The 72,089-nt window shown below is 31.9% G+C and overlaps 1 pseudogene; it reads right to left on the reverse strand.

Moving 5' to 3' along the window:
- Window positions 1-40,501: 40,501 nt before the first annotated feature.
- On the reverse strand, window positions 40,502-41,540 carry LOC149555098 (uncharacterized; annotated as a pseudogene).
- Between the last annotated feature and the right edge of the window lie 30,549 nt (window positions 41,541-72,089).

The raw sequence follows: 72,089 nt of genomic DNA on the forward strand, positions 1-72,089 counted from the left end.
ATATAATTCACTAAATGATTAGTACAATCATATATAGAGTAAGAGTTATAGTTAGGATCCAAGGTTTACAATTTCATTTATATGACACTCAGTGTTATGGTTATGGTTAATAAGTGGTTAAATGTTACACTAAAATAAGGGATAGGGTTAAGGAAAGTATGAGATTTAGGTGTAGTGTTGGAGTGTTTGGAGTACAACTATGGTCAAATTTGGGATTTATGTTATACAAATGACTCAAATAGTGGAAAAATTAATTCATGAAAGGGAAGTTATAAGTCCCAACACAACAATTTAGATGATGTTAAAAGTGCGAAAGAATATATAAGAGTCAATTTTATGAAAATTATTTCTCCATGATGATCCCTAACTCTAACTCTAATTCTAACCCTAACCCTAACCCTAACCCTAGCCTCAATTCTAGCCCCAATTATAACCCTAACACTAACACTAACACTAACACTAACTCTAAAACTAACACTGATTATAACCCTAACCCTAATGCTAACCCTAACTCTAACCATAACCCTTATGCTAACCATAATCTTAGCCCTAATTCTAATCCTACCTCTAACTCCAACTCTTGTTCTAATTCTAATTCTATCTCTAAATCTAGCTCAAATCCTACCTCTAAATATAACCCTAACCCTAACCCTAACTTTATTCGTAACCCTAATTATTACCCTTACCTTAACTCTAGCTCTAACTCAATCTGTAACCCTAATTATATTTGTAACCCTAATTCTAACCCTAACCCTAATTCTAACTCTAACTCTAATTCTAACTTTAATTCTACACCTAATCCTAACCCGAACCTATATAACCCTAACCCTAACCCTAATTCTAACCCTAACCCCAATTCTAGCTCTAACCCTAACCTAATTCTAACCCTAACTATAACTTTGCTCCTAACTCTAACCCTAACTCTAATTCTTACCATAACCCTAACCCTAACCCTAATTCTAACCCTAGCTCTAACTCTAATACTAATTCTAATCCTAACCCTGATTCTTACCCTAACTCTAACTCTAACTCTATCTCTAACCCTAACTCCAACTCTAACTTTATCCTTGATTCTAAGCCTCCCCCTAATTCTAACCCTAACTCTAACGTTGACTCTTTTTGTAACCCTAACCCCAATATTAACCCTCACCCTAACTTTGACTACAAACCTACCCCTAATCCTAACCCTAACACTATATATAACTCTAACTCTAACACTAACCCTAACTCTAATCCTAATCCTAGCCCTAACTCTTATCCTAACCCTAAATCTAATAAGGTAACTTTAATCCTAACCCTAATCTAACCCTGATCACAATTCTATCTCTAACTTTAACTCTAACTCTAACTTGAACCCGAACTCTAACTCTAATTCTAACTCTAACTCTTATACTAAGACTAACACTAACACTACCTCTAATTTTAACTCTTACTCTAATTGTAACCCTAACCCTAATGCTAATCCTAACCATAACCCTAACACTAACCCTAACCCTAACCCTAATGCTAACCCTAACCATAACCCTAACAGTAACGATAACCTTAACTCTAACACTAATTCTAATATTAACCTTAATTCTAACCCTAAATATAACCCTAATTCTAACCCTAACCCTAATCCCAACTCTAACTCTAATTTTAAACCTAACCCTAACCCTAACTCTCATTGTGCCTACTCTCTAGATACACCTCATAATCTCTTTTTCTCTCTCTCTACATAAAATATGCCTCTATAAGAAACATAATATGAGCTCCTTCTTGTCTACATATATGCTCTCTCTCTCTCTCTCTCTCTCTCTCTCTCTCTCTCTCTCTCTAGGTGTGTGTATATACATATTATCACTTATAAAAAAGAAATATTATTTCTAGATACTTGTACATATAGGGTTACGCTAAGGTATATAATTTACTAAATGATTAGTACAATCATATATAGAGTAAGAGTTATAGTTAGGATCCAAGGTTTACAATTTCATTTATATGACACTCAGTGTTATGGTTAGGGTTAGTAAGTGGTTAAATGTTACACTAAAATAAGGGATAGGTTTAAGGGAAGTATGAGATTTATTTATAGTGTTGGAGTATTTGGAGTACCACTATGGTCAAATTTGGGATATATGTTATACAAATGACTCAAATAGTGGAAAAATTGATTCATGAAAGGGAAGTTATAAGTCCCAACACAACAATTCAGATGATATTAAAAGTGTGAAAGAATATATAAGAGTCAATTTTATAAAAATTATTTCTCCATGATGATGTGAGAACATTATATATTATTGAATTTTTAATAATGCTAATGCAATTTTTATTGCAATGATTAAGAATTGTAATCAATAAATCTCCCTATCATTAAGGAATCTATTTAGACTTATGATTTTCTTTCTTAATTAATATATTTAATAGCCACATATATAATCTAATTAAATAATGACAATATAAACTAAATATATGATTTGTTTATTTTAAATTAATCACTAACTTTAATAAAATACAAATTTTATTGATAAGGTGACCTTCTTGTCTGCATCAACGATTAAATTTAATTATGAAACATTAAAAATATAAATATTTTGAAATATGCAAATATAAAACTATTATGAAACATACAAATCTAAACATGGAAACCAAAAGTATTTTGAAATATGAAAATCTAAAACTAATGTAAAACATGCAAATGTAAAACTAAATTGAAACATGCACATTAAAAATCTGCAAAAAAAATGTGTTATCAAATATCTAAATCAAAACTTTTTTGAATCCTAAAGCTAAATCAAACATACAAGGCTAAACTATATGAAACTTTAATCTACTCTTGTTAAAGAACTCTATTAGCTCCAATAATCTCCATCTCTTCCTTCCTACAAAAACACAAAATGAAAATGAAATGAGGAGCATTTGTTTTATAATTTATGAGAGAACCCTCATATCCCCCAATAGATGTCTTTTGACATTCCATGAATTTGTTTCAAATTCCCCCACTCCTCACAACAAATAAGCATGAATGTGCATGCAAAGATATATTTAACAAAAAATAAATGTTTTATATTTAAAATTTTAATTAAGTTATTTCAGCCCTTTTTTCTTGCGTTCTATTTTTTTGGCCTTATTTTTTCAGGTTCTATTATTTCGACATCCATTTGGCTTAATATTATTTTGAAAATTTTATTTTATTTTATAATTCAATAATGTTAAAATATATACTAATTATATGATTTATCTACTTTAAATAAATCATTAACTTTAATAAACTATAAATTGTATTGATACAGAAATATCACCTGCAAAAATGTTACTCCAAAACTTCAATCTACTCATATTCAAAAACTCCAATCGAATCCTCCAATAACCTTCACTTCTTCCTTTCTACAAAAACATAAAATGAAAATGAAATGATGAGCCTTGGTTTTATAACTTCTGAGAGGCTCCTCATATCTCCCAATAGACGTCTCTTCACATTCCACAAATTTCTTTCAAATTCCCCCACTCCCCACAAAAAATAAGTATGAATGTGCATGGAAAATTATATTGAACAAAAAAAAAATCATATTGAAATTATTTTGCCCCTATTTTTTCGAGCCCTACTTTTTCGGGGCCTACTATTTCGGGCCTATTATTTCAGCCTCCATTTGGCTGCCTATTATTTCGGCCAGCTATTATTTCGTTTGTAACTCTCACCAAATCTTTTTTCCTTACATGGATTATTCCTTGGAATATTCTTTGTTCTAGGAATTGTTTCTCCCATTGTATATGCCTCTCGGCATAATTAGTAATGGGTCACAATCAATTATTAAAAGTGAATTGAATGTATTTTATTTTAAGTAATATTCATATTTACATTAGTCATATATCATTGTGTGTTGTGACATCTTCTTTTAGATATTTTCTCACCTTCTAGAGCTTTATATTACATTTGACATTATTTTTCTTATATGCATGTTTACCTTATTGTACTTTACGTAGGCTAGTACTATTGCATTCAATTTATGCGAAATTCAATTAGTTTAAACCAATCACATAAAATTTTTTTAAATACTTAAAGTCTTTCTAAAGTTTAATTATTTAATTATAAATTTTATATACTACAAAAATCATTTGATTGGCTCAATAGGTTTTGTGTTATAGGAGCCCTTTTCTTGGAGGTTCTCCATATTACAAAATTTTTGGCTAAATTCATGTAAAAGGTTAGTTACATGACACTCTTAAATTATATCTTAATTTATACTTTGTCTTTTACATAAATTGTCAATAGATTATATTTGAATTTGTTGTAAAATTTTATTAGATTTAATAAATTAAAATAATTTTATATAAAAATAGATATATTAATATAATGTAAGTATTAGTAATTAATACTACAAGACATTAGTGCATTACAATTGATATAATTTCTAAATATAAATTATATTTAATAATATTATTATTGAATCACGAACAATTTTTAATTTGAAGATTTAGATATATGTATTCTATTCAATTTTTTATAATTTTAAATTTCATTCAAAGAAAAATTAATCATCACAATTATAACTATCACAAATATATAAATATATTGATGGAATATGTTCCATTCAATATTTTTTGTGTGGACATGGTTTAACTCAACATTTAAGTTGGGAGAATATACATAGAAAATGCAAATTTTTTACAACTATTCTATCTAGCTACTTTTAAAATTTGTTCATTATAATTTTTCTTCACTTTTAACAATATTTTATGATATTGAATAAACTTTAATAAGAATATACTACATATTAATAATTATATTAATTAGAGATGAGTTCTGTGAACCACTATTCATAAAATTTGGGTCAATAAATTTGATTCAAAAATCACTCAGTAAATGTTGATAGCAATATTATAATAATAATAATAATTTTCTTAAATATTATTATTATTATAAACATTTCTTTATTATTAAGTGTTCATAATAAATCAATATGACATAATCTATAAATGACTGATATTATAATTACTAATGGGTCTCAATAATTTATTTATAGTGAATTTAATGTATTTTTATTTAAAATAATATTCCTATTTACATTAGTCATATATGGTTGTGGGTTACGACTTCTTGTTTTACATATTTTCTCACCTTTGATAGCATTAAATTTTAATAAATAAATAAAATCGTAATTAAAATATATTCTATTTAAATTTAGACTATTTTATATAAATAATCTATATTTTATTTAATTATTTATAAATATAATAAATTAATATTTTAGTAGGCAAGAGCCTAGAGCCTCTTGTTGAAGAGGTATTGGGTTTGAATCTACCCATGCTGAATAAAATAATAATTAATCTTGGCTTCGGTCATATATCATTGTGGATTAATGACATCTCGTTTTACATATTTAGTCACCATTGAGAGACTTAAATTACATTTTGACATTAATTTTATTATATGCATGTTATTATTTTCTTAATATATATTTTTTCTCTAAATGTAATGGTCAGATATTTCAATAAATAAATAGAATAGCAAGTGGTAAAAAAAAAAAAAAAACTCTATTTAAATCTAGACAATTTTATATAGAAGAAAGTATATTTTATTTAATTATTTATAGAGATAATAAATTAATATTATATTAGTAATTAAGTGGCTATGAATAGTAAACAATGAGTTTTTCATCTTTGATATAGACTTCCACTTATTACCTATGAAAAAAATTAATAATTCATTACTTAATAATTATTTATTATTCAATATTATATAACAATTAATTTTTAAGTATTGTATGTTTAATTTTTAATATTCTACATTAAAATTTTGTATATCTACAATATTTGAAATTTGATAAGTATTAAATTTAAAAGTTATTTTCTAAATTTTCTATAATATTTCTCTGAGAAAAAAACCTCTAATATTATTTCAAGCCGAGGAAGAATTTTAATTTAATCACCTACAATATAGTTTAGAAAGAAAAAGGAAGTAATGGACCAATTTGACTCAAGGTTTAGGGTCAACATGTTTTACTCAAATCCATACAGTTAAATCCTGATAGCAATATCGTAATAATGATTATTATTTTCTAAAATATTATTATTATTATAAGTATTTCTTTTTATTATTAAGAGTTGACAATAAATCAGTATGACATATTGTGTAAATGATTGATATTATAATTATTAATGGGTCACAATCATTTATTAAGATAGAATTGAATGTGTTTTTATTTCAAATAATATTCATATCTACATTAGTCATATATCATTGTGTGTTCATGACATATTTTTTTTTATATTTTCTCACCTTTGATAGACTTCAATTACATTTTGACATCATTTTTCTTATATCCATGTTTCTTTTATTATTTTCTTAATATTTATTTTAAAATTAATTTTATTTCTCTAAAAGTAATGGTTAGAAAATTTAATAAATAAATAAAATAGTAAGCATTTAAAAAATATTCTATTTAAATCTAGACTATTTAATATACAAGAATCTATATTTTATTTAATTATTTATAGAGATAATAAATTAATATTATATTAATAGGTAAGTGGCTATGAATAGTAAACTATGAGTTTTTCATCTTTAATGTAGACTTCCACCCATTATCTATCAAATAAATAATTAATAATTTACTAAATAATTTTAATTTTTTTTTATTGGTAAATGGCCAAGGCCTTGATTTTATTAATTGATAAAAAATATTATATTACAATAGAGTACCTCCATTCAAATAGTCACTAGTAGGAAAGAATGGTGAAGAAAACCTCTAGTCTAGCCTAGGACCTTGGTCCTTTATTATTACGCCATAAAAGGGGCCTACCCCAGTCAATTTATTACAATTGTCATTATTACAATAGGGAAGATTGTAATACAATTGAGTACAAATAATCAAATCAATTATATATGCAACTAAGAGCTATTGTAGATGAACCATTCTAGCCACTACATTTTACTTCCTTCCATTATTAAAAGATACATTCATCTGGGCCTTGTTGTCTTGACAATCTGTATGGTTAGTAATAGTACAACATTTATCTTCCTAGACATAAAAGATACCTTGGAAAGAATATACTATATCCCTTAACTTTGAATTATTACTATATCCCACTATACTTAAAATGAGGCTTACCAACTCATCAAAATTAGTAATTACTCCTACTAAATAGACTAAATCCATAAAATTGTCAGCAAAATTGTTAATATTAAATCCCTGTCAGAATTATTTTTTTAATACTTGTAATTGAAAATAATACTATCTTAAAATTCTCTGATATGCTTATCTATTATAAAGTTAATCAATCTCATTACAATTCCTATACTATCCAATGACAAAAAATAAACCTCAACTACCTTTAAGGGGCCAAATGAATTAGTCTCAAACTGCCATAGCAACATGGTTAACATCTAAAACAAATACATGAAGAGGACTAGAGATCAAATAGAACTGGTAGGGTTAGCTACTATTTAAGACCAACCGATACCTCAAATACTCATCTCCTCAGCCCAGCTTACCATTCTCTATTATGAAACAATTGAGATAGATTGAAGTTGAATCATCATCAAACCCTCAAATTAGGAGTTAAAGCACAAAGTGCCCTACTAAATACACATAATGACTTGCCATAAAGTTAATTCGTTTTGTGAAATTCATTCATCTACTCATCTCAGAAATAGAAAGGCAATTTTGAATTTTGAAACTAGGTTTCCATGCTTAAACCAAGATGCAATATTCATATACCTCATAAAGAATTTAGAATACTTATAAACAATCACAAAGATTGAAGCCATCGAAGTGAAATAAAACATAATATTGATAATTAACTATATTCATATTGAGTAAAGAGAGTTACAAGTATGTATGAGCATCTAATTATCCAAAAGACACCTAAACTATATGTTCCCTAAACACAATCCGATATCAACCTTTAGTAGCTTTACATGCAAACCCGAACCCTAATGAAGACTAATAGAAATATGTCTAGAATAATATGGACAATGACAAAATCTTATAAACTAATAGCATTTTGAAAGCCAAAAAACCCTAACAAGATACCCAAATTCTAAAGGAAATGATACATCATAGCCTGACCAACAAACTAGAGCAGAATAGACCAAGATTCAAACCATCAAGAACTAGACCCTCCCCACTTCTTCCAAAACACCATAATTACTTCTGCAAAGTCATTTGGATTTTTTGATTGAAAATAGGGGAGAAATTTGAACAAAGATCTTTGTCTGCTGGATTTCTCAATATTGGGAGTACAAAAATCTAGTATGTCCAAATTGCCAAAATCTACTGTCAGGTGGATATAAGCCTTAAAAAAGCCTAGATAATTACTAGGCCATTCAAGACCATGATCCATCATGATCCTTCTCTAGAAAATGAGAAAATGAAAACATGTTTCCATCTTAGGCAAAACCACATTGAACGTTTCCATATCCCTAATAATTGATGTAGCCCTCTTGGATATGTTTTCAATGATCAAGCTTCCTAGCTACCGATTCATATACATCTCAGGGAGAGGCACACATAAGTTTTCAACTAGGCTCATGATGAATTCCAAAACACCTTGAGACCAAATGGAATTGAAGATATTGAAGCAGAGTCTTACCATGGTCCATTTGGAGATCCCAAATTTGACCATACAACCAATGAATAGGCCAATGACATTTTTATTCATCCTCCAAGTGAATTCATAGTTGAAGAAACCTTCACCAATTGCCCTACTGACCACAATGTGAGTCAACCCATCAACTAGCCAAAGAATGCAATTCCATCTCTCAGGTTTAATGTTTCCTTGAAAGACCATAGTGTAGGCCTCAGTGGTATGAAAAACATAGATGTTAGTGTCCATTTTCGAAAGGTAACAAACTAATTGACAAAGATAGGGCTCTTAAGCTAGAGGAATAAAACTAGACAATGAATTCTCTAGAAGCTCCTCGACTATTCAGTAATAACTAAAAGGTTGATGTCACCTAACAATTATGAGGCGGACGAGCTTCCATTAAAGGCACTATATTCATCATTGCAAGGAGTGATAAAAGATAAATATCTTTTTCAACCTAATAATAATCTATTCCTCCATATCTGATAAAATATTTCTAAAAGAACCCCATGAGATCATTAATGCCATGATATCTCTAAAGCAAAGCCAACCCTAATCAACCTAACTACTATGTGGCATGTGGTAATATTAAGAGGCAAGAAATATAATTAACTAGAAGCCCTATACAACCTGTCCTTATGTATGCTATACATAATCATGCTAACCTAGGTGATATCTTTATCGAGAAACTGGGTACACCTAACATATAGACTACACTTATAGCTAACAAAAATTGGAACTTAAAATTCATAGCCTATCTCTAAATACCAAAAGGTTAACACCATCAGCCCCTTTGTTAGCCAAGATTTTTTCCTTCTAATTCCCTTCTAAAGAAATTTGGCAAATCCTAATATCTTCAAACCTATCCAATAGATTAATGACTTCTTCTAACTTGGAGTTGAGAACCCAATTAGGAGTAGCTCTTTTCCTAATTTCATTTAAAACAATTTGAGATTCACCTTTGATGAAGATTTTAGATAATCCTAAATCTTGACAGAGCTTCAGCCCTTCCTCCATTGTGTCAAGCTCAGCCAAGTTATTCGACATACAGCTAATAGACTTGGCTTTTTTAGCAATCCACTGGCATGTTTCATCATTGATGATGTAACCAATTCCTGTTGTCCCTAGGTTACCTCTAGTGGCCACATCAAAGTTCAATTTAGTCCATCCCTTTCGAGGGGGAGACCAATTGCATCTATCCCTTGCCTCCTTTATTTTCTTAAAATAGATGAGAGGAGGGTTAATCAAATTAGGCTATACTTTTTTAAATTGGCCATCCCTGAAAGAGAAGGAACCTTCTTCTATTCTAGATTTTCTACGATGGGTATTAGTAGTTTCAACTATGCTAGCTTCTATTTTTTGAACTAGCTCTTCTAGATTCAACTCTATACCATGAAATGTTCTTCTATTCCTTTCTTTCTAGACTTCCCACACTAGGATGGAAGGAAAAATGTTCCATATTTTACTATAGATGCCCTTACATAGGTTGGTGGGCTAACCTATGAGTAAATCAATTAATGATTTAGGAAACAAAGAGAACCATCCTAATCTCTATCTTAGCCAGTCCCATTAAACTCAATAATATGGGCAGCTATATAGTATATGATCAGCATTTTCATTGTCATGCTTATAGAGAACACATCTTGAGGGGCCTTCAAAACCTAGTTTGTGGAGTCTATCCATAATCATAATCCTATTTTGAATTTCCAACCATAAGAAGAATCCTACCTTTGATGAGCAAGCAAGATCCCAACAAAGTTTAAGTGGCATTTCCATTTCATCCCATCTCTTTGAGTTTATTAGTGCTTTGTATCTATCTTTCACACTATACTTTTCATCATTTGATGCTGCCCATATGAACTTGTCATTCCTGTCAAGTTGCTTAACTTTCTAGTCTTGTATGATCTTTTCATATGCCTTTATAGTGGCCAGATCCATCTCTATGTTTTTTAAAGTTTTCCAAATCCAACTAGAGTATTCTTCCATAGTAATCTTTGTTTTATAGTCACCCACTTTACTACCCCATAGATTAGTTAATTTTTCTTTAAGGTCTCTTGGGATTAGACTGTTGTCTATCAGAGGGTGTCCATCCCAAGCGTCTTCCCAAATAAGGGCTTCATCACCCTTTCCAACATCTTAGGTACAATATTTGCTAACGAGGTGGTGACACTTAACCATAAAGTTCTAACTTTTTGTACCTTTAGGAAGGGTCTTCATTCTAAAAATCAAAATAGGGTCTTATGCCTTCAGGTACTTATTATACATAATCTTGGCCCATTTATGCTCTTTCTTGGTGTAGAGGCACCATATTTATTTTTTCCCAAGAGTTTTTCTTTTCCATTGTAAATTCTTAATTCCTAATCCTCCATAATTCTTAGGTTTACAAATATTGTCCCACTTAATGAGGGCCAATTTTTTGGATTCCTCACAATCATTCCAAAGGAAATTTCTAAAATTTGACTCTAAGTTATGATGAAGATGCTTGAGAAGAGGGAGGTAGGATAGTGGGTATGTAGGGTTGGCCGATAACACCAAACTTATCTAGATACGCTTCCCTGCTTTCATGAGCCACTTATCTTTTCAGCTACCAATCCTAGTTTCCAATTTCTCCAATGTATTATACCAAATGTTACTAGACTTCACACCCTTTTCTAACTCAATGCAGAGGTACTTGCATGGGAATAAACCTTTTTTGTATCCCATAATATTATAGATTTGTCTTTCCACCTTAGAATCTGTATTAATAAAATTGTAAGAATATGTCTTAGGGTAGAATTCACCCAAGACCAAGGAACTCAAAACACAAGCACAAATTAGACTAAAGTATGATCAGAATAATTTTATAGTATTCAATACAATGTAGAAGTACACTAGGAGTGCCTCAATATAAAGGCCTCTAAGATGCATCTAGAATGCCTTAGAATCAACATCACGATAAGTCCTACAACTAGGCACATGTCCACTAGATATGGTTTATCCTCCATTAAGTACGATGATGAGAGGATAAGCCTACAAAGGTGTAACATGTACATTAGTATTGTAGACAAAATGTGCTAAATTAGGAGTATGAATAACTGTGTTTTCTACATGAAAACTCATTGAATGATGCAAACTCCTATGTTGAAGACACCATGTGCACAATTAGAGTTGTGTACAACTACGTTGTCTACATGACAACTCAAGAATGTGTCCAAACTCCCAAGTGTCTCATAAAGAGAAACAATAAAATAATGCAAAATAATAAAATAATGCACTAACCTAAGTAAACTTAAGTAAAGTGTAAATAGTAAATACCTATTTACACCAACACCCCCCGTTAAGTGCAACTTAGTGGAATGCACTTAAGCTCACCAATGCATAATGGGTCCCAACTATGAGGCAATGTTAGGCACCCATGTACAAAAGAAATGCTATAGAATAATGCAATGTAATCTCTCATAAAGTGAAGAAAGAGGGAAAACCTCATGGGAAAAACCCTCCTCCAAAAAGAGAGATGAGTATAATAAAGAAGAAGAGAGAGAAGAAGACCTCAGAAGAGGAAAAAAATCCCTCCTAGAAGAAGAAGAGAGAATTCAAGGGACTCCCCTTTCTGCAACATCCCACACCCCCAAGAGAGCTTGAAAATGAGTATACTTGACCTCGATGAAGGGTTTGGCGAAGATATCAACAACCTAATTTGTTGTAGGATAGTATTGTAGTGCAATGATTTTCTCATGGATAAGCTCTCTGATGTAGTGCATGTGAACCTCAATGTGCTTTGTCCACTGATGTTGAACTAGATATTTAGAGATTTCAATGGCACTTTGATTGTCACAATGAATAACTATAGGCTTAGGTAGATCAAATCCAAACTCCTCTAGGATGTTCTATAACCAAAGAGCCTCTGTAGCTACATTGAAAGCTCCTTGATACTTAGACTCTATGGAAGAAAGAACAACATTGTTTTGCTTCTTACTTTTCCAACAAATAGGGCTAGAACCAAGGTGAAATATGTACCCTAAAGTAGAATTTTGAGAATCTAAGTCCCCTGCATAGTCTGAGTCTATGTATCTAATCAACTGAAGCCCTGTACCTACTACATAATGTATCCCATGTGTATGTGTACCCTTGATATAGTTCAAAATGTGCTTGGCAGCCTTTCAATGAAGCTCATGAGGTTCTTGGATAAAGCATGAAACCATACCAACTACAAAAGCAATATTAGGGAGTGTGTGTGACAAGTAGATAAAGCTCCCAACTAACTATCTATATAAGGTAGCATCAACAAGTGGAGTGATATGCTTAGCCTCTAGCTTGGCACCTGATAGGAAGGGAGTAGGAGTAGGCTTGTAGTCACTCATGTGAAATCGAGAAATCAAGTCAAGACCATTATTGGGTTGTGAAAATGTTATCCCTACTAAAGACTGTGTGATCTCAATGCCAAAGAAGTAATGTAGCAAACCCAAGTATATCATGGCAAATCTATCCTATAGAGAGGTCTTGGCACTAGCTATGATGGATGAAATGCTCCTTGTAATGATCAAGTCATTGACATAAAGCACTAATATCAAGTGAGAGTCATCCTTCTAAGGAATGTAAATATTTGAATTAGGGTGACATCTGGTGAAACCTGCTGAGAGGAGGAAGAAATCCATTTTGGCATACCAAGCCTGAGGAGCCTATTTTAGACCATAAATAGACTTCTTCAATTTGCAAACCATAGTAGAATCCTATATGAAACCTTGTGACTGCTCCATATAAATTTCCTCACGAAGGTCACCATTCAAAAAAGTGCTCTTAACATCCATCTGGTGTATAACCCAACCTTGAGCTACAAAAATTGCTAGTGTCAGGTGAATGGAGTTCATCTTGGCAACTGGTGCAAAAGTCTATGTATAGTCAATACCTAGAACTTGTGAGAAACCTTTGGAAATTAATCTAGCTTTATGTTTATCCACACTTCTATCTGCTGCAAATTTGGTTAGATAGATCCACTTGCATCGAACCACTTTTCTTCCCTTAGGAAGGGGAACTAAGTCCCATGTGTTATTTTTCATCAATGAATTATATTCTTCCTCCATAGCCTTATTTCTTTCTGGAATCCCTGATGCTTCTTTGAAAGACTATGGATCTAAACAAATGGCTATATATGCATGTGGAAATGACTTGTGTTGTGACCTAGTCCTCTAAGTGTCTAAAGGATTGCCCACCAATGAACCTATAGCATCAAGGGTTTTCTTTTCCCAACGAGGTTTAGTGGAAGAAGATAACAGTGGGATGTCCTCAACTATTTGTTGACCCTGCGAAGGTGATATCTTGCGAGTCAAAGTTGGAGGTATCTCATCTTCTGAGTCACTTTCATCACTATGATCACTATCCACAAAGGAGGAAGAAAGATGAGTTGAAGAAGCCAAACTCGGACATGTCTCCTCAAAATGAACACTTCTTTCATAAAATATTTCACTAGTCTTAGGATCCATTAGTTTGTATGCCTTGAGATTATCAAGATATCCAACAAATATGCATGGTTTGCTTTGTGGTTCTAATGCCTTTTTCTTTTGTGGATGTATCCTTGCCCATGCTAGACAACCAAAAACTTTGAAGTTCTTAACACTTGGTTTCTTTCCACACCAAGCCACAAAAGGTGTTATTCCATCTAAGGCCTTATGAGGACTTCTGTTTTGGATGTAGTTGGCACAACAAATGGCTTTAGCCCAAAAAACTTGATCTAGAGACTTGTGTTGAAGCATGCAAGTAGTCATTTCCTTAAGGGTTCTATTATTTCTTTTAGCTACACCATTTTGTTGTGGTGTGTATGCCACTGAATGTTGAAGGTCTATCCCCTCATGTGTGCAAAAGTCTATAAGTCTGGAGTTGACATATTCTCTTCAATTATCTGTCCTTTGGATCTTGATGGCTTTCCCAGATTTCTTCTCAACTTGAGCTTTGAATGTGATAAAGTTGTGCAAGACTTCACTCTTATGACCAAGAAAAGAGACCCAAGTGTACCTTGAAAAGTCATCAATAAATGTGAGAACATAGTAGGCCTTACCAAAGGATGTTACTTGAAAGGGGCCAGCTACATTACTATGAACCAATTCTAGTATAGTAGTTTCCTTCCAAGACTTCCCCTTGTCATATTTCTCTTTAGGATGTTTACCTGCTTCGTAACCTGGAGATACACCCTCTGAAAACTTGACTTGAGGTAGACCAATGACCATTTCCTTGTTGCTTAATTGCTAAAGGTAGTGATAATTAAGGTGTCCAAATCTTTCATGCCATAGTTTACTTTGATTGTTTAAATGAGTCAACAAAGCAAGAGACGTGGACTTAGGCACAAAATATGAGAAAGAATAAAGTCTAGTCTCATGGTTTTCCTTTCCAATCGCCACCATTGAATCATCTTTGAGATTTTTCACCACTATTGTGTCGTGGAGGAACTCTACTTTGTTTCCACATCCATAGTGAGTGATTTGATGAATGGAGAGAAGGTTGGTGCTAAGATTAGGAACATGTAGTACATCCTTGAAGATGCCATTCTCTAATTCTACATTCCCTTTACCTTCTAGTTCAACTTGAGTATCATTGCCCACATAGATGTATGGTACATTTGAAGGTTTTAAAGAGGAAAATTGCTCCCTTGAAGCACCCATATGATGAGTTTCTCCTGAATCTAGAACCCATTCCTCTGCAATGTTTGTACTTGCAACTAAAGCTTGTCCCTTGCCCTTTGAAGTGGATGAAGAACCCTTGCCCTTATATGTATTTGGAACATCAATTTTTGATTTCTCATAATGTTTACCAATTGATCAATCTGCTTATCTTCAGACTCATGTTCATCATGTCCATTCCTCTTACAATAGGAACACATTTTCTTCTCCTTCTTGTTGGAATCGTTCCCCTTTTTATTATTCTTGGAAGACTTTCCTTTTTGTGAAGAAGACTGTTGAGTGGAAGAAGATTGATTTGAAGAAGATTGTTGTATTGAGGAGGACTATTGTGTGTCATCTTGTGTCTTAGCCTTCCATTGCTTTTTCTTTTTGTTTGAGTTTTTACCACTTGAATGACCTTCATTTGCTACCATGGCTTTAGTTTTGAAAGACTTGAGAATTCCCATGCCTACTAGATTGTCATGTTCGAAGATCAACATTTCTAAGAATTTTTTGAATGGATGCTTAACATAGGCACTACCCATTGTCAATTTGTGTTTATTGAAGCTAGAAACAAAAGTAGCATATTCAGGTGGAAGATGAGTCATGATGTGTTTGATCATTTTTCCATCTTTAATGGGTTCACCACAATCCTTGAGCTATGCCCTATATATTTCTACTTAGGCAAGATAGTTCTTAATAGTGTTGAAATTTTTAGGATCCAACTTGAGAAGTTCATCCTCTATGGTGTAAGCCATGTCTTCATCTATTGTCCCATACAAAGCTTCAAGTTTAGCCCAAACCTCAATTGGATCTATAAGCTTCCTAATGTAAAATTTGACAGGATCAAAGATATTTTTCAACTAGGTTCCTAGGGCCATCTCTTGTTTGGATTCCCAGTCTTCTTTTTGTGCTTCATCAGCATCAGCAAGAGGTTTCTTTGCTGCACTAGTGACATAATGTCGTAAACCTTTTTCTACCAATGGCTCTTTAATGTTTGTTTCCAAGTAGCATAATTATGTGGAGTTAACTTTGAAAAAAAAAACATAATGCAAGAACACATGATCAAGGAGACACAATACACAGTACACCCCCCCCAATTTAAATCAATCAAAAAAATCCCCCCCCAAATGAATGATTTTGGCACTTTATATATAGTATGTTTACAATGGGCCACTTGTCAAAAAGGACAAAGTGGACTTTCTAATTTTTCTAATTACAACCTCTATATAGAGTACAAATTTGGACTATTATAATGTAGCTCAAAATTACATTAATTGTGAAGCAATACAATGCAAAACAAGACCTATCTTTGAAAGTGGTATTTTTTTCTAAATAAGACTAAAATCTAACTATAGATCTAAAAACTAGAAAAAACAATATACACTTTCAAAAAAAATGGAACTTGAAAAGGAGTCCAGGAGCCCATACGATGCATTTGAATTTGCAAAAAGTAGGATTAGATAGGTACAGTCACCAAAAAATGCTTATACTGGAAAATCCATACACCAAAACTAGACACTAGATATGCCACTAAAAATTTCAGAAATTTTACCCAAAATAAAAAAAAATTACACTTGATTTGGAGTCTAGATGACTGAGTTATGGTCATTTGATGTTGGGCTACCAAATCAAAATTGCATTTGAAGAGGGGTCTGCAGAGGAAAACATTGTGTTAAATTTGACAGTCAAATAGTTGTCACAACAATTCAAAAATACCCTATTCTCATGGTTAGATGACCATCAAATTTAGGATAGCAATTTGATGACATCAGTGCCTGTACAAGCATATGATGATGTCATCCTATATGGCTGCTGACATGGCATTGTACGGATGGTACAAAAAAATGTATGGAAGATCCGATGTGGTAGTTCACGTGTCATACAATAGGATTGGTCAGCAAGCTAAAGTGTACTCTTACATGGTGGTGACATGTTGTACAACTAGCAATGACTTATGTGTTCCTGTGGGGAAGATGTGGCATAGACGTCGCAGGCCACACTATCAAAGCTAATGTGTATGCTACTAATGTGGGCAATGATGTGGATTGCTGATGTAGCTGACAGTCTTTGCTAGTGTAGGGTGTGACATGGCATGATTGTAGTGTAGGCATGGTAGCTTATTTGAGTTGGCACTCAATCACCTTGCACCACATGGACTAGCTGGGTGTTTACATGTGTCATTGTGGAAAAGTGACAATTGGTGGGTTTCATGGCCAAAGAGTCTTGACCAGTATTTGTTTGATGCGTCGAAATATCCCTTCCTTTGCTGTGGGTTTAATCCCACATTGGTAGTGGGATGGCTCCATTTGCTTTTTAAAAAGAAGCCTACGCAAAGTCTTAAACAAAGTAATTGCTACTGGGTTATTTGAATTGGCTAGCTGGTGTTTTTGTGCATTGCCAAAAATTATAATAAACGCCCAAATTTGGTTGAGGCCGCCTGCAAATTGGATTTGTTGCCTAAAAAATATATGACTACTACTAATGCTTGCTACTTAAATAAAATATTCTTTTCAGATTCAATCCGCACTATTCAAGGCCAAGGTGTGACTGCCCAGTGCCTTGCTAGCCAATAATTTCAAAAAATTTCTTTGCCAAGAAAAAAAGAATAGAATTAAATTGATTCAAAAATCAATTTAACAGATCAAATAATGACCATACCCAGCTTTGCAAATCGGGCCTTAATTTACAAAAAAAAAGTTCTCTCTCGATTGACTATGGCCTAAATTAGGTAAATTTATAGTCAATCTTCACCAAATTGTTGCTTCAGATGCAATGGTGAGGTCCGCTTTGGCTCTAGATGCTCCCAATTGTAGTTGATGCTCTGGATCTGAATTGGGTCCCTTAGAGAGATGAAGCAACAAGGTATCCAATAGCTATGTGATGAGTATTTCCCTTAGCTCTGATACCACATAAGAATCTACCTTAGGGAAAATTTCCCCCAAGACCAAGGAACTCAAAACACAAGCACAAATTAGACCGGAGTATGATCAAAATAACTATATAGTATTCAATACAATGTACAAGTACACTAGGAGTGCCTCAATATAAAGGCCTCCAAGATGCATCTAGAATGCCTTGGAATTACCATCATGATAAGTCCTACAACCAGGCACATGTCCACCAGATATGGGTTCTCCTCCATTAAGCATGGAAGTAAGTGTGATGATGAGAGGATAAGCCTACAATGGTGTAACACACACATCAGTGTTGTAGACAACATGTGCTAAATTAGGAGTGTGAATAACTGTATTTTCTACATGACAACTCAATGAATGATGAAAACTCCTGTGTTGTAGACACCATGTGCACAATTAGAGTTGTGTATTTTTGTGTTGTCTACATGACAACTCAAGAAGGTGTGCAAACTCCTAAGTGTCTCATAAAGAGAAAAAATAAAATAATGCAAAATAATAAAATAATGCACTAACCTAAGTAAACTTAAGTAAAGTGTAAATAATAAATACCTATTTACACCAACAAAAATATATCTCCAATTTTGAGACATTCATTTAATGCTGTATGATGGATTTAAAAGCAATCACTTCTTTTACTATACTTGCACTTGGAAGAATGATGCCATCTGCATATTGTTGATGAGTAATATTAGAAATATTCCTTTTGATAGTAATAACCTTAATCTCCTACTTTTTATAAGCCTTAGTAAGAGATCTCCCAAAGGCTTCAGCCATAATTATATGCAGAAACAAGGATAACGGGTCTCCTTGTCTTATACCCCTTGAGATTTCAAAAAAAACTTTGGGAGACCCATTAATAAGAATAGAGATTTTTGGCGGATGAAATACATTTAAAGATAAGGTTAATCCATTGATGGTAAAAATTGAAACCTACTAGGGTTTAGCAGAGGAACCACTAATCCATCATATCATATGCTTTTTGAATGTCGAGCTTCATAAACATACATGCTTCTTTATTCTTTTGGGCTGAATGAATAGTTTCTTGAATGATAAGAATTCCATCTAGGATAGATCTGCCTAGGATGAAGCCTGTTTGCTCCTTGGAGATGATCTTCAAAAGGATTAATTTTTGTCTATTTGCTAAGATCTTTGAAAATATCTTATAAATGGTGTTGCACAGTGCGATGGGCCTAAAGTCTCCTAGACTCTCAGGGTCTGGCTTTTTGGGAATCAAAGTGAGAAATGTATAATTAATTTTGGATAACAAAGATCCACCCTTCCTTGATGCTTCAATAGCTTTCCAGAGATCTATACCAATAATGTCCCAGCATTTCTGATAGAAAAATGCTTGAAATCCATCCAGACCTGGTGATTTATCAGGGTTCATATTGAACACCACCATTTTGACTTCTAATATAATGGGACTATTTAGTACTTTATTATCCTCCACTGTGACCATGTTGGGAATTACTTCAAGCAAGTTGACTTCAGCCACTCTATTTGACCCTTCAAAATTATTTAATGTTTTCTAAAAATGGTCCACAAAAATTTGTGAGATTTTGTTTGATTTATTAGTCATGATGCCCAAATGATTCCTAATACTTGATATTTAACTTTTGCCTCTGTTATAGAGGGTGGAGTTATGGAAAAATTTAGTGTTGTGATCTCCCTCCTCTAAGCACCTTTCCTGAGACTTTTGTCTCTAATTTTTTTTTCTTTGAATAATATATCCTCTTGTTTAGCGAGCAATTCTTTTTCTAAAAGATAATTGTCATTATTCATACCTTTCTTAATAATTTCTATATTTAATTCCTTTAGTCTATCTTTGATGTCTAGTTTTTCTTTAAAAATGTTATTGAAGTGTTCTTTATTCCATCTTGGAATCTTCTCTTTGAGCATCTTCATCTTAGACACAAAAATAAAGATCCTAGATTCTTCAAAATTACCTTGTGACCACCACTCCTTTATATTATTTTAAAAATTAGAATCTAAAAACCATATTTTTTCACATTTAAAAAAATTCCTAGCTGGTTTATGAGGCTTAGTAAATTTAATGTTAACTGGAAAGTGATCAGAACCAACAATCAGTATTATCAAAGATGGACTGTTTAAATTATTTACATCTAGATCTCCTTTTATGAAAAAATTGTGTAGTTCTTCAACAATATATGTAAAATCATTCCATTTGTTGTTCCATCTAAAGTTCCCATTCTTGAAGAGGATGTCTATCAATTTATGGAAATCACACCATTTTTAAAAATCTTTAGAAGATTGAGAAATCTGTTTGGATCCCCCTATTTTTTCTTATAGGTTTAAAATGGTGTTGAAGTCTCCTCCTAGTAAGATTAGACTATTCTATTGATCCTTCATGAATTGGCTAATTTCTTCCCCAACTAATTTTTTCTCTTGATTGTTGGTTGGTCCATAAAGATTAATTAAAATAAACTTGAGGTTGGATTTCAAGCTTTTATTTGAACTACTAATCTAATTATTGTTTATCATTAAAATATCTAAGGTTACATTCCTATGGTTCCATATGAAACCTAAACTCCTAGAAGCACCTACAGATTCTTGCATAGTAATACTCCAATAACCTATCTTCTTGCCTAATTTAATGACTTCTATTTTTTTTAGTTTAGTTTCCTATAATAAAATGATTTCAGATCTAAATAATTTTATATTTTTTCTTAGTAGTATTTTTTTACTAGGAGAATTTAAGCCCCTAGCATTTCACATGGTGATCTTCATGGTTCCTTGGGAAGGAACTTCCCCTTCCCTATGTTAAAAAGCTGATTGATATTTTGTTGTTCATGGGCCTGACCATCTTCTTCTCTGAGCTCCTTGAATGATTTTCTTCCTCTTTTGAGTTTTGTCTTACCAAAATTAGGCAATCTAATCCCTTCCTAATTCATTTTTATGCCCAACTATTCCAGATTCTCTTATGCATCTTTGACTCTCCCAGATTGATTACTCTCCTTGACCCCCTTTTCTTCATTAACCAGCACTTGTAATATCTATTTTTTTATGCTTTGGTGACCCAAGAAGGCTCTGTTCTCAACCTCACATAATATTCTGTCTACTATGTCATCAATGTCTTTGTTTGGCTTTTCTTTTGCCTCAAAAGATAATAGGTCCCTTTTGAGATCTTCAAATGTATAATTATCTCCTCCCAGCTATAGTACTTGTTGTAGTAGATCTTCTTTCTATGAAATACTACAATTGTCTTCCTTTTCAAAGTCAAATACCTAGATTAGTTCCTCTGAAAGCCTTTCTAAATTTTTATTTTCATCCTCTTTTAAAGCTTCTTCTTCAATTTCTTCAGTCTCTTCTAGCTCCTTATTTAAAAAATATTGGAAGACTAGTACTGGGATATTTTTGGACCTGTTTTCTCCTGTAGTACTTATATTGAGTTTTTCTTCAACAAACTTTCTCCTTAGGGAGGGAGTCTACTAGAATTTGGATAACCTTTTCAGAGCTTTCTTGTCAGAAGTAGACATCTCCAGAGAAGGTTCTTCTCTCTATTGCCTTTGTGCCTTCAAATTATCTTCAATTTGTTTAATCTTCTCATTAACTAAATCCCCTCCATATAAGTATGAGTGTTCCATTTTATCAATATTTTTGAGTGAATTATCAATGCTTTTTTTACCTGCCATATTGGTTTTAGAGTCCAAATTCTTCTATTCATTAACTAAATTTTTAGGACCTTTCCTTTCCTTGGCTTTCTTTTCATTCCTTTTGGATTTTTTATTATGAACTATTATGCTCTATAATTTAGGCTGCTTGTCTCATTTGTAGGACTTCTCCAAGCTGAGATTGGGATCTCTCTATTCCACCATATCTATTGGATGTAATTTATCTATGTTCTAATCTATGCCTTTGGATATTACTAATTGGAGATTTCTTTTATTGTTCTCTTGTGATATACTATTTCTTTCCTTTTGATTTCCATTGCTTTGGAGTGTTAGGCTTCTATTGTTATCTCCTTTAGCCTTAATTGACTTTTTTACTATCTCATTGTTTGAGTAATATCTTGTGATGATTAATTCATCTCCCTTAGTTGAGTTTTCTTTTTCCATCATTTTTTGGTGGCTTATTTTGATCATGGGAAAAGAAGCACTAAAATATAATGTAGCTTGCATTGTTCTGAAGGAGATTTTTTTGCTTGTTATCAAGCTTGATTATCTTTGTGACTTTGCCTTCATACTTCTAAAAGTTAAGTTTGTATGGAATTTTTTTTGTGATAATTTTAGTTGGTTTGAGAGTCATATTATTTTCTTTACATTTGATTAGGAGTTTTATGTTATTACAGCACTTGAAGGAAGCATCTAATCTAACCAAGCCTCCCCTTGATCATCCTATCCTTTCGATAATACCTATTTGTTTAACTCTGGAGGTAAAGGGTTTATGGAGAGCCAAGTTGGAATTAAAAATTTTAGATTGTCTTCATTACAGTTTGGTGTCCATTCAAAAATTTTAACTACATGACCTTTGGAAAAACAACCAGAATTAAAGAGGAAGTATTTTTTCATTGCCTCCTCACTACATTGAATGTATACTAATCTATCAGTATAGTGGAAGATACTTACCTAAGAGCTAAAAAAGTCCTCCAACAAGCCAATTAGATTATGCAAGTCCATTTTTGGGCCATTCCAATAAGCAAATAGTCCAACCTCCTAGCATTCCTACCAACATTCTTTGTTGTCTGGGTCACTAATAATTAAGACCTCATATCCTTGATCTGATGGCATGGGATTGAGGGGCTAAAGAGGTAAAGAAGTGGGATGGAGAGAAGGGCATAAGGGAGATGACCCGTAATGCAGAGGGGTATAGGCTTTCAAAGAATGAGGAGCTAGGGATTCTTGAGTAGAGATAGAATGATCAATAAATAGTTTAATGGAAAAATTTATCTTCTGGGTATAAATGTGGTTTAGGTTAGAGCTTGCATATTTAGTTAGATTAAAGAAGTAAATATACTTATCTAAGCTAAAAGTAGAATGGATCTAGGGAAAATATTTGTTGGAGAACTAATGATGAGGGTGGCTGCCACAAATATTGGTTCCCTAATTTTGGATGAAATCTTGACCATCACTTGCCTTTGCATCCTATAAGCTAGCTAATGAGATAAAGAAGTTTGAGGTGTTTACTGCAAAGGTTGGAGTTGCCTAGAAATTTTTGACCAAAGGTTCCAACACCTATTTGTCTTTGAGTGTGGACTTGTATGATCTTTTGATTCATGGAAGCCAAAGATGAAACTTCAAGAGCCCTAGTTTTTTAGAATGCACTTGAGTGTGTTTGTATGTATAAATTTCTTTTGAGTGAGAAGTTTTCACATTTTTCACTTTCTTACTTTTCATTTTGCTCACCATTTTTTTTACTGAATAATTTTTTAATTCAAATTGTACAACAATTAATTTTTATGTATTGTATGTTTAAAATTTAATACTTTAAATTAAAATTTTGTATATCTACAATATTTGAAGTTTGGTGTCATAGTGCTAGGATATGTTATGTTTTCCTAGCTTGTCCCTTGGTTTAGTTCTTTTTTTTATGCATTCATCTTATTTGACTTTGATTATGAATTGGCAACTAGATGTGTTTAAATTGGTAGATATTATTAAAATTTCTATTCTAAGGGAAGATATATGATACAAGGAGATTGGAACCTAAACTTCCCTTTGAACACTCAATTCAAAATTGAAGTTTTTTATTGTAGTCAAGAATTTAACAATTAAACTATATTTTGGAAGCAAATGTTTATAAACACCAACATTGGGTATGCCCCCTTTACATTTGTACATCAGACCTTGATCCCAAGTGAGATTGGAGGTTTTCATATTCTATCCTTTCCTACCAATGCTTGTTTGAATGGAGAATAGAGAACTATGAGTTTTCATCTTTAATCTAGACTTGGACCCATTAGCTATCAAACTAATAATTAATAATTAATTACTTAATAATTTTTTATTCTTCAATATTATACAACAATTGATTTTGAAGTATTGTATGATTAATTCTAATATTTTAAATCAAAAAATTTCATATCTACAATATTTGAAGTTTGGTAAGTATTAAATTTAAAAGTTATTTTCCATATTTTCTACCATATTTCGCTTAGAAAAGAAAATTATAATATTATTTCAAGTCAAGGAAGAGTTTTAATTTAATGACCTACAATTGAGGTGAGAAAGGAAAATGATGTAATAGGCCAATTTGAATCAAGGTTTAGGGTCAATGAGTTTGACTCCAAAATCATGCTCTTAAATCCTAATAGCAATATAATAATAATTATTATTTTTTTCTTAAATATTATTGTTATTATTTCTTTATTATTAAGTGCTGATAATTATAATTATTAATGGGTCACAATCATTTATTAAAAGTGAATTGAATGTATTTTTATTTAAAATAATAGTCATATTTACATTAGTCATATATCATTGTGGGTTCATGACATCTTGTTTTACATATTTTCTCACATTTGAAAGCCTTAAATTACATTTGAAATTATTTTTCTTATATTCATGTTTCTGTTATTCTCATGAGATATGGGTTCAATGAACCACTACTAATGAAATATGAGTCAATGAGATTAACTAAAAATTAACATAGTTCAATCCTAATAGCAATATCCTAATACTAAATCAATAGAACATATTGTGTAAATGATTGATATTATAGTTATTAATGGGTCACGAGTATTTATTTAAGAGTGAATTGAATCTATTTTTATTTAAAATAATATTCATATTTACATTAGAATCATTGTGGGTTCATGATAACTTGTTTTGCATATTTTCTCAAACTAATAAAATTAGATACATAAAGTGAAGATTATATATGCAGATTGAAGATTGAACTATTGCTGAAATAATATTAGTTCTCAAACTAATAAAATTTAATACATAGAAAACTCACTAATTATTCCAGCATCATAAAATCAAATACATAACAAACTCTTCAACTTAGTAATTACACCCAATTTGTTTATAGCTGAAAATGTGTTTGAGCTGCCTATTAATGAGTTGATAGCGATGAAATCCAAAAGCTAAACCCCAAGGGAATGACGTCAAGAATGTCACAAGAGAGCATATATGTCCTCTAATGCAAAGAACAAATCTATAACCCATGCATCCAAGCTTTTATCAAATGACCTTCACAATAATTCCATGCAGAAAAATGAAGCTCTCACCTATATATATACTTTTCCTTTACCCTTCTAGAAGGAAATAAAATATTAATTAATTGCATTTACTAGAAGCTTCCCCTTCCAATAATTAATGCACTTTCTAGAACCTTGCAATACAATAATTAATTGTGCTTCTAGAAAATTAAATCAATTAAATATAAAGTCACCTTTTAATTTTAATTTATTTAATGACTTTATAAGAAATTAATTTAATCAATTTCTTATTCCTCCACTTAGCCTTTGGAGAATGTAAAGGCTAAGAACTCCACTAAGTTCATAAAAAGATGGGGACATTACAATCATAATAATGATTATCACATTCTTAATTATTATTATTATTATATTCTTAGGTGTTGGTGATAAATCAATATGACATGTTGTGTAAATGATTGATATTATAATTATTAATGGGTCACAATCATTTACTAAAGAGTGAATTGAATGTATTGTTATTTAAAATAATATTCATATTTATGTTAGTCATATATCATTGTGGTTCATGACATCTTGTTTTACATGTTTTCTTAGTTTTGAAAGCCTTAAATTACATTTGACATTATTTTTCTTATATCCATGTTTTTGTTATTCTCATGAGGGATGGGTTTGATGAGCCACTAGTCATGAAATATGGGTCAATGAGCACTCTGAAATTAAAGTCAAATATTGATAGCAATATCATAATAATGATTGTTATTTTCTTAAATATTATTATAAGCATTTCTTTATTATCAAGTTTTCATAATAATTCAATATGAAATATTGTGTAAATGATTGATATTATAATTATTAATAGGTCACAATTAATAGTGAACTGAACGTATTTTTATTTAAATTAATATTCATATTTACATTAGTCATAGATCATAGTGGATTGTTTTACATATTTTCTCAACTTTGAGAGCCTTAACTTACATTTGACATTATTTTTCTAATATCCATGTTTCTATTATTATTTTCTTAATATTTAGTTAAGAATTAATTTTATTTCTCTAAAAGTAATGGTAAGAAATTTTAATAAATAAATAAAATAGTAAGTGGTTAAAAATAATTCTATTTAAATTTGGATAATTTTATATACAAGAATCTATATTTTATTTTAAAAAAATTAGACATAATAAATTAATATTATATTCCTAGGTAAGTGGCCATGAATAGTAAACTCTGAGTTTTTCATTTTAATGTAGACTTGCACCCATTACCTATCAAAAAAATTATTAATAATTCATTAATTAATAATAATCTTTTATTCAATATTATACATCAATTAATTTTGATGTATTTTGTATGTTTAATTTTTAATAGTTTAAAATTAATATTTCATATATCTACAATATTTGAAGTTTTGTAAGTATTAAATTTAAAAGTTATTTTCCATATTTTCTACCATATTTCTCTAAGAAAAAAATGTCTAATATTATTTCAATCCGAGGAAGAATTTTAATTTAATGACCTAGAACTGAGGTGAGAAAGGAAAAGGAGGTAATAGGCCAATTTGAATCAATGTGGGGCAAGTTTAAAGTTTGGAGAATGGTCTTATGAATGTAAAATTTCTATATGACAAAATGGATATAATTTATAAATTAATGCATATATCATTGTAGATAGTTAAATGAATTTGTCAAATATATGAATAACATGTATATAAATGTAAGACAAAAAGGGAAAGAAAACACCACAAATAAGAGGAAATCTAATCAAATTTAATAGCTAGAATTAAAAATAAAAGAAGCCTCTTAATTTTAGTTTGTATTGAAAATGTAATACAATTAAAAGTTTCAAGTATTGAATATAAAATATACTACATTCTATATCAATATATTTGGTTTACATTGATCTGTAAGGTAATATTTTATCTTTAAAAATTTAGCATTGTTATACATTTTTACATTTAGAATTAGATAGAATTAAATAAAGATTCCTCATCCTTAAAATTGATTAAAAGATAAAATTAGTAAACTAATAATAATTATATGCATGCGAATTTGCTGCACGATAGGGTTTCACCATGGCCTAGTGCCTGATGGCACACAGATCTGAGACTCGTCTACGATTGTCCTTACTATACCACTGCTGATTGTGCCAATGCTGAGGCATGCTTCGAGCTTGGAAGGTTTAATTGCATAAATCTAGGGTTTCAGAGGTTTTAGCCTTGTATTGGAGAAAGTTGGATGTAGATCAGCTGCCATGAGAATCGTCCAGTTTGTTTTTGGTTCCTGCTGCTTTTCTTTTCCTCGATCTGTGACATATTCTTTTGCGCTTATCTAAGTCTCCTGAGGGGAGAGTCTGGCCCATGCAACGAGTGGCCAAGATTTCAATGCATGTGCTGTGGCAAGGAGTTTGGAGTAGGTGCAAAGATGCAGATATTCGTCAAAGCATGTATAATGAATAGTCACAGAGGAGGACTTCGATTAGTTTAAATTTAGGGTTACACAATTTATGCAGATAGTTGAGGAGCAAGATACGAGGAGTGAGACTTCATAGCAGAGGAGGGCATGGGTTTGGCAGAGGCAATAGAGGAGGTAGATTTACACAGGCTTGGATGAATCATCGAGGGGATAGGTTCCACCAGCAGCCTCTATCAAATGCAAATTTTAATCGATTTAAGAGGACAAAGATCTTTGACATTTGCAAAGATTCCCAAGCTTCAGGTTCTTCATCCAAATCATTTCCTTCTGAGCCAACTGATCGTCATTCACCCAAATCAATTCATACAGAATGGCTACCATCATTCATTTCATCTCCTAATAACAGATCTATTACAAGACCTAAGTTTCTAACTTTTCCAAATAATATCCCCATTGGAAGGAAAAGGAAAGTACGCAATCCAACAAAGCAGCAAGGTTTAGATTCTTCTAGCATGTCATGGCATAGATCTAAGGTTGTAGATAATTTTTCTTCCTTTAAGGGAAACTAACATAGTTATGAGCACGATCAATATTATCCAAACAGTAGCTTGGGCAAGGATCGCAGATTTGAATGGAGAAAGAAGGAATCTAGATTAGATCATATCAATGCTTCCCCCATGAAGCCTTCATATCCATCTATAATCTTTCCTAATCATTACCTTGAGGCGCGTATTGATCTCCTTAAAGATACTGCATTAATAGATATGTTTGGCCCTAACCTACTACCATTATCCATTATTTTGGATTGGGCTAGATCTATCTGCAAGGAGTCAAGGAAGGTTTTTTCATTGATTCACAGTGCAATTACTTTATAGTTTTATTTTATTCAAAGGTATCTAGGGATTCTATGCATAAATATAAGGGTTGGTTTTGTAAAGGGCAAGGTTTATTCACCATTTCATGGACACCAAATTTCAAACCTAATGATGCTCTACCCCAATTCATGCCATTTTGGAGTTGCCTACCTGCTTTACCATTGGAGTAAAGGGATCCCAACATTATTGAAATTATAGCTTATCAGATTGGAATTTATATCAAGCATGATTTGATCCCATATGAAAATCTTCAGAGAGATGTTTAAGTTTGTTTGCTACTTAACATGTCTAAGCCCAAACCAACAGGTGTCACGATCAGATCCAAGTGGGGTGCCTTGAATCAGCTCATTGTGGTTCAAAGTCCAGAGATTGTTGACACATTTTTGACTATTTTGGGTCACTTTACATTAGACTATTTGCAAGATCAAATTCCAAATGTAGAAATATGTTGTGATCACTCCACAGATCCCTTAAAATGAGCATGGGCCAATGCAAAACTCTTCCAAGCATATTCACAGAATCCAGTGGCTTCCAATCAGGTTCTTCTTAGTTAGGCAGTGGTTCCTTTTCAACAAGATTATGTTCCCACTAATGATTTTAATTTCTTAATTCAAGTCCTGGCATTATTGTACTTCTTTTGGCATTATTGGAGGAATGATATAAATATGAGCACGAGCTCTAAGTTTGCATTACTATTGATGGGTTCAGATGATTCAGAACCTGATGAAATCCCTGATCTTCTGTTGGATAGGATAGTGCATGATCTCACCTATCATAACAAGCCTATGAATTTCTCATGCATTATCAATGATCTGAAAGGTAAGAAGATCCCCTAGCATCAACTTTTTAAAATAGCTACAGTTCTCTCAACAAATTTTGCATCTAATTTGATTCATGAAATTGCAATTGAGGAAGGAATTTCTATAATGGAAATTATTCACCCGGATGACATAATGTCCATTAATCAATCTAATTTTCCAAATGAGACTCAACTGGTGGATGTGGAAAATCCCCTAGGTCTCAATGAACTACAAGAAGGAACAAATAATTCCTTATATCCAAAATCATTCGACAATTGTGAAATGAATTCTCTCATCCAAACTAAATTGTTAGGATCTACTAATCTTGAAGTAGCCCATCACTTGAATGATATAAATAAATTGGAGCTTCCTTTAGATTATTGTCAGATCAATGAGCTAGTAGAATCTCAAATGAGGATGGCTAATCTATTTGAAGAAGGCCACATTTTGAATGAATTAAATGATGCAGATGTGATGAATCTGACTGGCCAAGAATCAAAAAGTACTCAACAAAATGACAATAACACAGATAGAGGGTATTTTGACTTCTCAATTCATTTTTCATTAGATCAATCCCTTACTGCTATCATTGCAGTGATGAAGACTCCAAAAAAGAGAGGTAGAAAGACAAAATTTGCAAAGACATTATTGGAAGTGGATGCTGGTATTCAATCCACTCTTGATGGTAAGTTTTCATTAGTCAAAAGATTGACAAGGAGAATGAGAGGTTCTACATTGGCAGCAATGAAAATCATTATGTGGAATGTCAGAGGTATCAATGCCTCTAACAAAAGAGGTAGGATCAAGCAGTTGCTAGGTTCTACAAAAGGAGATATTATTCTTCTTCAAGAAACTAAATTATCAGAACAAGTTTTTGATAAGACATTAGCTCAATGGACTAATTGGCTTTTAGTTCATGCAGAGGGGCATGGGGCCTCTAGGGGTTTAGCAATTTTATGCAATGCTAAAAGTGTTCATGGTATTCTTATTGGGCAAGATTCCAATTGGAAGTTGCTAAAAGTTGAACACTTTGATTTGAAATTCCTTATCTTCAACATATATGGTCCCACATCTACAAATGATAAGAGGAACCTTTGGGCTGTACTGACAAATCTTATCCAGCAAGAAAGAGAAATGAATTTTATATTGGGTGGAGATTTCAATGCATTACTATCAATGTCTGAAAAGAAAGGGGGAATTTTTCTACCCATTAGAACTATCCAAGATTTTTCTTCATTTGTAGAAGATAATAACTTAAGTGACATTTCTCCTGACAATGGATTATACACATGGACTAATCAACGTATTAGTTTTTTAGAAATTGCTAAGAGACTGGATAGGTTCTTGTTTTCACAATCATGGAAGCTACTGAGTTTTAGTTTTAAATTTGAAACCATACCTTTTTCTGTATCAGATCATTTTCCAATCCAGTTATTGATATCAAAGAATAACATATCGCAATGTCTTAATCGGGCTAGTTCTTTTAAGTTTGAACACATGTGGTTTAGGCATCCTGATTTTATTATGCTTTTAAAACATTGGTGGATAAATGCTCCTAACTTTATTGATCCTAAGATGCTTTAGTTCTCTAAAAAGCTCCGTTACATGAAAGGGATGATCAAGGAGTAGAATGTGAAAGTTTTTAAAAATGTGTTCAAGGAAAAACAAGATGTCTCAGAAAAACTTGAGAAGGTAAATCTAGTCATCATTCAAAAAGGTCTTTGTTTGGACTTATATCATGAGCAAAAATCCTTGAAAGAAGAATGGGAGGACCTTTTCAACAGGGAGGAGATTTATTGGAGACAAAAGTCTTGTGAACTATGGTTAAGAGATGGTGATAAGAACACAAATCTTTTTCATGAAACTACTAGAGTTAAAAGGGCAATTAACACTATTTTTTCAATTAGACACTTAGAATCTGGTCATCGTATAGAAGATGACAATGGTATTAAGGAGGAAGGTGTTCACTTTTTTTTGAATCTCTTGGCTCTCCTTCATTTGGATCCTATTGATGATAATTTTATTAATGATTTTATTAGTTGTATTCCCCCTCTTATTATAGCAAATCATAATAGGATGTTACTTTCCCCTTTCACATTGGAAGAAATTTAAAAAGTGGTATCTTCATTCCCACCTGACAAAGCCCCAGGCCCTGATGGATTTATAGCTCTTTTCTATCAAAAATGTTGGGATTTTATTGGTTCTAATTTAGTGGCAATTGTTGAAGAGTCGAGAAGGAATGCTAAGATGATTAAGAGCTTCAATTCAACTAACATTGCTATTATTCCAAAAGTTAAGAAGCCAGCCTCTTTTGTTGACTTTAGGCCTATCTCTTTATGCAACATGATTTATAAATTGATTACTAAAGCTATATATATGAGGTTGCAGAAATTTATTCCTCATATCATTTCTTTAGATCAAGGTGATTTCATGCCAGGAAGAGAAACATGGGAAGGCACTGTTGCACATGAGACTTTTCATTCTATCAATTCTCATCAGTTGTCTAGTTTTGTGATCAAGCTTGACATGATGAAGGCTTATGATAGGGTAAGATGGTCATTCCTCTTTAAAGTTATTTCCAAACTTTTTTTTCAGATAAGTGGTGCAGATGGATCAAAAATTGTATTTGTGGTGCTTGATTTTTTCCCCTCTTCTCAAGGGATTCGTTAGGGTGATCCACTATCTCCAATTTTATTTATTATTATGGCTGATGCTTTTAGAAAATTCATCAATAGATCTTCACAATTGGGCTTATGGCAAGGAATTTTGATTCCTCGTACATCTATCACAGTTACCCATTCTCTATTTGCTAATGATACTCTTCTTTTTGGTACATCAAATGTTAAGGAACCTAGCCATATTAAATATGCCTTGGACCTATATTCAGAAGTTTCTAGTCAGAGAATCGATGCTGAAAAATCCAAAATTTTCATTTTCAATACTAATGATGCAGTAGCTCAAAGGATTTCTTCAACTTTGGGTTTCCTGGTGGATCATCTCCCATCCGTTTATCTTGAAATTCCTCTTTGTATGGTATCAAACAAGACAAATTTTTGGCTTCCTATCATTGACAGAATTAGGGCTAGGATCTCTACTTGGAAAGCTAGATGGTTATCTTTTTCAGGCCGTATTTTGATAGTTAAAGTTGTCCTAACAGTTATCCCAAACTATTATTTGTCAATTCTTAATGCTCCCTCTTCTATAATCTTGCAAATTCAAAAGATTATCAGAGACTTTATATGGAAAGGAAAATTTTCAAATAAAAAGAAGCTTCCTCTTGTTTCTTTTCTTGAAATGTCTCATGATAAGGCATCTGGGGGTGTGCGGTTGCATGATATTGCTACTAGAAATAAGGCTTTTGGGGGCAAGCTTGTGTGGAAAATGTATATAAAATCTCAAGCAACATGGTGTTCAATCATGCAAGGAAAATATTTAGATTCTCCAAGTCCTTCTAGAATTTTTACTGTGTCTAATCCTCCTTTAGGTTCAGCCATATGGAACTTTATGATGTCTTCAAAAGATATTATTTGTAATTATGTTACTTGGGAAATTCATAGTGGAGAGAAAGTAAAGTTTTGGGAAGACTCATGGAATGGATTTCCCCCTCTATGTAGACAAGAAAAATTGGATGAAGCATGCCAAGTCTTAAAAGCTGAGTGGGGCTCCTCTTTTTAGGATTATGTTTTGGCTATTGAAATTCGTTCAAGAAGAGTTCTCTGGAAAGAACCTTCAACACACGTTCTTAGTCAGCCAAGTATCCTTTCCTTGAGGGACTCTCTTGCTGAAAGAATTTTTTTTCTTTCTAATAGGGAAGATATTGTTATATGGGCTCCATCCAAATGTGGTGATTATTCAATCAAGGAAGGTTACTATGGTCTACAACAAACATATAATTCAAGTAGGAATTGCAAAGGTTTTTCCTTTTGTTGGAACTCCACTGTGTTGCCCAAGGCTAGATGTTTTTCTTGGCTAGCCCTTAGAAAAAGAATACTCACTAGTGAACGGTTTTCAAGGCTAGGTATTGCTGAATCTTTTATTTGTAAATTATCCAACAAGGAGCTAGAATCTACAAATCACCTCCTTCTCCAGTGTCCCTTTGCTTATCAGTGTTGGGTTTTTGTGTTGAACAAGCTTCAAATGTCTTTACCCCTGCCAAATAGTCTTTGGGACCTATTTCAATCTTGGCCAGTTCTATTCTCAAGATCTCTATTTGGTAGTATTTGGAAGTGCATCCCAGCTGCTGTGATGTGGACCATTTGGTGGGAACATAACAAGATCATTTTTCGTAATGAAAAATCAAACCTAGAATTTGTTCTAGATGGGATTGAGAATGCAATTTCAGAAAGAGTAAATGCAAATATATTCAGTTGTATGAATAATATTTCAGTATCTGCTTGGGATTATCTTCTTCTAAAGTTGTGGAAACAAGTTAAGTTGCCTCCAAGTTTCTCTACAAATTGGAATTCTAATCATCAATCTGATCGACTCCATGTAAAATGGTCTCCCCCCTCTAGAAATTTTCTAAAGTTAAATTTTGATGGTTGCTCTCATGGGAACCCTGGTAAGTCAAGATTGTGTGCTTGTATTCAGAATTGGCAAGGTGAAGTAGTTGCAATCAAAGAAGATGTTTTACCAGTTGGTACTAGAAACCTTGCAGAAGCTCAAGCCCTATTGGTAGGTCTAATTTTGGCAAAGAGATGTAATGTTTCCACCATCCATATTGAAGGTGATTCTTAGGTAATTATAAACTCTTGTCTCTCACAATCTTCTCATACCTGGAAACTAGCCTATATCCTTCAACAATGCTAGGATTTAATTGATTCTTTTCAAGCTCCTTTTTTCTCTCATACTCTGAGGGAGGGCAATAAACTAGCTGAGTGTCTAGCTAATCTTGGTTGTGAAGGCTCCCTATTTGAATCTTGCCATTCAGAGGTTATTTTTTTGAAATTCCCATTGCCACATTTGGGACACAAAAAAGATGAATGAAGCTTAATAGAAACTAGTACTATAATTGATCGACTCACGACTATTGGTTTGAACATTCTTTGAGCATGAGGATTCTTCTTTTTGCTGAAAATGGAAAGTATAGAGTTGGCCTTCATGGTTCATCTCCCAAAAGTTGATTTGGATGGTATTTTTTGGTTCACAAATGCTTTAATTAGATAGGAGGTTCAATGCTCTCTTGATTTTAGTTAAATCTTTTAGAAGGAGAGGTTCATTGGCATAATTAGACCCTGATCATTGTTGAGTATTGATATATATCATATTTTGGGAACTCTTGCTTAGTGCAAAGAAATTGTATTTTGTTGTAGGTATGCCTGGTATGACATATCAACTTTTAACACTCTTGTACTTCGGCAACGATTCAGAGTTTTCTTGCTAGTTCTTTCTCTGATGAGCCTTTGAACTAGTTTATTAATAAATATATTAAATAAGTGCTATGTCACTTTTTGATTAAAAAAATAATAATAATAAGTTATATAATTCAAAAGTGATTAAATAAATAAAAAATTAAAAGTGATTAAATAAATAAAAATTTATGTTTTACCCCACAAGCTACAACATTGATTAATAGTCTCTCATTAAATTTAGTAACCAAGAGCATATGTCGATCATTAAATTTTATAAAAACTACAATAAGGAAATAAAATTATGGCACATAAGAGCCCCGAAAACAATAGTCATGGTATTGGCTAAACTTATACTTTTGAAATGATACAAAGTAACATATCAAGGTATACTTGTGTCCTTAGCAATAGATGTAAGGAACATTTTTTGAACACAATAGGAAAAGATACCAAACATGGTATCTAGTGAAAATGGAACTTTGAGCTTTATCAACTCAATAGTAAGGGAATTAAACAAGCATAATATCTCCATAGAAGATTACTTAATATTAGAAAATATTCACCAAGCAAACATCATAAATCATTGTCTTTAGACGTAGCTTTTCAAATGGTAACGAATAAACCCAACCCAAAGATCATTGTTGAATCGTTGTCTCATGGTCCCTTCATATTATGTTTTTTCTTTCACCCCAATAACCATTTCAAAATCTTTGAGATTATTGTCTATCTACCTTCCTGTCACTGAACTTTTAGTCCAAAATGACTAACTGGCTTCCTAGGCTCCTCATGAACACTATTTATATAACTCAACAACACAATATTTAGCATGGTTCTCAAAATGAACACCATGATTAAGTTGAGGGTGTAACCCTCCAAATGGCTTTTAATGAACCCATTTTAGAACAATTTATATTTATGATTCTGCTAAATAATCAGTTTCTTCTCAATATATATGTATATAGGATTTTAGGAAATGATCTCATTGCAAATATAGATTGCTATAGATCTCTGAACAATATTCCCTCAATGTTGGATGAAATGAGTTGCTTGATTGAACCTAACAAACCAAGTACTCACCACTATATAAGAGGTTATTCAAATTTGAATATCTATGAAATTTGGAAAAAGTGATAGTCAATAATATTAGAAAGTAAAGTCCACCAAATAACTAAGAGGGGAGGGTGAATCAATTATCATATCAATATAAATTGTATCAACCTTATTAAACCTTAATCATGTGAATAATATAATCAACACCCATTAGAAAGTACACATACAAAATAACACCATATATGCTAACTAGGGAAACCCTTTATTAGAGGGAAAACCCTAATGGGGATGGTACCCACAAAATAATGAACTAATAAGAAGTTCCTTGTAAGAGGATGGACTCTATGAGGAGCCAATTAAATAAATTTAGTACATATTAGTCCCTATTAGGAGACTTTGAATATATGTTAGGAGTTGTGCCAACCTTGTTAGGAGATGTAGAAGGCAAATGGACCCACTATCCAAACAGATTAAGGGGCAACATCACTAAACTCACTATTGAACCAATCATTGTACTATTCCTTGCATAATAATAGAAATAAAACAACTTGAACTCCTTCTCTATCATCTTGATTAGACCAAACCTATTCAAATCTCAATACCAAATCTTAAAACTCATATCACTCTAGTCTCTTTAATCACTTACAAACATTTACCAATTTCACATATCCAATACAAATTCACTTTATCCTATACTCATTTACATACACACTTAATCATAAGGAAAATAACCTTCCTTTATAACATATCCTCAAAAAAATTTATTGATTTAGCATTAAAGATTTACCAATTAATTATAATAGGACCTCATTAAGATATTACAAAATATTACTAATTTTCTCAATTGTGCAACACTATCCGCTCACAATAGATACAATTTCTCACATATTCTGCAATTATGGTGTCTAACCTTGCACACTCATTGATGTTAGCATCAGAGTGTATACTATCACTATCTAACTTAGCTCATCACAATTCTAACCCTATTAAGAGATATAATCCAAACATCAGGAACCACTTCTTAGTTCCTCTGTCTACACATTGTCCTTTGTAACTCTATAGTAACTTTTGAATGTCTTCAATCACCTAGATGTGCACTTGTCCACTTCATCAATACATAATTTAGAACATATCCTCAACCTTTATTGACCTCATCATCAATATACAGTCTATACAACCTCATTCTCTACTTGCTACTTTGTTATTGTTGACAAAAATAATACTATGTTGATGTCAATGACAAGCATGGTCTTGAATGCATTATTTCAATCTTATCAACTAACCTACCAATGCTTAGGATACTCTCCAAAATTTAATATGATATGAATTCATGCTAAAAATCTCCCACTTTGGCATTAATGGAAACATAGATGAAAAACATCTAAGTTCTAAGAATACCAAATCCAACATTGATGATGTTTTTGTTCTATTCTTTTCAAATCTTCTTAATTAATCAAATATAAATCTTCAAGGAACAATTGTCCATCTATTCTTTCTCATCCTTACATGGATGGACATCAGTTATTAAAACTTCACCCACATTGATATAACTCAATGTTTCTCCCCATTGACATCAATCTATCCATTAAAAATATCCCCCCATACCCACTCTTCTCAATCTATCAATTTTGGAATCAAGGGAAAATGTCTCTTCATAGCCTATACCTTCTTGATGTGAATATCCTTTACATGCCAAACATTCTTTATTTCTCACAACCTCACCTTGTTTATTCATCTTGTTTCTAAAAACCATTTTAGTTCCTATAACATTCTTGTCGTTAGGTCTGGGAACCAATTCCCATGTCTCATTCTTCATAATCTGATCTCATTCTTCTCTCATTGCTTGAATCCTATGATCATCCTTGCATGCCTCATCTGGACTCTTTGGTTCAACTTGATAAATCAAATACAATTCCTCATGTACTATGTTTCCTTTCATAACTCATTTTTCTTTGCTTCCAATAATATGATTAGTAGGGTGATTCTGTGTCAAATTCTTGTTAGGTGTAGGCATTATTGACTCAACTCTTACTTCTTCTCTGGGTTCAAATCTTGGTTATTCTCTCTATTCAACAACTTGAACATCTTTCTGCAAATCATTGTTAGTCTCAAAGAAATTTTCAACATTTTATGTGATAGGCTTAGGATTAGCTTCTTCATCACCATAACGGTGTGTGCAAGATCATGGTATACCAAAAAGTTCTTATCTAAAAATAATGTAGTTCTTAAATGCCTCAAAGCATTTCAAAATATTTTCCAAAAATTTTCCCACTCATCCTTATACTAACAAAAACAATTAATACCTTTATAAGGCCTACTCTATCTTTCAATACCAACCCAACATGGTCAACTTAAAAAATGTCCTAAAAATATGTTTTTGGCCTACTCTTGTGTGTTTTTTACTTTAAACATCTAGCTAACAATTTTTTTTCACCAAAATTTGATGAAATGAAAAGGGCTTCTTAAGAATGTTCTTAGCTTTCCATAAATGTAAGGTTTCTCAAATTACAATTTTAGTAAGTATTTATTATTTACTTTCTAATGGAGCTATATAAAGTGCTAATTGACACACTACTTGAAATAAAAAATACCTTTCATATGGTACAAAATTTTTGAAATCCAAACGATGCATCCCATTCTATATTTCTTCTACTATAAGGAAAATAAATTAATTAAATTTTACAAAGTTTTGAATTAGTTAAGGTGGTCAAACATAAGAGTTTTTTTATTTCAAAAATACTAAAGTAAAAAATTAATAATTATTTATTTATTTAGAATAAAAATACCCAAAAATATGTGTCACATCTAGGCATGAATCTACTTCTTATATCTTAAATATTATTAAAAAAATATTATCATTTGATTTTGATTAAGGTGGTGAGACATACATCTACTTCTTATTTTTGTTCAATTGAATTATAATTCAAAATTTTGACCAATCAATTTTTATTTATTTTAGATAAGGCCTATTAGTTTAGAAACTAAATTCAATTTCCCAGAGATTCTTTTCTCTCAATTTTTTGATATAAATTCTATAACAAATAGAAAATTTCATGTCAAGTTGACATAACCTCGATTTGCAGATTTTTTATTGTCACTTAAGATCATAGTTTTGGTTGACCATGATCCTAAACATGTACACAAAAAATTATAATACTAACATTCTCTCTTTAATTCCAAACTTTTCATCTACTTTCATGTTTACACACTCAAAAATAGTCTTAGTTCTCTGATTAAAACATCTATAAGGTTTTTTTGTTAATGAATAACCAAGGAACATACCTTCATCTCATCTTGCATAAAACTTACCAATGTCATCATCTCTCTTTATGTAACACTTACTTCAAATAATTCTAAAATACTTCACTGAGGGTGCATGTCTAAGCTATAATTCACAGGGAGTCTTTTTTGAGCCTTTTCTGATATGCACTATGCTCATTGTTGTATTGACTTCTTCTCTGCAAAATGTCTTTGATACATCATTCTCAAACACCATGGATCTCATTGCTTCTATTACACACCTATATCTTCTTTTAGCAATTCCATTTTGCTAAGGATTCTGAGGTGTTTAATTGTTGTCTCTTAATGTCATTCACTTTAGAAAAGGTGATATACTCATTTGATGCAAATTCTCCACCTTATCTAATCTTAAAAATTTAACCTTCACTCTCAATTCATTCTCAACTCTTTTTAAAAAGAAATTAAACTTCTCAAATGCCCCAGACTTTTCTTTATGGAATGCTACCCATTTCATTCTAGTAAAGTCATCAACAAAAAACATGAATTACCTTTCACCATAGAATCCTCTTTAGCTGGTAGGAGCACTCAGCTTTGTATGAACAATCTCTAATTTTTCTATTGTAAGATATTTCAGTATTTCATTCTACTATTTTGTGGGTTGCTATAGATGCATTGAAACAACATGCTCAAAGAGTCTCAGGAATAACACATTATTTTGAATATAGTCTATAGTAAACACTACCAAAGAGAAGCCATATCCAGTTAAAGCTTCTACAATGGTCATTAGCTTACCCAAAGATATGTAGCCAATAGCACATCATAACATCCCTTTAGACGTCATATCATAAGTCAGTTTCATAGCATTAAGCGAGGAAGAATCCATTTCATAATGTCTCTGTTGTGCTTTTTTGTGTGCAGAAGGTAGAGATCCATGTGATGGGGATGATTTCATAATGGACCATCTTTTGTGAAAAAATATAATTCCAAAATGTAAATGGGAGAGGTTTATAAGAACATCTAAAAATATCAGACATGATTGTTTCAAAAATTGTTTGTTCTTATTAGTCCAATGATTTATGGGATAATACAAAGAAGGCATAATAAACTTTTTTGATAAAAGAAAGAATGTTAGTAAGGATTAAACATGATGATCGATAAGAAAGAGTAAAGTTGTCTTTAAAATTGAATGTAGTCATTATAGCTCAGTTATTATGACTGACCAGATCTTAAATGAACTTTGAAGACCTCATCCTAAAATGAAAATTACATGCTTGGTTTTTGAGCCCTTATAATGTAACATTATTAATTAGCTATACATTATTAGAAAAGCACAAACACTTGAAAACTGTGATCACATTTTTTCAAAAATGGCAACTACTTGAAAACTATGACCAATGTTATGTATATTTGTTACTAAAGGAGATCACCGTAATCTTGATCTTTGAAACTATATGATATATACATGTATTTTCGTATGCAAAACTGCTAGATTTTTACAACCCATATGGCATCTTTAAGAATTCCATTGATGTAAATAGGTAATCAATGTGAAGAAAGGGTGTTCAAGGCTGTGACTCTTGTAGAGATAAGAAACTTGAATAGCTGGTTGATATTTTCCTCAAACAAGGGAAGAGCTATCTCCAGCTCATGGAGCGCTATGGTGGCAGGCGAGAGATGAATAGACGGGTCCAACTTGGAGTTGGAGTTTAGAACGTTGTTGAGGCTTCCCAGAGCAATATTTGTTGTCTCCAACTCCCACAATAACCTTGATGACGATGATGACTTATTTCTCATTTGAACTCCCTCTCTCAGCTTGTGCTGCAAGTGATTGAAATGGGAGGGAAGAGGAAGAGATGGCATCCTTATGTGGGACATCTTGAAGGAAAGAGAAGAGACAAGGGTAGAGCAGACCATTATGTGTATGGCAGATCCTTCCACTCCTGCTCTATTCTAACGATTGATCTTTCTGGCCATTCTCCTCAAGTTTGACATGAATTTATCTAGCCGGGTCTGTGTCTCATTCTTCTTCTTCAGCCAAGATGCAAGAGATTGCAAGCTCTTTGGAGGGTATGGACAGAGGGAATGATACAGTGAATGGCAATCTGCACACAGGCTTGCTGCTTCTTTATTTTTGTAATGGTGCCTTTCAACAAATTGTAAGCTTTAAGGAGATGAAGTATGTCATCTACATGTGCATTCATCCGCTTGCTCTACATGTCTATCTTTATGTCTAACAGATTAGAGCAACAACTCAAAGCCAATCTCCTCCAAAACAAGACTCCTCCAATCTTTCTACCCCACTGATAAGCGCATGTGTGAGAATTGGGTCAACGTGGAGTGTAGAGGGCATGCTCTTTGACCGACGATGGCTATACTTATGAGGGGAATGAAGAGCCATTGTTACTATCACCCCAAGAGGGGAGAGACGATAGATGGAAGCGATTGGAAAGGTCGTGTTCAATCTCTTCTCTCCTGTGTTTCTCCTAAATGATGATGTTAATGCTTGACCTGCCTGGGTATTAACATGATTTATACAACCCACCATGATTGGGCACCGCAGGGGACCGAAAGAAAGATTCATGGGCATAAGCATTAATTTTCTGCAAGCCAATAGGTGGTGTCCCCCATTCTCACCATTCCTCTACTACCCCCACATGCGAATCCACCTCTCAATGTGATGTAGGTTATAGTGATATGTAACCCCAATTAATTCAGTTCCATCTCATTCTCCCAAATGCATTCTACCACTAAAAGACAACCTACTCAACCATTGTAGGTTACACACAATAAATTTATTCACGATTGTAGTGGGAAACTGTAATTACCTGCAGCATGCCTCAGCTTTTAGCAACAGCTTCACATCAACGTGCAAACTCAAAATTTTTTGATGAATTATTTATCTATGTTAGGTTTTTTATTTTGATCGATATGTATGCTAGGTTTTGTTGGTCCTATTAATTGGCAACCAATAACTTGCTATATCATCCTTGTCTAAAAGTGTGTTCTGGGCTAGCTATTGTGGAAGCACGTAAATAAACAAACGAATAAAAAAGTAGTGGAAAGCTCATCGTTGAAGCGAATAGGGTGACAAAGGTGATTTCAATTTAAGTTATCTAATCAACATAGCCGATCGCCAACTTTGTTAGAATACTAATCTGATTTAGCTATATGATCAGTTATTGGAGAAAAATATAGTTTAATCAATTGTTATTGTTGGGTTAGAGATGGTCTTTTTTACTCCTTGGCTGTAATGGTCTAGAGGAGAAAATTTTGGTTACTTTATTACTGTTTCTCAGATGTGAAACATTTTCCTATCTTCTTTAATAAAAAATAATGTCAACCAAAATCTTAAAATATTCTATAAGGGCAAATACATATTATCAAAGAAAAAAGATAAGCTTTTTAATTAACGTTATTTGGATTCAAGTTAAATACAACATAAATTTTATCTTCATAACAATACTAATATATGGATATATGATACATTGGAGCAAAAGCGATATCTAACATTGATTTCTTGAAATCCCAATATAACATCCTTTTGAAGGACTCAATCAAAGTAAACTTTTGGTCATTAGAAAAAAAAAAAATATTTGAAAATATAAATCCAAACTACTTAAGAAAGATTAATAGTTTAACGATTTAATATTTTACAAGGAAATGCACCTCATCCAAGTCATGGGGTGTTATATTGGTGGAGGATAGATGGAACTAGTTATATGGAAAAGGTAATAATCTAATTAATTATCATTATATCTCTACTCGTATTGACAATCCTATATTTCCTAAGGCTAGGTGTTTTGTTCCATATCTAGCCCTTGGCTCGAGACATCTAGTATAATTGTTTTAATTTATAATCTTATATTTATTTAGGCTAGGTAATCTCTTCACCCATTGGCTTAAACATTTGGTGTGATATTTTTAATCATATTCTACAATTTCATTCTATATTGTAATTATATTTTTCATACCATTTGAAAATATTAGATTCAATAATAATTTTTTTTTTTTTTTAATAATGTATTTTTTAGTTAAAGTGATCCACTTGTGACACAAATATTTATTTGTCAACTCTAACATATTGTCAATACTTTGAATCTATAATTTCTTTTATATTTTCCAATGCTGACACATTCTTCCATATCTAGAATACTTTCTTTTACCATTTTTGGAAAGTTAAGTTAGTAGGATTATATAATAATAGAATCCTCATCTAGGATTTTGTTATAGGAAAGAGAATCAATAGTTATAGAGAAGATCAAATAGAGATGGCTATGCGTAATGATATTGATCATAGCTCTTTTTAGTCTTTCTTAATTATTACAGTTAAATCTAACAATAGAATTTCATTTCCTTTCTACTGTGTTAAGTATATGAACTATCATATGTTACCTCTTTTTTATTTTAGTAACATGATGAGCTCCTTATGCTTGAATAAATGATAGCATGCTCTTCATTTAGAACAATGGGACCATCTTTTAGTCAAATGAATTAGAGAGGGTGCATGTATTTAAATTCCTCTATGCACTTGAACATTTAGTCTAACTTCTAATTTTCATATCAAAATATCAAAGACCCAATAGTAAATAGTTCAAATAGGCATTCTAACACATTAAAATTCTGGCCTCTTATAGATGTGACTATGATACAAATTAATATAGCTCACCAAGACCATGATGCTAGATCTACCTAGAAAGGGGTGAATTTTGGAGAGTGCATAGGCTCAAAAGGGAGCATACTAGAGAAGGATTGAAAAACTAGTGTGAAATTGTAGGGTGTTACAATTTAAGACATTTTCAGGAATTGAAAATGATAAATAACATATAAAGATTAAGTTCACTTTAAGGAATTGAAAATGATAAATGGTATATAAAGATTAAGTTCACTATAAGAACATAACAATATTCTATTGTGTTAAATGAAGTAATTAAAATCAAGGTGACAAAATAAATGATTTAAAATGTGGAAGTAGAAGAAAATGTAGGAAACATATGGATCCTATCTACTTTATATTGGTGGCTATTAAAGATCTTGATAAATTATGTCTCATGTTATAGAAAAATAAGAGGAATTGGAATTGATTCATGTTGCAGAATTATTATTATTATTATTTTATTTAGGTTCTTCCATGATAGCTGGTACAGAACACTACGATGGAAATGATCCACATGATTTGGCCTACATAAATGAATATTAGCTTAAGTTGCATGTTTATCTTGAGTTGTTGCAAAAAGCTAAGGCATGTTGTAGTTTGTTTATTTTTCAAACTTCAAATGTGAACAAATTAATTCCATATGAGCTAGAATGGCTTCGTGCATGGTGTTTTATGGGTCAAAAGCATGCATGAGGGGGATAACATGAAGTTTCATATCGTTACACTCAAACAAAACTAAAAGCCACACCCACACCTAGGGGCGGTAGAGGGAGACTAGGACAGTCAGACACCACGTATTGATTTACAGAAAAATTATGAGATGTATAAATCATGGTGACTTGTATAAATCATGCTATTACCTAGGTAGGGAGATAAAGAAAACATTAGCATTATCCAAGGAGAAATTTAGAGGAGAATGAGAAGGGGTTGTCATCATCATCAAGGCTGTCACATTGATAGGTGTGGATAGATTGGATTCACAATGATAATTAAGCACATAATACACACTGTAGGCACTTATAGAAATTATAAAATCATTTCATTGCCTGATGATAAAAAACATTACATTATGTCTCTCTTTTATAGAGGTCTTTGATTATTTCTGGAAACATCTAAATTAGCCAACATAAGATAAATAGATATTTCTAGAGCTATCTAAACATAAATGCCTTCTAGAACCTAACCCTATTTGGTAATCCAACAATTTCTATAATCCTCTATTACGCCTTTACATTTCATTGGAGGGGGAAATTACATTCCAACACTCTCCTCTAATTTCAACCTCAAATGTTGTTACAAAAATATTCCAATGTGACATGATTATTATTTTCTTTTTCTTATTTCTCATGTCCACATCCAAGTTTGTAGTCTTTGAAACCTATGATCATAATGTTTGGGCTTTCAAATTCCCTTTTCTCTTGCCTATTGTTTTTCTTTTTCATAACATTGTTGACTATTCAAATCCTTTCCTTTGCCTAATACCAAAATGTCATTTTCCAATAATCTTCATATCTGCTAATGCCTTTGTCCAACTTCTGAGGCAGTCATTAAAAATAATTAATTTAATTCTTCCAAATAATAAACCTAAACTTCTTGCAAAATCACTTTCTATAGATGTCTTGCTACATAATGATTGAGATTTACTCAAACCGTTTTTTATCCTCCTTGAATATTCAATCTTTGAAAGATCTGTATCATTACATACACTTGATCTTTTGTACTTGAACAAACTTTTGATCATACCTATAATCTTCTACCAACTCGATGCATAGCTCCATCCACAATCCATTTTTATACAACCTACCATAAAATCTTTATTGTACTTTCTATTCCAACATGTCTGATCACAATGATTTTTCAAGCCACAAATATTACAAAGATGTATACCCCAACATTTATCCTTTTATGCCCTTTCCTATTACAGTGTCAACATTGCACAGTCCTTATGCTTTTAATTGATTCTCTTGAACCTTTATTCATCTTTCCACTACCTACATCATATCCAAGACCTGCATATTTGGCTTGACTGTAGTCTCAATTGGATTCTTTAATCCTTGTTCACAATTTGGACCTCTATGAACTCTAGTGCTCACAAGCTTGGTCTTGATACTCTCAAGGGCTTTTTGACACTTAGGTGTCCAAGAGAAGACAACATAGGGTATACAAAGGGAGACAATTTTATTGTAGTTTTGGATAGATCTCCTATCATATCCATCATGAAGGAAACTCCTAACATTCTTTTAGGTAGAAGGTATATAGAGGTCTTTTACTTTTTACAATGCCTTTTGAGGAGATTAAATAGAAGAAAGATTCACAAAATCATCCCTGATAGCCCCCAATTTTGTAAGATCCCCACTAGCACCTAATAGAATAAACACCTGTAGCAAAGCAACATGGACACATCTATATTTAAAATAACACAACATATTTAAATGTCTAGTTAGATTTTTTAGAAATATTTAACATATCATGCCTTAATTGTTTAGGAGAACTATATAAATGATTTTATTACTATATCATTTTCACATATCATATCAAACAACATGATAAATTTTATGATCTAAATAGCTTTCTTCCAAACATTCGAGAGAAAAACAAAATAACAGATTTAACTATGTAGTAATATAGAAAAATAATAAATATAGGACAATTTTATGATTACATACCTTTTCACCATAAATTCAATACAAAACCAAAAAATAGATATTCTTATTTTTTAATTTTTAGAAGTGATTATAAGATACATAAATTTTAGGGATAAGTGATTGTTATTTAGATATTTAAACCATTGAACAGAATAGGAGAGTTTAAACTAGCCATGGTTATCTAGTACAAATTAGCTACTTTGTTTGTATGAAAACCACTTCTTTATAATGGAATCAATCCTATTATAAAAAATCTCATGATAAATTAAACTATATATATCATATAGTAATGAATGATTCAGACCAATGTAGGATTATTGTTTGAATTCATATACAGAAACTTTTTAGCTAGAGACATCAAATATAATTTTTTGACTCATACAATCTACCATTGAAGATACTTTTAAATACCTTCTGGTATATTTTTAAAAATGCCAAGCAAGCCAACATACTCTATCATAATAATAAATTATTATTATACTAGTTAATTATATTTATATAATTGAAAAACCATCTAGCCAATGAAATGTTTTATCTCAAACCAAAGGTCAAATAAAATTTATTACATTGAATATTAATATCAATAAAAACTGATTGTAAATAATGTATTCCATATTTAAATCTATTTGTCTTAGCTGGAAATAAAATTCATGACTTTAAAAAAAAAGTAATATAAATAAGTAAACTACCTAACTTGTATAAGTGGCATTTTGAAAAATTGAATGCAATAGAATTTTAGGGGACATAGTAACTTAATCATTGTATTCCTTACTAATGTAATCTCTACTACAACAAATTTATAAAAAATATTTCACAAATTATTAGCCAAGAGGCTACTTTCGTGCAACAAAAAGGTCTGTATAATTCATGATTTTCAAAATTTAAAAAAAATTAAAAATATACATTAATCCTATTCATTATCTTAATTTTTTTAAAAGATAGAAAAATATATATTACAAATACTATATTACAATCCTTGCATATTGCAATTGCTATATTACAATCCCCAATAAAAAAGCAAATTATATAATATAAAATGTTGTGAATCCATTTTTTATGTGAATATTTAATCTAAAACAAATTTTTGTTTAGAATAGTAAGGAATGCATGATTTTTTCATAAAAAATGGTGCTAGAATATAGGTGTTAACAGATACCATTATACATGAAATTAGGTCAGTTAAAAGATTTGGTTAAAAATAGCCGAAAATAAAAATCATTTGCTAGAATGTTATAATTCATTGGAGGCACTGCTACATGGAAGGAAGAGAGCTTACTAGGTTCAAATTTTTCTTCCTCTGCTTTGAGCAATCAGAAAACAATTTTTATTCTACAGTAGTTAAAAGCTTTTTCTTCCTCTACGTTTGAGCATTCCTATTTCATTTTTTCATTTTCTATTTTTCAAAGTTATTTTGATTTTTGATGTCTAACTTTATATTGAAAGTGTTTTTCTATTCTATTATGCTTTTGATTAGTACAAATATTGGATGTGACTAGAGACTAGGAGGAGAAAATCGTAACGAGATTGGAGGAGAAACCTATTGGCAACCATTTGAACTAGGTTCCAATTATTTTGTTCACTATGTTGGAGGAATTTTGGAAGTCATTTTGTATTCTATTTATGACATTTCTTTACAATACCTTCAATTTCAAAATTATTGCCTTTGTGTGAGTAAATGGAGCACCCATTAGTTAGAGAAGCTATTTTTTTAGGGCCACCAAGATGTTTGATGAAGCCCTCATTTTACATCAGAAGAATGAGGAAGTTTACAACTTAAAACTTTAGATAAACTTTTTAGAATTTTAGATAAAAAATTTCCAAACTCTCAAAACTTTGCAGCCCTGACGTAGATGAGGAATTTTAAAACTGAGAAATATCATTCCACCATTTCTTTCCACTCCCTTTCAATCTTGGATTAAATCTACATCTTAATCTTGCCTCTATCAATTTCTAGACCTCGACTTATAATATTTATTTGACATTTAAAGTCAGTTAATTAATTGGCAGAAGAGGATTCACAAAGATAAATATTTTTGTAGTGTTTGGAGAGGTTTAGCCAAGAGTTTAAATTTTTTTCCCTCAATTAGAAATGATTGAAAGTGAAAAGTATTTTTGTAGAGTCAATGATGGTTTCACTTCCACTATCATAAGAAAACTTCATGATGAAATGGAAAAAAAAGAATATCTAATGAGACTACTGATGAAATTGTAAAAATATGGAAATTGGTATATCCAATTTTGAACATTCACCTAAGTAAGGGTTTTTGGCTTCCATGGTTATCCATAGAAGTTTCCATGCTACCCTTCTGATAATCTATTGCTTTTGGAGTTGTGTAGAAAAAATGTTCAAGTAACAAGATAATTTGGAGACCGAAGCTTAGATTTATTTAAGTTTTCAATAACTATTGGAAAGTACTCCTGTGCTGATCTTGATGTAGTAGAAGGTGCAAAAATAGATGTGACTCATCTCTGAATTAATATTATTGGGGATGTGTGATATAACTTTGATCCAATAGGAAGGATATCTAGAATTGTAAATGAAAGTTATAAACACCAAGTTATTTTCGAGGATCACTGGGCAAATTGTGTAAATGAAAAACAAATTATAAAAAAGGTACTATTGTAGATTGTCACTAGAGCTCATGCGATCTTGCAAAATTCATAACATTCTAGAAGGCCTAAAAGAAGATGGGAATTGGTTGCTTGCATTATATGAAACACATAATATATCTAGTCTCCCAATTGATCCAATAGATTGGTACTCTCAAGAAGAAACTTTGATTGAGAATTGATCAATGCATGTCATATTGCTATCAATTGAGTGGGTCCAAAAGCTATTTTCATTACTTCAATGCATTTAATATATCATACATTTGAATATCATATAAAAAAATTCACAAATGCAATGAATATTGTGATAGATGATGTCATAGTGGACCCACCTATGGTTTCAAATGAAATTCTCAGTGTAAATCATGATTTTATTATCAATGATGGCAATACAGATGAGGATGAAGGCAATTCATCTCCTCTTGAAGTGCATATCAATGATGTGACTTGTGATGGTTTGAAGAAAGATCAAAATTTTCATGTTAAATCTCCACAAAATGTTTAAAATACATGTAATTCACCTCATGTTCGATCATATGAACATGTGTAGTGTTCTCTATCATTGTCCAAAGACTCCATATTTCTTTTAGATAAGAAAAATGAGGATGGAATACATGCTACATTTATAGAATGGATGGATGATTTGGAATTTCTAGGTATTCACATGATTCAAAAGGCAATGAAAAAATATAAAAGTTTTCTTAAGAAGGTAATTATGGCACGGGAGATTGATGAAACAATATTTGGGGAGCCTCATTTCTTAAAAGAGGATATTCCAATTGTAAGAAAGGTGAAGGAAATACATGTTGATCAATTGGTCTAAATTGGTGTTAGTCATAGCAAAGCCTCACTCCAAGAACTATTAAAGGTGTCTAATTTGAGAAGATCAACATTGATGAATTGTCATAAAAAATTGCACACAATAAAAAGTTTGCTAGATATATCCATGATAGGGATCCAAATTTTATTTTATTTTAATCAATAAATGGCCAAGGCCTTGAAAATTTTTATTAAATCAAAAAATTAAGTTACATAGCGTTACTCCATTCAAACAGGCAGTGGTAGGAAAGAATAAGAAAATCTCCAGTCTTACCCAGTGTGTACGTCCTATATTGTTACAAATTGAAAGGGTCATACCTCAATCCAGTCAGAATTATAGAAAAACAATTTACAAAAATACAAGGGAATTCCCCATGATGTATAAGCTTTGAATACATAGATTTGTCACCATTTCACAATCTAAGAAGCCAATGTCAAATCTAGAATCAATCTTTATGTACCTGTCTCAAATAGTCTATCTCCAATACATCTTAAAGTACTTACATAGTTAGAGCATCCTAAGAGATAATCTATAAATGATAAAGAGACCGCATAGATCAAATCAAGTCTATTGCATTAATTCCATCTAAAAGGATAAAACCATACTAAACCTCTCATGCACTATCCCAAAATGTCATGAGGGAAGCCCGTGAAAATTACTTAATCTACATTACCGCTTGATCATACCAATTAATAAAACCATAACTAAATTGATACCTCAAGAGGAACATTAAAATGCAAAATACTAACAATGCATATTTTAAACCCCGCTATATCAATGGGCAACAAAGTGCATAAGCCTCCATTAGATTCAAAATTAGGATAAAGCTTAAGAACAACCCAGATAGATTCTAGTCACCTTTATCAAAAACATTGTAGATCATAGACTACCAAATACAAAAGATCCACTCTCTAAAATGCTAGAGCTGAGTTCACCATAGATTATTGGTGCATAGTGACTGAAAACTTATAAAATCCAGAAGACAGTTATCCTTGATCAATCTCTGAAATCTGGGAGCATATAGGCATACTACCTTATGATAATATTGCAAAATGAAAACCATATATTAGAAAGCTATGAATTAGAAAAATATATTGTAAAACCTTACCATATAATCCATAATAGACACTAATTTTAGGCATTTCACCTCAAGAAAATAGAACAATCTAAATCTATACAGAGCTACATAATATGAGAATAGTAGAAGGCCCAAAAAAACAATGAGAAGGAGCCATAGTAATCGAGCCAGAGTATCCAATTATCCACCATTAATAGAAGAGTTATAACCATAACTAGATTAATCAGACAAAAAATAAACAAATAGAAATGCTTCTCAGCTTACAAAGTCTCATTGCTTTCATGGGTTTTGTGCAAAATATCCTACGATTGATTAATCTCAAACCATAAATAGAAAACAACTAGAAGAATGCCATACAAAAAATGCAAATAGTATCAACACTATATAGTATTATATTTCAGATTCAGATATTACATTAGTGGGAAACTACCAAAAGAGTAATCAAAATCTCCAACATATTTCAATAATAACAAAAGCTAAGCCGATACTATAGGACCTTGCTATATACAACCCTAGAAACCTAAATACAAAGATAAAAAATCCTTACAACAATCCTCAAAATTTTATAGACCCATACCTTAACCTACTTCCTCGATGAAACCATAATCACCTCGGGAATGTCATTGGAGTTATTCGTAATGAAATTGGGAGGGAATTCGAAGTTGATCTTAGCCCTATTCATATTTTTATAATTAAGAGTGCAGAATACCAGGGCATTAAGATCATCAAATACCACACCCAGTTGGACATAAGCATTGAACATATTGAGCTAATTAATGATCCAATCCTCGCTCTCATCCACTGTGATCTTCTACCAATAGAGAAGGAAATGGATACTCACTTCCATACAAGGCCATTCCTTGTAAAAGGAAAAAGTTTCCCTAACGATGAGAGATTGCAATTGCACTATGGTTTCCAGATCAACTGCACCCAGAGGGAGGCTCATATACTTCTTGGGAAGGGGAGTTCAAAAATTCTTGTCTATTTTGTATACTGCCTTTTCCAGTCCTTTACGCCATACTAGGCTGAAAATATCATAACATAGCTTAATAATGTCCCCTCTTCCAATTTTAGCCCTCACTAAATAGCCTATGAATGATCCAATGATGCTACTATTGGTCCTCCAAGTAGCCCTATAGTTAAAAGCACCTTCTCCTATGGCTTTACTCATAGAAAAGTGGGTCATATCATCTATAGGTTCGAGAAGGCAGCTTCATCTCTTAGGTTTAACATTTCCCAAAAAAGCCATGGTTCAATTCTCTATCATATGAAAGATATGGATGTTACTCTCCATTGAAGTTGAAGGAAAGTGACATAGATTTTTGGGATAAGATCTAAAGATGGCTATTTTAAAAACCCTGCGAGGAGTCTGGAATTAATTTTCTAGTTGTTTTCATCATGCTCCGACCCCTATATGAGCTGAAATTAAATAACAATGGATGCCATCATTCAGGAGTAATCTAAATCAATCATGACAACTAGTGATGACACATCGTGAGCTCAGCAACACTTATTAAGTATATAAAACCTATAGCAAAAGTAAATGGTCCATACTACTACCTAACATAAAAAGGAAATCCCACCGAAACCTCCACAAATGATAGAAGGTCCATTCATCTAACTAAAAGTAAACTTGTATAAAGAATCTAAACATAGATATGAGGATAGGTTAAAAGCTAGCCTAAACTAAAGAAAAGCCAAATCAAAATGGGAAAAATTGAGAGCGGATAGCCAAATAAAGCTAAACAAAATAATACTCTAAACATATCTCATCTAACCTTTATATACCTATAGATCTTTCTCAACTATCTCAAACACTAGCCTATTATATCAGACCACTATAAAGAGTAATCAAAAGGTACTACCGTATATTGTAAATTAATATTGATTCACCATCAGCTCCTTTGTTAGCTAGCCAATCTACTTTTTTATTACCTTCTCAGAATATATGACCTATTTGGAAATCTTCAAAATGATCAAGGCACACAAGGACTTCTTTTAGTTTTGAATTTAGGATCCAATTAGGCATCTCTCATTTCCTTACTACATTTAGGATAATCTGAGAATCACCCTTAATGATTACCTTAGATAATTATAGATTATTACAAAGATGTAAACCGCTATCTAATGCTTCTAATTTTTCCAAGTTATTAGAGGTAGGAGGGAGGGGCAACACTAAGTTCACTATCCACTTACCAGAGTCATCATTAACTATGAAACCAATATCAGCCACCCCTGGGTTACCTCTAGCTATGCCATCGAAATTAAGTTTAAACCATCCACAAGGAGGAGGGACCCACTTGCAATTAGACCTTGGCACCTTATTTCTCTTTAAGTAAACCAGGGGTGGATTGATGAGGTTTGACCAGTTCTTTTTCATAAGCCCATCGCAATAAGAGAAGGAGCCCTCTTCTTTAATTGATTTCCTAAGATGAGAATTCAACACCTCCACAATGGAAGCTTCTATATATAAAAGAAATCATTTGAAACTCATTTCTCTATCCTAAAAAATATTATAGTTTCTTTCCTTCCACAACTCCCACACAATAATCAAGGGACAAATATTCCAAAGCTTATTATAAATCCCATGGTCCAATTTTGTAGGCCATGATAAGAGGCGGGCTTGAAAAGAGTTCGGCAAAGGAGTAGACCACATGAGCCAAGCCTTGAGCCACTCCCAACAAATTTTTGCTAATGGAAAATTATAGAATAGGTGATCTACATCTTCATTGTTTTGTTTACATAAAACACACCAAGAAGGGCCTATGATACCAAATTTAGAAAGTTTGTCTATGGTCAAGACTCTTTTTTGCAGGGCAAGCCACAAAAAGAACCTATTCTTAGGAAGACAGACAACATCCCAACAAAGTTTAAGTGGCATCTCAACAAGTTTCCAGCTCTGAGAGTGGGCTAAAGCATTATAACCTTGTTTTACACTATATTTAACCTCCACTATTGGACCCCATCAGAGAAAAACTTAATTTTATAATCCTTGATCGTATTGCCCCATAATTATGTCAACATAGATTTAACATTATCATGACAAGGGGAACAAGGAATTGGAGGATACTCATCCTAGGAGTCCTCCTAGAACAAGGCTTTATCCCCCAAACCCACATCCCTAGTCAAAAAATAAAATATCAATTTCTGACACTTAGACATAAAGTTCCAATAATCTGATCCTTTTGGAAAAAATTTCATCCTAAAAAGTGACAAAGGATCTATTGGATCAATATATTTATTATAGATAATCTTGGCCCATTTGTGATTACATTCCATGTATAGCCTCCATATAAATTTTTCTCCCAAAGCTTCATTTTGCCACTATGGCTTCTTAATCCCTAAACCCCCAAACTCTTTAGGTTTGCATAAATTATCCCATTTAATGAGGGCTAATTTATTATCATCTTCCCTATCTTTCCATAGGAAGTTTCTATGTTTGGTTTCAAATTTTGAAGACATCCAATTAGAGAGGGGAAGACAAGCCATAGGAAAGATTGGAATGGCTGAAAGGATCGAACTGATCTTAGTAATTTTACTAGCCTTGATGAGCCACTTACCTTTCCAACTCCCTATCCTCTTATCCACCTTCTCAAGTGTGTCCATCCAAACTTTACTAGATTTTGAACCATTTTCCATGTAAATACCTAAATACTTGCATGGAAATAGCCCCTTTTTGTAACCCATAATCCTGCAGATCCCGTTTTCCATTTTCGGGTTAGCATTCAAAAAGAATATTTCAGATTTTTCTTTATTAACCTTCTATCCTAAGGCATCCATATAGGACTGTATGATATTTTTAAAACCAAAAGCCTCAAGAACAAAATTTTTACAAGTAAAATTGTGTCATCTACATACTATTGGTGGATAATATTATGGAGATTTCTAGTTACAATTATACCAAAAATCTTCTAATCAAGATATGACTGCTCTACCAAGAGCTTCTGTCATAATAATGAAGAGGGAATGAGATAGTGGATCTCCTTGTCTAATACCCCTAGAGATTTCAAAAAAGCCTTCAAGCATCCCATTTATAAGAATAGAGATCTTAGGGGTGGAAATAAATTTGAAGATTAGGTTGATCCATTGATGAGAGAAACCGAAAGCCTCGAGGACCTTGTAGAGGAAATTCCAATCAACCATATCATAAGCCTTTTGTATATCTAACTTCATAAACATACATGCTGCTTTTTCTTTGGATGCCGAGTGGATAGTTTCTTGGATAGTGAGAATACCATCCAAAATAGATCTTCCTAGAACAAAACCTATCTATTCTTCAAAGATCAATTTGGTAAAAGACCCTTGAGCATATTTGCCAAAATTTTAGAAAAGATTTTGTATATCGTGTTACACAAGGCAATAGGATGGAAGTCTCCAAAATGTTCCAACCCATTCTTCTTAGGAGTCAAAGTAAAAAAGGAGTAATTAATCTCAGCTAATAGAGATCCTCCATTCCTTGAAGCTTCAATTGCTTTCCAAAGGTCTTCCCCCAAAATATCACAACACTTTTGGAAGAAAAAGGCCTAAAAACCATCGAGCCCTAATGATTTGTTGGGATTCATATTAAAGATTGCAGATCAAACCTCATCTAAAGTAATTGGTTTATTTAGACTTTTGTTATCTTTGAACATAATTAATTTAGGGATAACTTTGAGCATTTTGGATTGAGCCTCCCTATTTGATCCTTTGTAATTATTTAATAATCCCTGAAAGTGAGAAACTAACATATCTGCTATTTCTTGAGGATTCTCCATGTGAATACCCAAATGATTAGTGATACTAGTGATTTTATTATGAGATCTATCATAGATGGTTGAATTGTGAAAAAACTTTGTGTTATGGTCCCCCTCATCCAACCATTTATCCCTAGATTTTTGCCTCTAGAATATTTTCTCTTTGGAAAGGATATCTTCGTGTTTCGTAAGAAGCCCTTTTTCTAATAAATAACTCTCATTATTAATGTCATGCTTTATAATATCCTAATTTAGACTCTTTAATCTTTCTCCAATTTCTAACTTTTCTCTAAAGATATTATTAAAATGTTCTCTATTCCACTTGAGGATATTTTCTTTTAATAATTTAAACTTAGAAATAAAAATAAACATTTTAGAGCCTTCAAAGCTGACTTGTGTCCACCAAGTCCTAATGAGCTCAATAAATTTTGGATCTTGAAACCACATCTTTTCACACTTAAATGGATTTCTGATTGGTTTAGAGGGTTCAAAAAACTCCACTCAAATAGGGAAATGATTTGATCCTGCATATGGCAAGATGGAGGACTGAAAGTTTTTATTGAAGTCCGTAAAATTTCCTCAAATCAAAAACTTATCTAGCTTCTCTACGATATAAGCATCATCCTTTCTTCTATTATTCCATGTGAAAGGGCCATTATTTAAAGGGATGTCTATCATACTATGTTTATCAATCCATGCTTTAAATTCTAAAGATGAAAGAGGTAGGTGTTGCATGATTCCTACTTTTTCATCCAAGCTTAAAATGGTGTTAAAGTCACCACCAATTACAATGGGACTATCATTGCAATTAAGAAAAACTGAACTTAATTTATCCTAAATAGTTTTCTTCCTTGTGAAACTGTTTGGACCATAAACATTGATTAAAATAAATTTCAAGTCAGATTTTAGACTCTGCACACTGGAACACATCCAATTGCTACTACATTCTAAGTAATGCAATTCTACTTTCCCAGAGTTCCAAATTATACCTAAACCACCAGATGCCCCTATAGCTTCTAGAAAGATCGATTCCCATACTCCTAACATCTTATTTAGTTTTAAACCTTCTGACTAGTTTAATTTTGTTTATTTTATTAAAATTACCTCTAAATTAATTTTTTTTAGATATTGTTTAATTAACCATTTTTTGCTAGGGGCATTTAGGCCCCTAGCATTCTATCTGGTGATCCTTATGGTGCCTTGGGAAGGCACTTCCCCTTCCCAATATTGAGTAATTCGTCAATTTTTATCTATTCTCTGCATAGTCCATCAACCTCTCTTAATTCCTTCAATGATTTCCTACCTCTTTTCCCTTTTGATCTGCCATGTGTTGGAGAGCTCAATCCTTCCTAATTCATATGTATTTCGAGATCTTGTTAATAATTAATCAGACTATGTGCTGAAAGAGTCTTGATACCCCTTGTTTCACCAAACTCCTCCTTTTCTAATTCACTAAAAACCTTACTTTTGATACCATCCTTATCCAAATCCACAAGGTTAAGCTCTATCACATTACATATGCCTACTCTATTCATTTCTTGATTTACTTCTGATTTGTCCCCATAATTCTCATACTATTTCAATAAATTATCCTCCATCTCAATCTTCAAAAGATCCCTTCTAAGATCCTTAGCTATGTAGTCTTTACCTACTAGTTTGATGATTCTTTGTATCAAATTCTCCTTCTAGGAGGTATACTATTATTAATGTTATCCAAACTAAAAACTTGATTAAGCTCCTCAACAAGCTGATCTAAATCCTTGCCATCTACTTCTGGAGTATCCACTTCAAGAAGGGGATCCACTTCTTTGTTTAAAAAATTCTAGACATCTATAACAATCAAACCTTCTATTTTTTTACCCTTATTCATCATATTTGACTAATTAATCTCTAGAGTAAAAGGTGAAGTTATGTGATCATCCAGAGTCTGCTAGAATTTATAAGAAAATCTGAATCCTTTATTACTGGGAGTAGATACCTCAACCTCAACATCACTATCTTGAACCTACTACTGTGAAGCCTATCTATCTTTTTTTGATGCATTATCCTCATCCCTGTCCTTTGGTGAAGCAAAAAGTAAAGTATTTTCTACCTCAACTAAATCTAATTTCTCTAAGCCTCCTAATGCTTTGACTTGAAAATTTCCGGAATCTGTTGCACCTGTAATTGTCTCTCTTTGTATTGCATTGTTCTTCCCTATTTTGATCCTTATCTCCTTCTTGAGCCATATTTGAGCAAAAAGCTATTATAGCTCCCTTGGCATTACTTGCTGTCTGATTCTATTTTACATATGCCCATTCCTCTTTCATCTCCTCCTTTTTCTCTGACTCAGTCCACTATTTCAAAGATTTGGGTGATTTCTTATTTTTCTTAGCTTTGTATTTTTTTGGCCTCTCTTTCCCTTGAAATAATGATGGGGAATCATTGTAAACAATGATAGATTTCACCCTGTCATTAAGTTTTGTGAATCCTTTATCCTCTCCTTGATTTCTTGTTTCTGAGATCAACATATCCACCTAGACCCTGTCTTTGTTTTCAAGCTAAGAATAGAATTCAAAATTTTCAAATTTAATCCCCATCTTATTTCTCAGTATAGTTTAAAAATTTGAAGTGAGAGGAAGATTATGTAGTCCCATGCCATTATGATCCTTAATTTTGATGATCTCTAAGATTTCATCTTTGTATTTATGAAGATTTAAATCATAGAATGCCTATTTGTTTTAACATTTTTATGTGTTGTAGATCCTTGATTTAATTTGGTATTGATTAATAATTTTACTTTGTTATTAGACTAAAATGATGCATCAATTCCAATAAATTATCCTAAAGTTGACCCAATCAGTTTAAGTGTTTCGATTTGATTTAATTTCGGTGGTAGGGAATGAATATTAAACTAGATGGGACACTTAATATCTACATCTACTAGTTTAAAAATTTGAGACCATTCAATAAATTTGACAAAATGGCCACTTAAGAAACATTCTAAAACATTAATAAAATCATTTCTAACTAATCAAAATAGTTCAAATAGAGAACATTGTTACCAAAGAGAGATATACTTACCTGACCCTGGCAATTTTCTTCTAGCCAATTAGACATGAAAAACATTTCTTCTCTAGATCTAGTCCAAATTTTAAAAATTCCAAGGTTTTTGCCTTTCATCCACACATCTTCACATTCTTCACTTTGAATCAAGGTGGTGTCTATTGGATCTGCATTATGGGGCGGATTCTTTGGGAGATTTGCCATACTCTTGCCACTTTTCTTAGCAAATCTTTGGTCTGGGGGTATGTAGGGTTTAGGGGTTTCATTAATCGATGCATTCAAAAAATTATCCCAACATGGAGGTTGTAATATAACCCTAGCTACTTCATATGGAGAAGGTAATGTAATGCGGTTGATTAAGGAAGCATATTTAGTCATATTAAAAACCCTAATTTGATGGTTTAAACTTTCTATAGTGAAAATTGCATGTGATCGATACATACCCAAAGGCTTTGTGTTATGAGTTTCTCTATTGGTATGGAAAATCCCTTTCTCTAGTGATGTCTTAAAGAACCCATCACTCTGTACGTCATAATTCAAATCCCTATGATTGTCTGATTTGGCAAGAATGGAGAAAATGTTTCAGTTTCTAGGACATAATGAGTGTTGAATGTATTGTAGGCTTTTGAAAAGTTTTGGAAATGAAGTTTCCTAGGGCTTTTGAAAAAATTGTTTTCTCCATTTGCCCATTTGGTATTCTTCGTACGTCTGCTTGTCTTCACCAAGTTGTTTTTATTTGTTGCTCTGAAATTTTTTGCATGTCTGCTTTTGTTCACATGTCTACTTTTGTTCTTCATTTTCATAGGGATACAAAAGTTTATCAAAGGTTTGGGTTGTAATTTGTTTGATAGTTCTTCCGCATTATGTTCCGTTGATCAAATAGTTCAACAATTTTCGAAGTCAATGCATAAGAAATTAAAGAAAGAGGACATTGATATTATGATGCAGAAAAAAAAATGTGATTTTTAGTCACAAATTTTAGATGTTGTGGATACTATTAAAGGTGTAAAAAATATTATTAACTTTGTGAACATGAAGTTCAAGTACCACTTGGGTCCCGACAAGAAACTATTGAGAGAAGTTTTTGGTGCCTTTGTACAACACTATTCCATATAGATAAAAAAACAATTTCAACACAATCATATATATTTTGAGCATACTCCAATTATGTAATTTATATTTCTATATGTAATGCAAAAAAAATTTCAAAATAGAGTCTTAATATTTCTTTGTTTAAAATGTATTAAATCTAAACATGTCCAGATGTTTTACATACAATCTCACTATTAAATATTTGTTTCATGTGTGACTAATACAAAAAACTCTTTTTAAAGATGATGTATATTTTTTGTTTGCTTTTATAATTTAATATTTCAAATTCATTATGTTTTTCAACAAACAATGTTTTTTTCCTTTATAGATAATATTTAATTTAGAATAAGGGAAAAATAATCTTATGATTGTCTTGTTGGAAGATAAAATTAACCATGGAAAAAAATGTGATTTTATATGTAAATGAATAAATAGAATAAATATTTTCAATAATATTTTAAAAGTTATGTATACTAAGACAATCTAATCTTATAAAATACATTAAAATCATATTTTGTTACATAAAATTTTATAGTTTTTTATTTTATTTGAATTTCTTGAACAATCAAAGTAAAGAAAGATAGTCTAAATAGTACTTTAATTTTCAATTTTAAGATATGCCACCAAGACATACTAATTGTTAGTCTAAAGATGAGAGAAGACAATATCAAAGAGAATATACACATAGACAAAAGGAAAAGATGGATGATAAAGAAAGGGAGAAACAACATCTACTCCACAATGAAAAAGAGAGAGATATATGCTAGAAAAAGAGAAGACATGATGGATACAAAAATAAATAATCAATAGAAATTTCTAAGGAGTACATGTAATTTAGGTAGTCCAACTATCTCAGAACAATATAGACCATCACAAGTTGAAAATGAACAAATTTTGATTACATCTTTTAACTTTCAATCTATAGAGAATGAAATGCTTCAAATATCTCAAAATAAAATGGACTATATATCATGTGAGCATGAAGAAATAGATGAAAGCCAATAAGAAAACAATTGCACTAACTATAGTCTACAAGATATTGAGGATAGTGTTCGAGACATGGAGCAAATAATTTTGGAAGGAACATAGAGTGGAAACTTGTCAAAAAGAAATGTGGTTAGAAGGAATTCTAGGATGCAATATCATAAGGATTATAGAAAATGATGACAAGATGAAATTAATGAAGCTCAAAAGGAAAATAAATGTCTTGTTCACAACCAAGAAGATAGGCAACGTGTTGCTAGAAGAAGAACAGGGAGAATATTAGAAGAAATACAAGCCAATAACAATACTTCGACAACTGCATCAATTGTTGAAAATGATCATCCTACATTGAAAACTGTAGCACCATTAAATTCTATGGATGCAAACTTGAGTAAACAAAATGAAGATGTTTGTTGTGGTATAGAGATTCAAAGGAGCAACAATGAATTTTTTTGAAATATTTATCAAAACCTTCAGATACTCTTTCGACATTGATTAGATAATTTGGTTATGCCTACAATGTGCTACATGTGTTAGGAGTCTTATGTTGGCATAAAATTAACCATACAGAAGAAGGTCCAATGTGTAGTAGGTGCTAGCAAGAAAAAGGAAATAACAGATTCTCAATAGATAACAATATAGACCTCGGTTCACAACCACCTAAACTTGCAAATTTGACTCAGGTAGAAGAAATGTTAATTGCACATGTAAGTCCAATTTTACAAGTTACGTATGCATTAGGGGGCTAATCTAAATACAAGAGACACACAATAAGTTTCCTTCATAATATTGAGCATGTATGTCAAAGTCCACCATGCCCAATAAAAGACTTGCCTATAATAATAGTTCGGAAAAAATATCAATGTGGTACAAACTATGACTTTAAAGCTAATAGAAATTGAGTCTACCATGCTCTAAGGTATTAAATCAAAACTGGTAAATTTTTTACTGACATTAATAGTTTGTACAATGACATATTGAATAGTGTACAATGACATACAATTTGTAAAGGGAGCATGTTTCAAAAAAAATGGAAAAATGACATGCAGGTAATATCTATTTAATTTATCTTAACAAAGATATTGCAATGAAATATTTATTGTGTTCTAACTATTTGCACTTAAATTGTAGGTATAATGCTCCTTGGGTAGTAAATATAAATGGATCAAAATTGTATGAGGATGCAAAATGTGGAGAAAAAATAAATTGAACCTCAAATGAATGATGATAGAGTCAACTCTCATAATCATTACATTTTGAAATTATGGAGAGAAAATATAGATTGGCAACTTGTTTTCTCAGCACATGTTGTTATTAAGCATATTGCAAAGTATGCATCCAAAGTAGATAAAAGTTTTGAGACCTACAATCAAATTTTGACACAGTTGGCAATAGAGACTCCTGATGACTTTGCATCCAAAGTCTACAATTTTTTTTAACTAAAACTATTATTGAAAGAGATGTTGGAGCTTAGGAAACATGTCACATGCTCCTACAACTTCCATTGGTGGAATGCAGTGGAAGATTTGTTAATCTAAATGTCTCCCAAAAAATAATGAAACATGTTAAGACAAAGAATGAAGATTGTATTGAAGAGAAAATATAATCATTCATAGATTCATATAGAAGAAGACTGATTTCTATGAACTCCATCTCTTTGATTGATGCCTCTAGAGCATGGATATATAATAAAAATAGAAAAATAATAATAAGTGGGAGCATAGAAAATAGTTGCAATTGTAAGAGTCTATCCAAGGTTTATTTCAAATTCACTACATGTATCAGACAAGTTTGTTGATTTTTTGTTTTCAAAGTAGTTGTTATATAAACCATTCTATAACACTAAAGCTAATATTGGTGATGATAATATCACAATAATTTTAAATTGGGAGACGCTAGATTATGTTCAATGGCATGTTGAACGAAGAGTGGATATAGAAAGTAGTGATGGAAGTTCTAAATATGAAAGTGACAACAATGTAATGGGTCCTCATAACACTATAGAGCATGAATTGGAAATCATCTCACCGATGAATCATGGTCAACTAATGGAGATTTCTGAAGTTGATATGCTAGGAAGAAGGGATATGGATAGGCAACATAGTTGGTCAAAGCAATATAGGTCAAATGAATATACTTTAGATGCAATCAATTTTATTGGAAAAATGAGAGAAAATGGACGCACTATAAATCTTCAACATGAACACAAAATCAATAGTAGTAAATTGGATGATAAATAGAAAAGGGAATTTGATGTTATTATGACACACTATAATGGTGTTGATAATGTAGCACCCTTATATATGACAATTCAGGGTACAACTGGTATAGGAAAGTCATATTTGATTGTTGTAATCAATCAAATTTTAAAAGATTTTGCATTCCCTAACCATTGACCACTATTAATACTAGCACCAACATGAGTGGCTGCTTACAATATAGGTGGTTCAACTGTACGTTCCAAATTGAAGATTCAAGTAAATGTCTTTAGATAGTTAGAAGGAACACATTAGACAAGTTTCCAAGAAGAATTAAGTCAAAAAAGATATACAGTAATAGATCAAATGAGCTTTATTGGGGAGAAGTTTCTTGAGAATATAGAATCTAGACTTTGTCAAGCATTTCCTCAAAATTCCAATCTTAAATTTGGAGGTATTATTCTTTCAAATTTATAATGGATGTACTAGAGAACCAAAAAAATTACATGAATTTTTTTTAATCCTAAATTGCTACTAAATATTTGACACAATTTTTTAGGTACCTCATTGATTTTGGTTGGTCATCTTTGCCAACTCCCTCCTATAAAAGACAGAGTAGCATATGATAGTAGGAGATGTGCAAAAATACTATGGGAAGATTTCAAGATTGTGATTACATTGGAAAAATTTTATAGACAAGATGGAGAGAATTTAAATTAGAAAAAATTTTGACAGCTACTCACAAATATTAGAGATGTTGAACCAAAAATTGAGGATTGGAAGTTAATAATGTCACAAACAACATGCAATATTCCAACAATAATTAATGAAGATTTTGAAAAAAATGTTCATTTATTCTCTACAAATGATAATGTTCACAAACATAATCAAAGGAAACTCCATTCTCTTCTAGAACTAGTTGCATGTGTTATTGCTACAAAGTTGTCAAACTATAGTTTGGTAGATGATAATTGTGCAAATCAACTTGATATTGAATTATTGAATTCAAGGAGATCAAGAGTTATGCTCACATCAAACATTTGGATAGAAGTAGGCCTTTTAAATGGTGCTTTGTGTTATGTTGAGGAAATAGTCTACAAGCCAAGTCCTACACCACCTCAACTACCATTATATGTCATGGTAAAATTTGATACCTACACTGGGTTTCTATGCAATAATGACTATCCTAACATAGTACCTATTAGTGTTGTACAAAGAGGTTCTACCACTCAAATGCCATTGAGATTGACATGGGCACTAATAATAAATAAATCACAAGGTTTGACACTTGAAAAAGAAACAATTGATATTAGACCAAGAGAAAGAATAGGAATGACATTTATTGCAATTTCTCGTGTAAAGTCACTATAGTATCTGAGGATAATGTCACCATTTTCTTTTTATCATTATGAGAAAATGAGGAACAAAAAATAGTTGGAAAAAGGAAAAGCAAAAGGAAAAAGGTTGAAGGCTTTAGAAATAAAGCATCATGATTGTACAGTTTGATAAGGTCCTTTCTACAACAATTAAATAATATGCATTTGTATATAGACATGTTATAAAGACAGGACTTATTCTATTTGAGCAAAGAACAAATTAATAATAATTTGGACAAAAATTGGTTGAAAAAATATGTTATTACTTTGATGTTGATCGTTCTCAATGCAAGTTGTACTTCTTCTATAATTTATTTCTTCTTTTATATAACAATTTTTTTTTGGAAAAGATTACCAAAAAAAAAGATTTTGGAAATTTTAATATTCTCAATTCTAAATTTTTATTTATTATCAATCAGTTATTTTTATTTAATCTGTTGTTGGAACATAACATGGCTCAATAAATATTATTTATTGAATAGATAGAAAATATAACTTGTCTCTTTTAATACTTAAAAATAAAAAAATCTCGATATTAGAACCTGAAATAAAAATTTTGTGGCAAAGAACGATCAAAGTTGATGACACATTTGAACATTTCAATCTTCAAACAATACATGTTGAGGAAATAAAAAATATTTGTCTTGTACAAGGCATCTTTTAGAAGCAGCGTTGTTGAAATTTTATTTGCCAGCTCTTCAAAATTTTGGTCGCTTCTACCAAGATCCTATTTTTTCACAATTGGTTTGCTTCGAAGAATGTGACCTCACAGAGCTTTATTGTGTTCCTATAGAGGTTTGGATTGAGTAATATCATTATCCAATGGACTCTGCAAAAAATGGTCCTGTGTGGTAAGAAAAAATGCTTCGATCTCCACAAACTAGTACTCAAGGTCTAGCAAATTATCATTATCATGGTCAAATTTTTAGATTGCAGTTCAATAGATTATAGAATACCCTATGGAATCAAGTTGTGGTAGATTATAGAAGTAGCGTTGTTGAAATTTTATTTGCCAACTCTTCAAAATTTTGGTCGCTTCTACCAAGATCCTATTTTTTCACAATTGGTTTGTTGTGAAGACTATGACCTCATAGAGCTTTATTTTGTTCCTATAGAGGTTTGCATTGAGTAATATCCTTATCCAATGGACTCTATAGAAAATAGTCCTATGTGGTTGGAAAAAATGCTTCAATCTCCACAAACTAGTACTCAAGGTCTAGCAAATTATCATTATCATGGTCAAATTTTTAGATTGCAGTTTAGTAGATTATAGAATACCCTATGGAATCAAGTTGTGGTAGATAGGTGGGGCCTCAAGGGGTCTTCCAGACTCTACCAATCCATGAGAGAATAAGAAATATTTTTGCAGAGAAAATACCAACATGGACACAAACTAATTGTGTTTTTCAAAGAATAAGGCAAGGAGTTACAAACACATGGTATTTGTGATGTATAACTTACAAACATCTCTATTGCTTCAATATTTTAAATACAATGCAATTTTCTTGATTTCAACAAGCCATTGTTCGATTTGATGATGATAGTGATTCTAATTAGAATATTTAACTATTTGTTACTTTCCTAAAACAATGTAAATTTCATGTTACTATAAAATTGGTGAACATTCCAATTGTTTTTATATGAATTATATATAAAGTTTAGTTAAAATATTATAATTTACATTCACATATTTTATATGTCAATTTTATTTATACAAGTATATGATTTATTACCTTTTTGGTGTAACAATTTCATAAATGGAAAGTTTTAATATTTTCTATTTCACAATAAAGTATTATATAGTTGTTTTCAATTGTTTTATAATTTTTTATTAATTACTATAAACTTCATACATTACATCAATTATCAAAGTAGTTTTTATTATATTTTTTTTGATGAATAGTTCTTTTCTATTGAAAATTAATATACTAAGATTACAATTCACAAAAAAGGGTCAAGGGATACAAGATCACCCCACAAATGTTCACATGGCTGCAACTGAAATCAAACACTATTAATATAAATAAAAAAATCATAAATAGCAACCTTAGGTAGCCAAAGCAGTGCCTGCTAAGGGTGGAAATTCATCATGATTATGACAACTCCATTCATGGTTGGGATTGGGGGGCAATGTTGGGGATAGTCCATCCATCATCAACAACAATAATAGTAGGATTAGTTACAACCTCTACATCTTTTATCTCTAGCCACAAAGGAGAAACCACCAAGTCAAGGCGAGGCCATTTTACAGAAAGTGCCCAACAAGCACTAGGAGGAGGAGCTAAGGACCAGCAAGAGCCACCATGGGGTAGGGAAGCTAAGTGGTACCTCCATCCACCATCGCAACCATTGGGAGAGCAGTGGCGAGAAGCCTGGGAGTGCGCGGTGTGTGAGTGGAGACCTGGGGAATGGTGCTATAGATGGTGGCCTTGAGGCATCGAGGTATCAGTTGAACCATCTAGAGGAACTCTAGCAATAATTCAAGGGGCATTGTCCTAGCAGTTTAGTACCTCTTGCAGGTGAGCCACCTCCTAAGCCACTTTGTTAGGTTGAACTTGAATTTGCATAGTTACATTATTACAAATGCATGCCTTAGTGTACATAGCAATATTAATATCAAGAAAACTATGAGTGAAAAGAACAACATTCCTATATTTCCACAAAGTGAACAAAATCTCCATCCTAAAGGTATGCCAAATCTGGGTGAATTTGCAAGGAATTTGGGGTAATCACCCAATATAACTATGTGCAAAGAAAAGGGTTTAGGCCTGAATGGCTTGAAGAAGTCATGAATCTAGTGCCAATAATTTTGAGCATGCCTACAAAACCAAAAATTATGCAAAAAAGACTCTAGTTGTCCACAAAAAGGGCTTCTAGGATTTGGAACCCCAATATGCTTGAGCCAAGGTCCAAGGGGAAGACCTTGAAAGGCCAGACACCAAGCAATATGGGAAATCTTGGGCTCTATAATTGCACTCCATATAGTGTCAAAGCTTTTTCTCCATTAAGAAAGAGAAGATTGCAAATGCCATCTCTAATTGAGCATATCCACCATTGGAATATGGGGAGAAAGCCATCTATATCCTAGACTTGGCTTGTAATTGGAAAAAGGAGTGGTAAGATACCACTTCCAATCATGCCACCAAGGTTTAACAAACTAAATACCCTATTTATGAATTAAGTGAACTAGAAATGAATAGAGCAATTAGTCAAAAGTTTTTTGATCTAAACAGATAAGATGGTACTAAAATTTCATATCTTCCATGGATCTAAAACTCATGGAAACCCTAGAGAAAAGATCTTTGGGAGTTCTAATGTCTCATTTGAAAAAATGCAAAGCACTAGCACCTTGAGTCTTGGCAAGGAGAGTACACTAAATGGAAAACAAGAGAGACCACCAAATGTTCAGCTGATTCAAGGAGAGGCCATTGTGGAACTCATCACCAGACTAGTGAAGCCAAGGCTTGATAGCTTCCCAATCCTTCCATATGCTCTTGATAACAAAAGAGCCCTGTATGATCACTGGCTAATGCATGATGAGAAGGGTGTGGAAACCAATCCCTTTCAAACCAAAATCTTCCAGGCTTCATCTCCAATGATGGCATGAATAATCCATTTGGAACAAAGAACAAGGCCATGTTTCTAAGTGGAAAGCAAACCAAGGCCACCAGATTCTTTTGAGAGACAACAAAAATCCCAAGAAACCTTGTGAAAGCCATGATGATCAGAGTGAGAAGCCTATAGAAAATATCTGATTAGTCTTTCCAATTTCTAGTAGGAGGCTTTAGAGGGAGCCCAACAAGAAGAATAATACATAAATTTCAAACAAATATGGAATTTTCCTGCAAGGGAGAGTGGTTTCATAAGCCAATAATCAAGCTTCTTAGTGATCTTGGCAACCACAACATTCCATAGTTTGATAGGTGAAGCCTGAAAAGAAAAAGAAATGCCAAGAAAGTGGAAAATCTCCTTGTGAGTGACCCATTTCTAATCAAACTGGCTAAGCCAAGGTGGAGCTAGCAAGAATGACTATTGATAGCAAAGCATTTTATGCCATTGAATAGTAGATCCAGAGGCTTGACAAAAAATGTCCAAGAAAATTAAGGCATTTTTAATGTTTTCTTCATCCTCCAAAAGAGTGAGGAAGGAATCATCAACAAAATGATCATTAGCCAATTGGGAGGATGATTTTGGCAAAGAAATGCCATGAACTAATACAGATGACTCAGAGTGGGCTAGTAAATAGCCAAATCCTTCAGTAGCAAGGACATGAAGTGCTGGTGGCAGAGGCCAACCTTGCCTAATGGAATGAAAAAGACCAAAAGCCTCATATTGAGAATTATTGATGGTAATGCAAACATTAGCATCGCCAAAGAGCATCTCCATAGATTGCAAGAAATTGGGACCAAAACCAAGAGCCTAGAGCATAGCCAAGATAAAAAGCCATTCAATGTGATCATAGGCTTTAGCAAAATCAATCTTCAAAAAAATAGCTATCTATTTGGACCTGCGAGCCCACTCCATTCCTTCCCAAACAATAATAATGTTGTGAAGAATATATCTAGACTTAATAAAGCCAGTTTGCTCAAGCCACACAATTAAAGGCAACAGGTGTCAAATTTTGAGAGAAATTGCCTTGGCAATAATCTTATAAGACACATTTAGAAGGGTAATGAACCTGTAGTTGAAAATATCCTCAGGATCTTCGATTTCAAGTATGACTTTGATATTTCCTTTATTTATAATGGCTCCTAAGGTTTTATTATGATAGGCTTCAAGATAAACTTTGTGCAGATCATGACCTATATGCTCCAAGAGGTGTTTGTAAAATTCATAGGGAAACCCATCACACCCAAGGGATTTATCATCAGCCATGGACTAAATTTCCTACATAAGGTCTCAAAGGGTAAGAATTTCTTGTAGAAAGCACGTTGCTCAATTGCTAGGTGGTTTGGAGTAATAGAGACACACTTTTTGTTAGCTTCCTCCTAAGAAATCGAATTTCCCTATGAAGCAAAAACATTCTCATAGTGATGAACAAATTCTTGTAGGGTGTCAGTGAGATTAGAGAGAATAGAAGTGCCTTGTTTGATTTTTTAATGCCAATATTGGTATGATGATCTCAAAGAGCCTAGAAGAACTCCTTTGAAGCCTTATTGCCAACCTCTAGCTAGTGGAGATGAGCTTTGATTTGGGCTCCTCACATGGCATAGTTATCAGTAACTTGTTTATCATGGAAAAGTTTAGCAAGCTAGATTTGCAAATCCACATCAAAGAGATTAAGGGTGAGAGCCTCAGAGGCTTTTTTGAGCGCAAAACTAGTGGCTTCATAAGACTGCTTTCTAAAAACTACCAACTGCCACACATAGATGTCTATAAAGTGAGTAGTTCTTGTTATGACATCATTCCACCATTGAATCCACCCTATCTGAGAATTTGGACATGGCTCCAAATTCTAGACATGTAGGATATACATAATGGTGGAAGCATGCATCAACAAAGATGTGTTGAGGAAGAATTATGACTTGACAACTTTTTGGATAGCTATTTGAGTTTATCTATGTTAGGCATAACATTCATTTTTCTCAAATATATAGTTTGCATATATATTTTTCCATGATCTATGTCGCCAACTCAAGATGATTATTATTTTTCCTTATTGTCATTTGATTTTCCTATATTTGTATCATATATTTGGTTCTCTTGAAAATTGATAACTAATAACATAATCTCATTCTTTCTTCCAATATTTACATGTTCAGGAAGGATAAAACAATGGATTTATCAGACAACAAATCTAAAATTATTGCAGCAAGTCCCATTGTTTCTTTAAACTCAGATGGCTCCCCTCAAACACCAACTGATAAATGTGAGAAGTCTGTACTACAATTTTGTTACCAAATGATTCAACATTTTGAATCTGCAATGCTGTCAATAGATTATGTTTCAGATAATGATATTTTGAAAATGTAGATTGGTGTGGATAAGGTACAAGAGATGTTTAATTGAGTATCTCAATTTCCAAAATATTTGGAAGAAGTGTGACATGATCATGATGAAAATGAAGTTTTTAACACTATTCTCATTGGTGACTATTTTATTAGGTCACTACATTGTAACAATAAGTCTCTATCATAACGTTTATGAATGGACTTGTTGACAATTATGTTTACAATTGGTATACATACCTGATAGAAAAGGCCAATGTGTTGAAGTGTATATATACATAATCAATCACATTTATGTTCTGTATTATATATTAGATTGTCATATGGCTTTAATTTGAAACGTGTATGTGTTTTTCTATATTTTATGATTAGTAATTTTTATAGTTCATAGTAGTGTGTGTGTAAATATATATTCTTTACAACCTAAAAATAATCATATTATTGTTTATAACAAATATAAATAATCTTTAGAATTAACTTTCATAGAAGATAATTTTTATTCAAGAGGAAGATATGGTTATAAGGAAGAAAGAAAAAGATGAAGTACAATGAGGTCAATAGCCAACATATATATAAGACAAATATATGTAACCATAATATTGAAATTAAATGTTTACTATTCAGAGCTTATATTAAAAATCAACCTTATGACCCATTACTTAATTATTATTTTACACTAAGTATTACACAAATCCTAACAAATCAATATTAAAAAGAAAATATTTATATGTTCTTGATTAAAGACTAGCCATAATTAAAAAATAAATCTAGATATGATACACCAATAAAAGAAAATTAAACATTATTGTCTATCGAATGAATAATCTAATATTATATAGTAAATTAAGACTTACTTTTAAGAGAATTTTATCATAATAAATTTTCCTAATAACTCAAGATATGATACATTAATAAAAATTAGTGTATCATTTAATTTCTAATGTGATATCAAAACCTAAATTCTATTTGAAGCTAAATGCCAATGGTAAACCATATTTACCTCTCCATCTATTATTGGCTCCACAACTAACTAAATGGTGAATGCAAGCCTAAATTAAATATAATACTATATTGACTGAATTGTATTATTATACACAAAACAAGTAAAAATGTTAGTAAAATTATACATTAAATGTACCCATTACATAATTTTCACAAAGTAAATTCATCATTGTAATTATAATTTTTTTTTTTAAAACCTAGCAGAAAGTGAACCCTATTAGTGACTAAATGCCCACCCAAATTGACTCATCATAAAGTTACACTTAATAAATCACTAAATGATAATGAGCCTTGACCTAAGACTAAATTAAATTTAACCCTAGCCTTAACACTAAATTAATTTGGACTCTAGCTCTAGAGTTAAATAAACTCTAACATACACTAAATGAAATCAAATTATAATCATAAACTAAATATATTAGGACTTCAAAATAAATTCAAACCATATAACTAAACATAATTGAATGGTATGTTTTCTACTAAACCAAATTAAATGATAATACAAAATCAAAATGAAAGATAACCCTCACCCCAATTGATTAAAATGGCTTGACTACTAACCAATACATTCAATTAGGTTAAATTTTTTAATCTAAAAATTAACTTTTTATTCTATATATAATCCTATAAAAATAAAAATGAGTCATATATATTTTCATTTAATTAAAATATAATCCTAATATTAAAGAAAAAAATATTATTTCAACCTAGCCATATAGACCAAAATAAAAATAAAAACTAATTAAACCTTGTCCCTAAACCAAATAGAACCTCAATCCTACTCAAATTGACCATTTTTAATATTAAACAAAACAACCCCAACCTCAATCCTAGCTCTATATATATTACATATTTATATAATATATATAGATAATGCCTAGAAATATCGAGACAAACTTCAATTTTACATATAATCCTAACCCTAACACTAAATCAAAATGAGCC

The sequence above is a fragment of the Cupressus sempervirens genome, chromosome 5 (genome assembly GCF_028749045.1).
Source record: "Cupressus sempervirens isolate cs-2001-9-10 chromosome 5, ASM2874904v1, whole genome shotgun sequence".
NCBI lineage: Eukaryota > Viridiplantae > Streptophyta > Pinopsida > Cupressales > Cupressaceae > Cupressus > Cupressus sempervirens.